A 72,089-nucleotide genomic window follows, 5' to 3' on the forward strand; every position below is an offset into this window, starting at 1 on the left:
GAGGTTGTTGCAAGGTCACAGTGCATGGTCTTCGAGGACTCCCTAGGCCTGCTTGACGCGGCTCCCTACTTTCGTCACATCGGCATAACTTCTCGAAAGTAATAAAAATCGCTTTGTTATTTCAAAAACAAGATTTCTTCTTTAACAGTTAGTTCGACAGCTTGCCTTTTTGTCTCCATTGCAGTTAACGCATTGTGGGAAAGAAGTGTAATTGTAAGATTAATTATCATTGGACCTGCATTTAGCGCAGGTTGTTTGTCCTCTGTATGCATGTGAAGCATGCCCAAACAAGTGACATTCAAAACACTGTCTGCAGATAGGGATACATGGTGGGACATTTATTTTTAGCTATCCTGCATTTAGATATGTAGGCATGATACACGTTACAAAGCTGAGAATAGCATGCTTTCCTGGAATTTCTGTCATTTCTGTGGATGAAATTTCTTTCTACTTTGGTGACGTTTTGTTCTTGGATAACTTCCAGCAGTCACTCATGACTCAAGTCAAGAAAGTCTTCCTAAGATATTACAACCTTGCTTGTATTTAGTGTTCTGTGCGCTGAAATTGTCACCGTCGCATCGCCAATACTTGTAGCTTCGGAGAGCTTTCGCACTTGATCTTTGTAATTCAGTTCTAGGGGAGGTCCCATCTAGACATTTTTGATGCTTTGCATGTCGGTTTAAGTTTGTACTTCAAGCATTTGGACACGACGAACGGATAGAGCTTTCTTACGTTGTCTTCGCTATGGACTACATGGTACTTGGGAATGCTGGGGCACTGCTCCGAAAGGAGAACTGAAGCAATGCTTCGGTGCGACCACTTTTGAGATGCCGACCATAGACAACAGAACTTAGCGCTGCCATATGACAATGCGTATTTCCGGCAGCAGCGCCAACGACCCACCACGGAGCCCTAAGAGGGGTAGTGGCAGAGTTTGAAGATATGTCCACGCGACGCCAGTCGTGCGCCGATACTGTAACCACCTATCTTGTAGCCAAGCCAACGTGCGATAGCCATACAGAGCCACACAGCAACCCTTGTTGTCATGAAGAATGGGAGTAAAAGACCTAGAAGATTACAGGAAAGATCGAAAAGCGAAACAGAGAGAGAGAAAGAGAGAGACAGGAAAAGGGGACTGCCAGTTTCCTTGCTGGTTCAGGCAGAAGGTGCCATCTATGTGAAGCGGAGGCCAAAGAAGTGTGTTGCCTCCATAAGGGGCCCTTAAAGATCCGAACACCTGGCACCGGCTCAACCCCAGTATCCCCTTTTTCCTGAATCACGCCTAACCCGCGCACGACTACATGCAGGAGTGTCCAACCCTCATGTGCTCGAGTACTTGACTGCTCTAAGTTGGTGCCCGCAATGTGACCAGCATTGCAGTTATTTTGTGACCAGCGTTGCAGTTTATTGTGGCTCAAAAGAGGCAACGCGACTAATCTATATTTACCACTTCATACGACTCCAAAACCGAGGCCTCCTTTATTTGTGAACTGTAGAGGCCCCGGCAGCTTTCGGTACACTGAATTTCCCTTTAAATTAACATCAGCATAGCTAGAAGCAACAAGCGTCCGTATTGTCATCATCATCAAGCCTCCGTATCATTCAACGAGTCTCCGTATTTTTGTCACCTGTGGCTCTTGTTTCGACGTTGTGGAAAGAAAGACAATTGGGTAGGCGCTATTGACAGTCGTTTTAACTTCACCGCCGGTTCAAAGCAACGGCTCAGCTTGCGCATAATAATTACACGCGTAAAAATTGTTCGTATTTTATGTGAGCATTTGTTACGAGCCAATCTGCGTTGCAATGTTATCACTCGGAGCAAAACACAATTTTTTGTATCTGAACGTACTCGAATATTATCGCTGGTTCTATCCGTTGTCTGTTGTTACTGAAGATTGTGTAATATTATTGTATGTGCGACACGAATTCTGTGGTACTTTCAGGAAAGCACGCGGACACCAGTGATGCTGGTGCCTTCGACGAGTCATGTATCAAAGCGGACCAGTTTGACTCGCAGATCAGATTTCGACGACTACCGACTGTGCTGGCTGATACCGTGGTGCTTCAAGTGCCGCCTGCTTTTCTGGACACGGGTATGCCCAATAAAATTGAGTTTCATTATTCACAGTTTTGCTACTCTGTTCTTCACCGTCACTTTAATGTGACAATATTATACCTGCCAACGCGTGTCCAACACAAACGCGTTGTTCTTTTTTTTCTGGGAGGTATTGAAGAGTAAGCATTATTTATGGTTGCGTCTCGAAAACACTCAAGTGCTACGTGGCATGTTGGCGCTGAATAATTTTGGTGGAACTTCTTATCGCAGAGGATTGTTTCCAGCCCACAGGCAAACGCGACTTATTTCAGTGGTGGAGAAATACAAAGCTTCGGACCATCTGAATGTAAGATTTTGACAACGGGTGCCACTGGTAAATTGTCTTTATAAAACACTCATCTCGTGTTGTGTAAAGTCACAACTTAGCTCTAAACGTCACATAAGAAATACCCGCAAATCAAGTATTTTGAGGGACAACAAAGCGAAATATTAAATCAGGCTTTAGTAATTTATGTATTCTTCGTGTACTTTTTGTTAATTTTGCGGTAACAGGTTGAATACTAGGCGAGAAAATAAAAGTCAAAATTATATTTCCTTAATCTAGCACCGGAAATGCAGAGCTATTATGTCAGCACGCCCTCACAATATTCAAAGATCTGCGTATGTACGACGTTAAGGCTCGGTATTTTTTTTAATTCACTGCATTAGGCTTTGGGCTTTTTGTGCACACGGTAGTCCGTGTTTAGTGAAAAGGAAATGACTTGTCCATAGCAGATGCGGTTAAAACGCATGACGCAACGACAAGTGCATGGGGCAACAACAAAATATATTTCGAATTTTGTGCGTTTTCTCGCTTTAGGAACGTTCTCAGAAACTAGCATTGACTTCTATTCCATTGTTGAGCTATAATTTTCTATAGCAGCTAAACTATGTTTCTGTTGCGTGCTCCAGAAAACAAAAGGAGTGCAGATATTTCCTGCATTTATTTAATGTCAGCGTCATTCTGGGTGCTTCGAATGCTATGACAGACTCTGTAGCTAGTAAATTTCACGACAAAAACATCCTGACGTGATCTTACGTACCAAGTTTGATAGCTAGATTCAAAAGGAAAAAACATCGAAGCACATCTGTGCCCTCCTGATGACTTGTGAATACGAAAACATTATTGTCCAATTGAACGATACCGTTCCAGTGCTTCAAGTTTGGCGCTGCGAGTTGTATACCAAAGCGCTACGTGCTACCAGAACCAGCAATCAGCAGCAGCCTGTGGAACGAACCACTGCATGCCACTGACGCGTTGACGCCTATCAAGCAACGCATCGCCGGCATTGCCCTTTCCTCTGACGCAACGCCTGGCGTTCTAACGACACCAGTTGATGTTGCCTTTCACCCGCTCTGCCAACGCCTCTTAGATAAGCGCAGGACCCGTACACTTCGATCAATGGCGCAATGCTACATTCTCGACTGCCACACAATCTAATGGGAATGCTCCCGAGTAAGCCGCGGTGATTTTGACCTCACCAATTTTGTCACGCTGGGCTTCGCAGGGTAAATCATGTTCAACGAGTAAGACGCCACAAAGCAGAGTGCACATGCTTGCTATCTAGGAGGCGTTGCATCTGCGTCGTAGAGGAGCGCTCGGACCGAGAACGAAAGCGACGTTGACGAGAAGTCGCAGAAATGCCTTCTCCCCTCACGCAACCCCTGCAAGGTGCTCCCTCTCACCCGCTCTGCTCCGTTGAGGCGCTCGTAAGGTTGCATCGCAGTTAACGGCAATGCCAGTTGAGACGTTGACGAGAAGTCGCAGAAATGCCTTCTCCCCTCACGCAACCCCTGCAAGAGGCTCCCTTTCGCCCACTCTGCTCCGTTGAGGCGCTCGTAAGGTTGCATCGCAGTTAACGGCAATGCCAGTTTAGGTGCAGTTTCACTGCTACATACGACAGACGTCGGCTTTTTCGTTGAATGGACCATTTGACATTTTCGTATCCAAACAATATATCGCCAAAAATATTTATACTACTCGCTATATTAAGTTTATGATCCGCGAATATTTTTTATATTCCGTAGTTTTGACGCTCGCGTGAAGACGAGCGCCGCCAGGAGCCTTACGGGCGTCATATCTCGACAGTGCACGAGAGGACAGCTACAGAAAAGTCTCGGCGTTTGACAGTGGCGAATGCATAAAATTAAGTCTACTGTGTGCATTCAAGCAAGTCTACTGTGTGCATACAGTTACTCACCAAGAACACTAGCGTGCGTGCTAAAAACCATCATGCCAGCAGCACAAGGCAGAACGGTGACCTTGCTGCGCTGCCTAGCCAAATGAACGCAGCTCGACAATGGCTCACTTTCGTTTTCTCATTTTCCCAGCCGGGCAGCCAGCGCGGCGCTAACGTCTCTGAGTAACTTGGTTAGGGCGGATATAAACGAGGCACCCTCAAGCTTTTCCGAATTTGTGCCCGTAACCTCAGCAGGTCACGTGATCTTCAAACTCCGGAGCGCAGACCACGCACACGCCATCGATACGAAGACATCATAGCGGCTGTGGCGCCGACGGCGTCTACGTGACTCGAGTGCCCGTGTAATTGGGAATGAAATAAAATATGCAGGATATGAATTGCTGTAAAAATGACATCTTACATTTTCTCCACACTGATACTGGTCGTAGTTGGTAATCTTGTATTTGAAGCGTACGACAGCAACATGTTAATTCGAGAATCAAGAAAGTGCAGTAAAGCTTTATTTTAGTCAATTTTTTACTGTGCATTGAGGCCTGATAATCTTCCATTAAAAATAGAACGTGATGAAAGTGCTTGCTGACCAGGAAACCATTTCTGGAATAAAAACGGGCCACATGTTAGTGTGACATTTAAAAGTAGGATAAGCTAAGGTGTATATTATGTACTTAAATGACAGATTGTGCAAAAATGTTTCTTCACTACGCTCAATTGAAATTGTATTGATCTGTATGGGGAGCACATCTAAAAGATGAGCTGCGAAATATTACATAAAGAAGGAATAGTTCCACTTCCTTCTTTTAAAAATAGGCCGAGGCATAGTCGTTTTGCGTGAGGGCTGCCCTCAACCACGTAAATGTGAGGCTGAAGAAAGAGTACTGAAAATTTGAAGCTTGAAAACAGAAGCCACTGCTTTCACTCCTCTTTCCCATGCGTTCAATATGATATCTTTATTACCATTACCTATTTATCGTCATGTTGTGCAACAGCTCCAGCCTTATGCGATAACTTAGGTATACAGCTTAATGCGCGTAATGGGCATATGACAGCTGCATCAGCAACACGATAGTCACGGCTCACAGTGCTAGTCAGTCTCATGAGAACGCCGTGTATTAAGATCACTTTTATTACCCAACAAGCGCTAGTCTGCCCATTCAACGCTTGGATATAGCGCGATGTGTACTTTAAAGAGAGTCCTAAAATTTTTTCTGATGTGTTGAAAAGAGCACAACCGGCAAAATTGTTGTTACGAAACACTGGCCACTCATTTCAGTGCCTCATTAGTATTGTCACTCGAGGCTTGCCTTTCCATTTTGCATACATTGACGACCTCCTCGTCACTAGTTCTTGCGTTCCAAAAGATCTGGAAGCCTTCTTGTTTTCTCGCCTTGATACTCCAGGAGTTATCAACGATGCCGATCGCCATTTCGTCGTCCTGACCTCGATTTCCACGGACATCTGGTTGGGGCCGACAGCATTCGACCACTGCCATCCCAGATTCGCGTCATCGAAGACTTTCCATGGCCGACTGCTGTGACAAAGCTTGGTCAATTTCTCGTTCTTACAATTGTGCGGACGTTTTATTCCCCATTGTTCCAGAATCGTGGGATGTCTTGATGCATGGCTTGGCTGCAAGCATAACCAAATGATTCAGCGTATTTATGAGGCTGCCCAAGCCTTCACAAGTGTCATGTGTACTCATTACCACCTTGATTCAAACCAGCAGCACCGCTATCGGCACCGTCCTGCAGTAGTTCTTCAGTGATGCGTGGAGCCACTCGCACTCTTCTCGACGAAAACGAAGCCTACACGGACCTGCTACAGCGTGTTTGGCTGTGAGTTACTCGCTGTCTACCTCACTATGCGCCACTTTCGTCATTTCTTGGAGGGCTGCTCATTTAGTCTTGCGAGAACACAAGTTCCTTTTGCATGGTGTAATGCTCTTTGCGTTCCGTTACACACCACGTAAGAGCCACCATCTTTCTTATATGTCTGAGTTGATAATTACGTTCTGTAACGTCAAGGGCACTTACAACATCCCACTGAACGTCCTGAGCCACATCGATGCAGTTTATAGCGCATTCTAAGATGCACTTTGTCATCGACATCGACCTACTTGCCAGTCACAACCATGATGACGTTGAACTCATACTTGCAATTGCATGAAATCGTTCTGACTGAAAGTGGCATACCTGTTTGTGACACTCCTACCGGTACACCTCGACAGTTCATTCAGGCATAAGAGTACATTACGTCTATATGAGACAGTAAACAATCTGCCACATGCTGGAATCGGCGCAACGCAGAAAGTTCTTTCTAGCTGTATCGTATTAACCCACCTAAACGCACACAAGTCGGAGAATGGATCCGCTGTTCCTTGCCAAGTGAACATTCCAAGATTCAGCGTCACCCCGTAGTTACTTCCAACCTATTTCTTTCGCTGGATGCCCGTTTCGACAGGGTGTAATTGAACCTCCTCTGCTACGTAACACCTTCGAAGGACAATTGCTACGTAGTCACATGCAGCGACCACTAGATGCGATGGCCAGCTACACCCATCTTCAGCATCTCGGCGCCCGGAGCTGCAGCTGTCTGTGCGCTCACATTGATAGCCAGGTACGGCTGTCCAAGAAGACATTTTACGCATCATGATTACAAGCTTGATACTATCTTTTTACAAACACTTCTAAGCTTCTCAGAAACAACACCAAACTTTTTTGATACCAGCTCGAGCCGATGGCAATGGCACTGCAGGTTTGTGCCACTCTTCAATGAAAATCTTTGACGCAACTTGCGTAACCAGGTAACTTCCACTGGGAATAAATCACACTACAATGATAAAAAAGGCCCTTAATTTCAACGGAGCGCGGCGGAAAGGAACCTCAGCCGAGCACGGACTTTATGATGGCGCCGCTAGATGGCCCAGCACGTACAACGGGATTCGCGGGACACGGGCCCGTCTACATTCCGACTATCCGATTTCACAACCGTCAATTTCAATCAGCCGAATGTACAGTTCAAAACCCTTTAAAATTCGCGTAGAAACACGCGTTCCTCAAGCACAAAAACCCGACGCTATAGCAAGCTGTGCCATCATTGCACCGCGCATGTGCTGCATTTACATGAACGTCTTTCATGCCAACGCTTTAGCAAGATGCGCCATAACTGCACTGTGTATCTGCCGCTCTTGAAAGAATTTCTTGTCGAGTTGGGTGACGCAGTACCGGCCACTGCGTCTGAGGCCAGCGAGGAAACGATTCTCAGCATTCGCACGTAGCGGTGCGCCACGTATTTCGACTCGGGGCCAACGCGTCGACTTCTCGGCAGTGCCACTAGTTGCCGCAGCGTGCCCAGTAAAAAGCGCAATAGATGCGCTCAGATGCGACATGCCTTGTTTCTAAACCTTCTCACGCATCCGCACGCATTGACATTCTGAGGCCATGCACTGACTTCATGGCGACGTCACTCGATGGCGCACAGTGTCAATAGGGAAACGCGACAGAGGAGCCACGCTGAAGCGCACACCCCATACATAAGGCATTTCGATGGTGACAAAGCGTTGTGTCGCTGCGTTGCTTCACTGCTAAAGTCATTATCACCGACATTCATCGTGACATGGATTGTGCGAAATTTTGCTTACATGTGCTTCGGTTTTCTATTTATCAGCAAAGTCGTTCATTCTGGTCTGCATTTTTTGATGATGCATAGAAGCATTTAGCCTTGGGCCTTCGTCTTAGTACTGTAGTATGATTAGTGAAATCTAGTGTCGAGTGCGCGTTGTGTGTGACCACCGCACCCTCTATTGACCACAATCATACCAATGGTATTGCCTCTTTGTTCTTCAGCTACTCCACAGAGATCATTATGACTTGTTGTAAATGAATCAAATGGTCGTAGCGCTACGTGAATTGTGTGTTTTGCAAGCGGCCCCGATCTGTTTTATCACTGTGCCATGTCTGTGATACCTCGCACCTGACCTATGACCTATGCGGAGTAAGTATCACAGTGCAGTAAAAATAGATCACTAGCAGGCGCTCATATTGTGTATCGTCATATGATTCATATTACGATAACTGCAGCATCATAATTTCGGTGATTACATGGTTCTTGCTCAGTGGTTACGCAATGGCCTGAGGTGTTCTTTCATGTAGTTTTGATACCACAGAGGTAAAACTATTTTACCTCGCAAGTAGATCACGGGATCTTGTGTTCTTATTCCCTGCTACAATAGGATATGATAGAGAGTGTTTCAGCGAACACTTTCAATATTTTTTATACATTGCCTGTGGTATATAGCGCAATTGTAGTCCATGAGTGAGTCTACCCAACGTGGCGGACATTACTAACAAAAAAGAAATTAAAATGCCCAATCAAAAAAATAACAAATTCCTAAATAAAATTTTAAACTAATTATCTTGTGACACATATTGCAATTCCCAAATTCCAGTGGGTGAGACTCCAAGACATATCCATTTCAAAAGAATTCTGCGGATGACACAATTCGCTAAATATGCACCCCCAAACTTGCGGTAAAAATGCATTGTTGTTCCGCTTACTTAGTTAACAAAACATCGTTTTATGCATTAAAGCACTAAAGCAACTGGAACGCCAATACATTTCTCCCCAAAGATCTGGAATTAACACCTCGTAACTCGTTACATCCTCCAAAATATTTGCAAGTCCAACCTACATGCCTAGAATTTGTAAATTGCAATATGTGCCATAAGGTAATTGACAACAAAGTAATGTGTACTTTTTTATTGATTAGCCGATTATGCATTCAAATTTCTTGTGCAAGTTGTGTCTGCCTCTTCGAGTAAACAGCTCATGGGCTAGAATTGTGCTATCTGCCAGAGGCAATTTGAAAATTTTCATAGTGTTTGCTGTAAAACCCGTCATGACGAACATGTGTGACATCGGTCTCTAGACGCAGCACGTCATCACACTGAGTGGAAGGCGGTCACTGCAATTTTCTTTCGCTATTCAATGCAGAGTTTTTAGCGGATATTATTAGCTAAAAGAAAACAACCTAGTAAATGTAGCATCTCAAATAAATACAACTTTACGCTGATCAAATTAAGGACAGTGTATAAGTGACACATTTTCGCTGGTAATGCGATAAAATGTTATCGTCAGAAGCAACCTTACAATACTGTTAACGTGTTGTGACTCATAGCAGTCTCGCGTGTTTATTATAACTCATAAGACGTTCGTATTTCGCAGCCAATTGAACAAAAACAAAATGAAGATGTTTGCCTACCATTAGTGACGTCAAGTGCGCATTAACTTGCTATGTTAACGACGTTGTACAGGTATGCTCACTTTTTTGTAATCAGTGGAAGATTCGCAGCGAAATTGGCAGTATAAGGGTACCGCAACAATTTAAGCAGAGAACAAGAATCGAAAGCGAAGCATTCACAAATACTCTTAAGGAAGTCCCTAAAAGCGGATTGTTTTGCTCCGTGTCAGAGTTCCGGTGTGCGACAGCGTAGGTTTCCTAGAATTAAAAACATAAGTCATGCGCATTTAGTACAAAAATGTTGCACAACAGAGAAATATATGATCAGTTCACTGTAATCAGCGCATTTCATTTCCATTAAACCGTGCCAATTAGTTCACAGACACGTGCCACCGTGTGCATTCGACCTGCACCGCCGATTGCCTGTCCACACTAACACAGCCATGATGCTGCCACCTATAGCTCGATCTCGATCTTAGACACTTCGTCCGATCTTCCACGCTTTATAGGAGACGGAGTCTGCTAGAACTCCCATAGTTTTCTTAGTGGTCTCCAAAGGACAGACGTCACAATACCTGGCAAATCATTTCGTTTACATTACATTCTTTGATTTGGCCACTCGCTATATACCCCTAGATGTGTGCCAATCCGCCAGGATGGCTATGCGCCACTGTGACACAAGAGGCGCGAAATCTTTAAATGTTGCAGAATACGTGTCACATTTTATAGTGCATACACCTGTCATGAGCATTATTCTCTCAACAAGCCGCATACAACACCTTCCTCCTGATAACATCGCTACGTAGTCGTCTCGCAATGCGTATTCGCCTTTTTTTTTTGGAGTTTGCATTGCAGCACCACTTCATACCTTTGTCGCAATAATAATAATAATAATAATAATCGCCTAGTCCAGCAATATTCAAATTACCCAGTCTTGCGGTAGCCGCTTCCAAGTAGTGCCTGCAGAAATTCTAGTTGGGTCCGACAGCCTAATTCTCTGCCGTCTTCAACTCTGTTGCCCTTCAGTTGGCACCTGTTCAAAACCTCTAAGAGACCACCGAATTTTTCCCTACACATTACATGGCCTGTCGAGCTTAATATATATTCCTATTTGAAGGAAATTGAAGCAAGCGTCTCCTGACGTAAAGCTTAAGGCTTACACTACGATTGTTCCACCTACCTTGGAGGACGCAAGCATAGTGTGGGACCCGTACCGAGTAACTCTGATAAATCAGATCGAGCGAGTGCAGCGTCTTGCTCTACGCTTTATTTTTTCTAAATGCGAGAGACCGGAATCTGTTACTGGTATTCATCGATAAGGCTGACCTTCCAAATCTAGCTTCACGAAGGAAACAGCCAGGCTCAAATTTTTTTCGACTCTTTAATGCCATCATCATCATCATCAGCCTGGTTACGCCCACTGCAGGGCAAAGGCGTCTCCCATACTTCTCCAACTACCCCGGTCATGTGCTAATTGTGGCATTGTTGTACCTGCTAACTTCTTAATCTCGTCCGCCCACCTAACTTTCTGCCGCCCTCTGCTACGCTTCCCTTCCCGTGGAATCCATTCCGTAACTCTTAATGACCATCGGTTATCTTCCCTCCTCATTACGTGTCCTGCCCATGCCCATTTCTTTTTCTTGATTTTAACTAAGATATCATTAAGTCGCGTTTGTTCCCTCACCCAATCTGCTCTTTTCTTATCCCTTAACCTTACACCTATCATTCTTCTTTCCATAGCTCATTGCATCGTCCTCAATTTAAGAAGAACCCTTTTCGTAAGCCTCCAGGTTTCCGCCCGTACGTGAGTACTGGTAAGACACAGCTGCTATAAACTTTTCTCTTGAGGGATAATGGCAACCTGCTGTTCATGATCTGAGAATGCCTACCAAACGCATCCCAGCTCATTCTCATTCTTCTGATTATTTCAGTCTCATTATCCGGATCAGCAGTCACTACCTGTCCTAAGTAGATGCATTACCTTACCACTTCCAGTGCCTCACTACCTATCGTAAACTGCTGTCCTCTTCCGAGAATGTTAAACATTACTTTAGTTTTCTGCAGATTAATTTTCAGACCCACCCTTCTGCTTTGCCTCTCCAGGTCAGTGAGCATGCATTGCAGTTGGTCTCCTGAATTACTAAGCAAGGCAATATCATCAGTGAATCGCAAGTTACTCAGGTATTCTCCATTAACTCTTATCCCCAATTCTTCCCAGTCCAAGTCTCTGAATACCTCCTGTAAACAGGCGGTGAATAGCATTGGACAGATTGTATCTCCCTGCCTGACGCCTTTCTTTATTGGGATTTTGTTGCTTTCATTAAGGAGGAATACGGTGGCTGTGGAGCCGCTATAGATATCTTCAGTATTTTTAAATACGGCCCGTCTACACCCTGATGCCGCAATGCCTCCATGACTGCTGAGGTTTCGACTGAATCAAACGCTTTCTCGTAATCATTGAAAGCTATATATAAAGGTTGGTTATATTCCGCACATTTTTTCTGTCACCTGATTGATAGTGTAATTATGGTCTATTGTTGAGTAGCCTTTGCGCAATCCTGCCTGGTCCTTTGGTTGACGGAAGTCTAAGGTGTTCCTGATTCTATTTGCAATTACCTTAGTAAATACTTTGTAGGCAACGGACAGTAAGCTGATCGGTGTATAATTTTTCAAGTCTTTGGCGTCCGCTTTCTTATGGATTAGGATTATGCTAGCGTTTTTCCAAGATTCCGGTACGCTCGATGTCATGAGGCATTGCGTATACAGGGTGGCCCGTTTCTCTAGAACAATCTGCCCACCATCGTTCAACAAATCTGCTGTTACCTTATCCTCCCCAGCTGACTTCCCCCTTTGCATGGCTCCCAAGGCTTTCTTTACTTCTTCCGGCGTTACCTGTGGGATTTCGAATTCCTCTAGACTATTCTCTCTTGCAATATCGTCGTGGGTGCCACTGGTACAGTATAAATCTCTATAGAACTCTCAGCCACTTGAACTATCTCATCCATATAAGTAATGATATTGCCGGCTTTGTCTCTTAACGCATACATCTGATTCTTGCCAATTCCTAGTTTCTTCTTCACTGCTTTTAGGCTTCGTCCGTTCCTAAGAGCATGTTCAATTCTATCCACTTTATACTTCCTTATGTGAGCTGTCTTACGTTTGTTGGTTAACTTCGAAAATTCTGCCAGTTCTATTCCAGCTGTAGTGTTAGAGGCTTTCATACATTGGCATTTCTTGATCAGATCTTTCGTCTCCTGCGATAGCTTGCTGGTATCCTGTCTAGCGGAGTTACCACCGACTTCTATTGCACACTCCGTAATGATGCCCTCAAGATTGTCGTTCATTGCTTCAACACTAATGTCCTCTTCCTGAGTTAAAGCCGAATATCTGTTCTGTAGCTAGATCTGGAATTCCTCTATTGTCCCTCTTACAGTTAACTTATTGATCGGCTTCTTATGTACCAGTTTCTTCCGTTCCCTCGTCAGGTCTCGGCTAATTCGAGTTCTTACCATCCTGTGGTCACTGAAGCGCACCTTGCTGAGCACGTCCACATGCCATATTGAACAAATTCCCGACTCTACTTGCGGCATCAAGGCAGAGTGTAACCTCGATCCTTTCACTCGTACATTGTTAGACCTTCTGTGCTTAGCGCTGATGCTTACAAACATTCATGTCTGGTAAAACAATAGATGAGTGGGACAAACAAAACTAAGAAATATTTTACGGCACTGATTCGCTGGCGAGTTATGAAAACAAAAGCTAGAAATCACAAATGTTTAATGTCTATGCTTTTGTTTATATGGAGTTGTACTATGCTATTTGAATGCTGCTGTATTTTTATGTTGCTTTATGCTCCTTATGCATTTTCCCTTCAGTTTGCATTGCTCTGCTTCTATTACGTTGTATATATATTTGCCCTTATTGTTGTGAACTTGCCGATGCTGTACCATCTAGAAAAGGCTCACAGCTTTCAAAATAACTTAATAAATAAATTTTAAAAATTACCATTCTTATGTTACTCTAGGCATTCTAGAACGGTGATGTATTTATGTTTGCATCTATGTCTGTATAAATCTATCTATGTTTGCTTCTAAATATTTTCGCACCTATCTGGTTCACAGGGTAGTCCGTGGTCGAATGGATAGTGCGTTGCGTTACTGTGCGGAGTTAACAGAAATATACAGAAAGAGAGAGAGAGAGAGAGAAACCAGAGGGGAAAGGCAGGGAGAATAACCAGAGGGGAAGATCAGGCTTGGCTGAGGCTGAAGTAAGAGGGTTTGAAACCAAACATGGAACCAGATTCAGTCACTGAGTGAAACCTAAAATTTCACACACGCGTAACGCCAGAAAGAATGTTCCACTTCCGCCGCCAAAGCCACGCGTGGTGGCGCTCATTAATACTCCAATGGTTAGTTCTAATACATAGACATAAATGGCCCAGAAAGTGGATGGGAAGGGGTGGTCACGGTAGCTCAATTGGTAAGAGTAGCACACGAGTAATGCGAAGACATGGGTTGGTACCCCACCTGCGGCCCGTTGTATTTTGTTTCTTTTATCTTCATTTATTTTTTATTCGTTTAATCCAATTAAGGACTGCAAGCAATTTCCCCTATGGAGTTCTTGGTGTCATTATTTGCTGGCTTGTTATATGACTGCCAAAATCAGTCCAATCGGCTTTCCTTATTCTTGTTGACATTATATATATATATATATATATATATATATATGTATCTATATATATATATATATATATATATATAGTTGTGGCAGAGGACATCAGGCTGGTTCCGGTTGTAAAATGAAGAGAAGGGGTATGACGTACTTTGAATTAGCACACTACATTTCATTGACGTTTCGGCTCGTGGACCATCCTTTGTGAAAGTCAGAATTGTGAAGTCATAGGTCTGAAATTCACAACTTGTGAATAATATATGTATAAATTGCAGCAGTTCCTCACTGGCGTCTCATTACTTTCCATATTTGCAAATATTTGCATGCATTTTAACACGGATTCTGTAAAGCGGTTTCCCAGACTTTCAAAGAATCAGTATTAGAGATAGAGCAGCGAAACCTGGCTGAAATGGATATATAAGCAGGTCTGCAGAAAGCACAGCCACAGAAGAGGTGGTCAAACAGTTTCAAATACCATAGTTTAGCCTTGTACTAATATACCCCTGAGACCCCATGGGTCAATTCGGCACGACAGTGCTGCATAAGAGAACAATTTGGGACAGTGCGGGAAAGCATGACAAGATGAGAAAACGGGATTGCACGAGAGGCTAATCCTGTCGAGTCTTTTCACACGGCCCCCAAGTGTTTCCGTAGACATTTACCAAGAAGGACAGTTTGAGAACTTACTTTATTTTGTTTTTTTCACCGCTGCAAGGGATTGTAGTCCCACTTTCACAACTTCAAATTTCGGAAGCTTACTTTAGTATTTCCAAGAGTCTCTATCAGCCACGTCAGGCTGACGCGAGCAAACTGAAGGAGAATGTGAGACTTTCGGTGCATGCGAAATTAGATTCCAGTAATTCAAACTCCAGTAAAAACGCACTAGTCTCGCGTTTAGGGTGTTACAAATACCCCATTAACTTACCGCTCCAGTCCTTTCGTTCTCAGCACGCCTTTGGTATCTCTGGGCCACAGTGTCTGTTGCACTCAACTTCGTTTTCGAAGTTGTTGCAGTCCTCGTCGCTTCCTTCGAACGGCTCGCACTGCTTTGTTTTGTTGTTATACCGCCACCGTTCTTGTCTCAGATAAAAGGACCATGACTGAGGGCAGCAGCACACTGCAAACAATAAAGGAATTGTCAACAAATAGCTGTTTAATAAGCGAAAAGCAAATGGGAAAATATGCAATCAAAACGCGGGCTATGCCATCTATAATAACAAACTCCAGTGACTAAGCAGTGTAGGAAATAAACAAGCCAAAGTTAAAAAGAAAAAGAAGGAAAATAAATGAAGGAACTAGCGGACAAACAATGTAATATAAATGCACCGTCCTTGCTATGCATTATACTCTTATAACGCACTGCATTGGAGTCAGAGCGTTTAGATACAGCGAACGTTACCAACACAATCTTGGTAATTACAGTCACGGCATAAAATACAATACACAGCAAATATTACAACACAGGGAATATATAAAAGTTTTCGTAAACCCAATAGACTGATAGTGAGCCTTTTCACGATAGATATCATAACTAGGTCAAGAAAACAGCAGTAATACATCAATGAGAAGGAATGAATGTGTAATGTTTAGTGGCGCAAAGGTCAGGTATGGCCAAAGAGCGCCATGCCAGTGTTGATGAGTTCTGTGAAGTTGATCTGACGTGGCTGTATAGGGGCCTAAAATAGGGGTTATAAATTGCGTATCATTATTATCATCATCAGCCTGGGTACGCCCACTGCAGGGCAAAGGCCTCTCCCATACTTCTCCAAATACCCCGGTCATGTACTAATTGGGGCCATCTTGTCCCTGCAAACTTCTTAATCTCATCCGCTCACCTAACTTTCCGCCACCCCCTGCTACGCTTCGCTTCCCTTGGAGTCCAGTCTGTAACCCTTAATGACCATCTGCTATCTTCCCCTGTCGTTACATGTTCTGCCAATGCCCATTTATTTCTTTTTCTTGATTTCAACTAAGATATCATTAACTCGCGTTTGTTCCCTCACCCAATCACCCAATCTGCTCTTTTCTTATCCCTTAACGTTACACCTATCATTGTTCTTTCCATTCTTCTTCGAAATTGCGTATCATCTACGTGTAATAAGATTATGGCAACGACTAATGACGCGTACTATGACATTAAAATGTATTGCGAAAGAGTGATGCAATGTACAAAATATGCCACGTGCTTAAGCTGGCTAGAGCCATATTGCCTCACCAGAACCCTTGAAACACAAGGGCCTAGGGGCATGTTCTATAAAAAACAATTATCATAACGACATCCTCTGGAAAGCGGATGCGCTATGAATTTAACGGGCTTATAATATGTAGGACATCATCCAAGAAAGCGAGGACTGCTTTGGTCTTAAAAAGCTGTTCTTCGTCAAGAAACATAGCCGGATGAAGAGGGACACAATAGCGGTATGCAAGAGGAAAATGTTTCTTGCTGTCTCTTTCGGCTTCCCGACACTCCAGGAAGACGGAGAAGACGGTCAGCCTGTCACCACATCTACCACAAGTTGGAGGCTCATTACGAGTCAAGAGAAAGTTACGAGTGCCAAATGTATGTCACATTCTAAGTCTAGTGAACAGGACATCTGTTCTTCGTGTTTTCATAGTTGGGAGCCGTAAACCTGACTTCGGCTTAATCACGTGAAGCTTATTGCTCGTTAAGCAGCCCACGTGCGTTGCCAGTGGCTTCGCCGCTTCTTTTTTATTAAAGACTTGATGTCTGTGGCAGGGACAGCAGCAGAAAGAATACCTCGGGATGCTATTGATTTGGCGATTTCGACGGCAAGCACATTACCTTCGATTATTCTATGGCCAAGAACCCAGCATATTACTACATGTCTACGAGATAAATCACTGCTGCACAAGATTGAGTAAAGTTCAATAAAAACATGATTTGTATGCTTTTCTAATAACATTAATGCTTTTGCAAGACTTAACGACTCTGTGAATATAATTGCTCGTCAAGTTCTAATTTGTTTATATGTTTTACCGCCGACAGCAGTGCATAGGCTTTTGCAGTGAAGGTACTTCTTAGCGGGTTCGATACGTCAGATTTAGAAAAGAGGGGCTGGCAGCAACGTAAGATACGCCTGCATGTGACTTGGACGCGTCTGTGTGGAATTCGGAGCAGGAGTACTTTGATTGAAATTCACGGAAATGCATTGCGAATTTGAGCTCAGGAGCACGTTTGTAACCTCTACAAAAGATACATCATATTCTATCACCTGCTACTCCAAGGGCGCTAATAGCTTAGCTGGAGGCATTAGGTGATGTTCGAGAATTGGGGCACCCACTTCTCCGCTAAGTTATACACGCAGTGAGAGTCTCATAGAGGGTCTATTACGAAAAAGTGTTGCGCTAGTTAAGTTGTTAACGGTTGTGGAACACGGATGTTCCTGATTAGAGTGCACTTTGAGAAAATAGTTGACGCTGATATATGCTCTCCGAAAACGGAGTCACCACTCATCTCAATCTAGGTATTACACTTTCGACTTGGCTTGTTCTAAATGCGCCCGTGGCCCGACGGATACGCAGATGGTTGACGGGATCTAGCATCTTTAGCGCGCTCGGGGTGGCAGGGTGCTATACCACGACACAATAGCCCAATCATGATCGAATTAGGCTCCTGTAAAGATTCAATAAACACTTCCGGTCCCTACCCCATGTTGTGTGGGATAGGGTTTTAAGTAAGCTCATTGTTTTTAGACATATTGCTTTAAGATATTTTACGTGTGGAATGAAACTAAGCATGGAATCAACTATACAGCCTAGACATTTGTGCTCTTTGTTCGCAGGTATTTGTTGCCCGTACATTTATATACTGGGATCTACAAGAAGCCCTTTCTTCCTGGTGAAAAGAACACAAGAACTTTTGGTTGGGGTTCACTTTGAACCCATTTTCATCTGCACACTTAGAAACTTTGTTCAAGCACTGTTGTATTTTTCTCTCACAGACAGTTAGGTTGCAGGTTACGAAACCTATTTGTATGTCATTTACGTACACGGAACAAAAAATAGCTGATGGTAATGATGTACGAACCGTGTTCATCATAACGACAAAGAGTGTGCAACTGAGTATGCCTCCCTAGGGTACCCCAGTTTCTAGTATGAATGTATGCGACAGTCCATCACCTATTTTTACTCGGAATGTACGGTTGTGTAAGCAGCTTTCTATAAAGTTTAACATATTTCCTTGGATGCCCACTAGCGACAGGTCGCGCCGGATTCCGTAAGGCCAAGTTGTATTGTATGGCTTTTCCAAATCAAGAAACACGGATCAGAAGTGTTGTTTATATACGATGGAATCACGAATGTTTGCTTCGATCCGCACAAGATGGTCGGTTGTCGATCGTCCTTCTCTAGAATCACACTGATTAGGATCAGGAAGTTTGTTTGACTCGAAGAAGTGTAACAAGCGACGGTTTATTATTTTTTTTAATTTATAAATACGACTCCTGAATGTGTTTGGGCAGTACATTTTTACTAATGTCGAGCCTTAGCCTTTTTTTCAGAATCGGGCCAAAAGGGCTTCTTTCCATGCAGTAGGAAGCTACGCCACAGTCCTTACAGCGCTGAAAAGTGTCAGGAGCGTCATTTGAGTATCTTCTGAAATCTTCTGGAATTTTCGGAATTTCTGGAATGTCTCTTCCGGAATTTGAGTATCTTCTGGAACAATGCTTTATTTTGTCCCCTCCATGCCTCTCTAGAATCACCATTCCACCAGGGGATCGGTCCTTTTAATGAAGTGCCACTTGTGAGAGGAATGAACTTTTCAGCGGCATCAATCATAAAAGCGGTAAATTACGGAACAGCATGATCTACATTAAAATTTTCTATAAAATTTTGTGATCAGTAGGTGGATTCCTTAAAACATTTCCAGTCAGCTGACGACAGTTTCCAGTGAGGGTCGATAGGAGGGAAGTCCTGTTGGTTTACTAAGTTCAGCGTTACTGGGAAATAATACCTTCCGAGTAGAATTTTAATTACACTTCATTCTAAATCGGAGAATATAGAAGCGGAGCCGATCGTCCGGTCTATTGACCAATATAAGTTGTGATGCGGATTGTTATATGTTGGCCCTTTCTTATTGAAGAGGCACGCATCGGAGGTTAAATAGAAATTTTCAATGAATCGACTTCTCGCGTCGCATCGTGAGTCTCCACATCATGTTAATATTCCACTTAATAATTCTAATATTTCAATTGCGCCTACTGTTAATGTCTTGGGGTTGTATTCGAACAACATATGTCGTGGATCTTGCATGTGGATTTAGTCGCTGCTAAAATATCCCGTGTGAGTGGAATTTTGTGCAGGTCAATATATTTGCTCCCCTAAAAGCATCAAGCTTCTCCTATACAAGTCCTTGCTTCTCAGTCAAATTAACTATTGCCATCTTGTTTGGGGTACTTCGACGCTTTCTGATATCACCACATTACACAGAATGCGAAAAAGGCGGTCCGTAGTATTCTGGATGTTCCCCACGTCACACATACGCGCCCACTTTTCAAAAAAACTGAATTTACTTCCTATGCCTGATATTTTTGAGCAAACACTAATTCACCTGCATTAGACAGGTAATAACAGAAATAATAGCATGTTAAATACTATCTCGAACTTAAAACACAGAGATGGGAAGCTAAATACTCGCAGATGCGAACTCTGCGAGATGCCACGGGCAAGAACTAATTACACGTACCAAATGTCGCGCTTTATATTACCGTCTTGTCTAAACAATATCTACACTGTATAATTTTCATTATTGTGCTCTTTCTTCTCTTTGATTTGTTTCCGCAAAAAGGAATAAATTGCTTCTTGTAACAGTGCATTTGCCTAATTGTGCATTGCAGTATGATTGTATGACATATTTCTCAATTTGATATTATATATATATATATATATATATATATATATATATATATATATATATATATATATATATATATATATATATATATATATATATATATATATATATATATATATAATGTGCGTTAGCAATTAACGTCAGTCCTTTTTTCTCTCGGTTTCTCTCGGTGCGTGAGTGGTATATGTACTATATATGCATTCTGTTTCACTTGAATTCATTTACACACACACACACACACACACACACACATATATATATATATGTGTGTGTGTGTGTGTGTGTGCATTATGTCTGTCACTCGTGTTATTGGGACGTGGGTGATTCTAGCTAAATATGTAACACCTCACCCTATGCTCTGTCACTCCCTGTTAAAAAGGGCTGCGGACCTTGTCAAGCCATACGAAGGTTTTTGTTCAGGGTACTCCACATTTTGGTGTTGAAATAAAGTGAATTGAATTTAATGTTATGAGCGTTAAAATCTCACACGAGTATCTCAGGCTCGGGTAGCTGTTCAAAAAGGTTATAAAATACTTTTTTCGAGATGATACTTCGGGGGTATATAAACGGTACATAGAGTGACCAACTTATTATAAAGAATGCCCCAACTGACACTGCCTCAAGAGGCGTCCGAAGGGCGACGTTTCGGCAAGCTACACACTTATAGGCTCCTATTGCTTCACAGCCAGAGGCATTAGCCTCGTCGCGGTCTTTTCGAATGATGATATAATTTTGAAGAAAATTTATGTTCGTCAGTTTCAGATGTGTCTCTTAACACACAGCAACTTTGGATTATGCTTGTGTAGGAGTTCTCTAATATCATCAAGGTTATGTATTAGTCCTCTAACATTCCATTGTAGCATTTATGTCTTCATAGTTATATATGTGCTTGGCGCTAGGTATTTAAGTAACGAAGATTAAATCACGGGGCCTTTCCAGGGGCCGGGACGCGAGTTTGGTCTTTTTTTGAGCGATCACGAGAATATTGCGCTTCTTAGGTGCTGGCGGAGCCGTCTGGTTGGTCATTGTGTCTATCGCCGTTTGTAAAGCGATGGACACGCGCTCATCCGAGCACAGTGCTTGACCTGAAGGCCTCTACACTTTGGAAGTGACACTTCAGGCCACCAGCCCGGAGGTCGATGGCCCCTTCCGATGGGGTGGCGGAGCTGCGCTAGCTGCTACCGCCGGTGGGGCGGATGGCGTCTCTGCCGCCTGACTACGTGTGGGTCGGACAGCGGCCGGGGGCCATTGTAGCGCTGCCCCCAGATGCGTCACTTCGCAAAGCTATTCTTTGGCAGGTAGTATACCTGGCCACGTGCTTCTTTGAAATATTCTTTGTTAGTTTTACCTTCACAATTTCTTTCTTTTTCAGGGATGGGCACGACCGTGAGTACGCGGCGTGCTCCCCATCACAGTTTGCAGAGGGGAGAGAGTTCTCGCACTCTATTTCGTACTAGTTGGCGGCCTCGGCAGCTCTCTGAACTTTGGTCGAAACGCTGTCATTTAAAACATCGAAGAAGGTATGGCACGTCTAGCCTTACGCGAAGCTTGATGTACCAGGCCTGAATGAACGCGGGCCGGACAGTTGTGAAGGAGTGTATCAGGTGCTCAGTCTCGATTTGTTTGACGTCCCGCCTCATCTAAATTGTTCTGACATTGATAAAATTCTGCTCACTGAAGCCCTGCAAGAGTTCAAACTCAGTCAGCTTGCTCAAATCATCGTCTGAGACAACGCGACGGGTGGTGGTTATAGTACGGTGCGGAGTCACTGTTACTTGGGTCTTCCCGAATGATGCTATTTTCTGCAGGTTCTCATATTGCTTCTGATCGTGGAACTCAGAGGAGATCACCGCTAGCCGTCCGCGACGAATTCTAACCTGGACCAAAAACTTCCGTCACAGATATTGAAACAAGGAACTGTGAAATGTTTCGCACGGGTCTGTGTGGTCTTTAAGAGGGAAAACCATCAAAACGGGGGAACTTGTGGACTTGGCGTCCGAAAAACTGGCAGAAATCTTCGGTGTGCCTTCGTTTCGGAGGGCGATCAGGGAGTTCAGGGAAAGCATTCTCTATAAGTATAGATCGGGTTTTTGGCAGCCATGCCAACCACCCACCATGCAGCCGAACAGGGGGACGTGACATAAGTTCCTGCAAGGGAGGCCCTGCCAACGCCAGTTTTTTTTCTTTCTTTTTTTTGTTACATCCACCAGCTCCTTTCTGTAAGGCCTTCGGGCCTTGAAAGTATCTTAAATACGTAAGTAAATAAATAAATAAATAAATAAATAAATAAATAAATAAATAAATAAATGCAGCATAGACAAAACTGGCAAGCCGCACAAATTTAACCCTTACTGCTGGGAAATTCGGAAGTCAGAAAAAGGACAGGAAAAATGAAAAGGCGGGAGAGAAAGCCGAAGGTTGGAGAGGAGTACAGGAAAAGGTTACTGCCAATTTTTTTCAGGTGGGTCAGTGTGGAGGTGCGTCTATGTGAAGCAGAGGCCAAAGAGGTGTGTTGCCCCTGCCGGTGGGACTGAAAGTTCCAAACACCCGGCATCGGCTCAACCCTGCGGATCCCCCTTTCCACAGACACGGCTAACCTGCTACGGCTAGACGCGGGAGGGTTCAACGTTTGTGTGCTCATATACGTGGTCTCGCAACACATCGAAGGCCCGCTGACGCAGACAAACAGCAGTGGTGCACGCAAAGCAACATTTAACGTGAACCCGCCACTCTTGTAATCGGCTAAGTGCTGAATAAATTGCACATTCGCCGCCAACATCACCGCTAATTATCATCACTCAAAGCAAACAGCGTACTAAGCTTCGCCTACATTGATTTCTGGAGTTCGTGGGATCCGCAACTTGTTCGATTGGTCATTTTTATTGCGTGGTTAAATTAAATTCGTGTTTCTGCCGCCAACTGAGTTCGTACGTTTATTCTGCTAACTGACAGAAACGCACCAAGCAGACGCTTGCGTGGCACTCCACGTCTGGCTATTCCTCCAAACACGCTCCAACCCGGTGACCTGCTTCCTGAACCCTTGCTCCCATCAGAGAGAAAGAAGTGGTTCTTTGTGAGGAAGGGAAAGGTTGGCCCTATCTTGTGCAGCCCTTGAGGGAGCATGACTCAGCGCCAGGCCCTTTCACCAAGTGAATGCTACTCCGCACCCTTTTCTTCCACGTGCTTACTTGGTCATCATGTTCTTGTTTTCCTCCCTGTTTTCCCCTCTCGCTGCCAATGACTTTTCCTGTTCTTAGTCATCCTATATTTAATTACTGCTTCTCATTCTTGGCAGTTCTAAATTTGCGCGAGTACTTCACGCATAACAGCGCTTAATTGAATCAGTCACAAAGATATTGACATGCTGGGCGCCTGGTCAGATCAACTCGTCTCAATGAACGTAGCAAGCGGAACAAATGATGTCAGTTAATTATTAAGTGAGAAGACGTTTGTATGCAAATAAGTACTTTAATTTAACAACGAATTCATATCTTGCCACACCATGTGCCTCTGTGTTTTATTACTTTCTGAAAAAAATACCGCATTATTTTCTAACACTCAACAGCAAGTTCTGCGCCAAGGAACTGAACATTTAAAAATATGTTTATTCACTGTTTACTCAGACATAGGCTACAAAAAGCTCTCTACTTGTTCAGAAGGCTGACAAAAAGAGACGTCAGTGGCACTTATAATAACTAATTTGTGAGTATGTCGAGTTTGCATGCGAATAAGAAAATTTGCTCATTCTGTCGTTCATGATTTTATTGCAAAATTGCAGAAGAGAATATTTTGTGAACGGCAACTTCTTTATTGCACAAGCAGAAAGCTTCAAAGCTTATGATATATCTTGAAATATGTTCAAATTACTGAGGTTTACGATTGCAGACTTTTTGAAACAGCCAGGTTTACTACAAGGCTAGCCCACAGCACAACAATTTTCTTGCTTACACTGCTTAGAGATTCTCAAGTTGTTGAAAGGGTACTCACTTTGCGGAAATACACAGGCCTTGGGTAGTTGTTGCCTACATTCTGCAAAAACGTAGCTGTGTCAGATGGCGTAATTACAATGTTAAAAGCTATCTTTAAGCAAATTAGTGTGGTGGGAAATTCATATCATAATCTTGCTTACGTTATACAAAGCCTTGGCTCTCGCGGAATTTTAATCCACTCACTCAGCACCTCTTGCTGCAGCTACCGGAATTTAGACATGTAATTAGAATCGGCGTGTATATAGTACACACACCTCGGCGGTTCATTCCCGGCGTTGCTTGCGCATTCCACTAGTGTACATGCAGTTTATCGCTAAGGCTTCCTGTGAAGCTCACTATTGTTCTAGCGCCCAAAAACGGAAAACGAAGAGAAAAGTAGATAGGGCAAGGCTCTTACTCACAACTGAGTCCTCTCTTCTCTCTTCGTTTTCGTCTTCAGTGCACTAATACAGTAGGCAAGATGCAAGTTTTCCAACTAGCTTAGCTTTCCATTTTGCTTCCTGTGAAGTGACACCGCATTGTGCTCGTTTTCAAAATACTTACGACGGTTCCTTGCTTCCATTTTTTTTCCTTTAAGCATATCAGATAAAGGTGAGTGCTAAACGATCTGCAGGTTACGATTGTAAGCAGAAAATTTATGGGAGCGGAAATAGCGGGCTATTAATCTTTTCTTGCGTTTTTTGTCACTCGTACTAAAGTCCACTCTTTAAGTATAGTTGGAAATTGTGCCTTAACTTCCACTTTTCTGCTTCAGAGAAGCTGTGTAGTTAACATATATTGTGCGGCTACTTCCCAGTCATGTGATCATCGATGTTGGCTGTCGTCCAGAACATAATGATGAAGATACCAGATAAAGAAACATGACACCGTTAGAACCACAGCAAATAAGTAAATAAATAGCTCAACGTTCAAATTCACAAGCAATGATTTGTTCTCGATCGCTTAACAGGTATGGCTCAGGTAGAGATCTGTGCATTCAATAAAGTTTTATGAAATAACCAAAGCTTGGGTATGCATAGCTCTTTTAGAATCTAATCTCAGTGATACGAGATCATCATAAGCTCGTATTAAAAGTTCAATTGCACCAAGACAAATTTATTCTTGGTAAGCTGCAATCATCAATTGGAAAAGCATGTCTAAATCCTCACTACCGTTTACATCAGCCATGGCCTATATAAAGGAGCCTCTAACTGACCCTCCACCATGATCGTCGTCGCAAATAGCACATAATTATCTAAACGCGTGCAATGACCGCAATAGGACAGTATAACTTTTTTTCTTTCCATAATACCCCATCACGGGCTTACAGAGAACACAGTCTTACACAGATTGAGGAGAAAAAAACCTTTGCTGACCACACATCGTACAATGGTAAATTCTTGACGCTCGCATTGTGAAACTTGAATATTTTCCCTTTAGCGCTGCATCCATGCAACCTGCAACACTAACCCCTAGTTACACCTTCTCATTATTTTCCTTTTTGTACTTTTGTTTCTTTGCAAACTTTTACTGCGATATCAATTATTCGGTACCCGAGACGCACTCCCAACGTCGTCGCCATCATTGCCGTCGTACTGCCCACTATCGTGCGCGTGCGTGATTTATGTGCGAAGCATTATAGGCTCTACCAATACTACAAGTGCGCTTGGCTAAAAAACCGACGTAGCGATGCAGACGCTCTGTTAACGTGTCGTCCTGCCGGATTTGTGGCAGATCGAGGGCACGGGTGTGCCTTGCGTTTGTGTCATGAGTGCTGTGCGTCCGCACGCTACGTGTACACTACCATTGTGGCTGAGTTGCTCTCTGCATTCACTGTTTCGGACGGAACGGGCAGTAAACCCCGTATTCAAAAATGCATCTTGCCTTGAAGCGCATGTTTCACTTGATCTAAATGACATCTTCCGTGAACAGGCTCAGTATGCTGATTGCTTTTTCTTCAGCGTGCTCACGACAGGCGTCACTCAGGTTAAGATAGGACAACCCATTAAAAAAAATACAACTTTTGTCACAAAGCTGCTTTCACATTTTTATCTTGTAAACCCCATGTAGTTCAAACCTTTCCGGTGGTTTCATTATAAAACAGATGAAACATCTTTTATTTTATTTAAAACATTCCTAAAATATAAGCGTTCCATCAACCATCATAACTATGAATTGGTAAGTTTCAAACAAACGCCACTTGGCAGGTACGTAATGCCGACAATAAAGTGTGCAACAAACCACCATGATACCCCGGCATAGCTTGGAGCGAAACAGCGTTATAATTAAAAGACTGATGAATGTAACTTGCAACAGATTTTTTTTTCCCGAGACAATCGCCCATAGTATGAAAAGCCACTGCTCAGTTTTCTTTATTCTAATTCATTGCATAGAATAATGTACAAAGAAGCAGTACGCAAGATTCAATGCAAAAGTATTTATTACACAAAGAGTTATCACTGGTCACGTAACTACGTATAAAAGGTACGAAAAAATGTTAAAAAAAAGGATTTGAACGTAAGAAAATATCCATCCATTGAGAGCCCAATAGTGAATGTTTTAATTGATTCGAAAACAGCGAGTACTAAAATGCTTCTGACAGCTTTACTAACGTACTAGAACATATGAACACTGGGCAATATTCAAAGTAAGGCATATCTCTCTCGTCAACAAAGACAGTGGTGCATGCAGGCGATTGTTTGCATTTTTTCTCGCTAATGTTAATGGCCATCGGCGTGTTGTTCTCGCAACAGAAACGTACCATAGGCGCATACAAAATGCTGGCCGAGTGGGCGATTACATTTCACGCTGCATGGTACTCCTACAGCAGGGTACTCCTACTGTCAGCAAAAACTTCTTCTGACTTTGTCATCCGCAATTCAGAAGAAAGCTTACAAATAATAACCAAACATTTCGCTTTTTTTTCATGAAGATATCACAACATAACATCATACTCACGTCGGTTGCGAATTGTATAGTTCGTCAAATGCAAGCGGGCTGCAAAATAAAATAGGAATGCTGTATACACAGGGTTTCATTCCTTTATAAGATACTATGCAACTTTACTTATCTCCACCGCCAATCTTATGGCTCTTCTATAAATACACTCCGTTAGGCATGTACATAACGTTCTTTGCAATTTACTTTAGATATAGATTTGAACATAGGGTATAATATGGCTAGGTTTTTTAATTTATGTCATTTATTTCTGTTCCTTAGTTTTAATTGCTCACTGAACATATTGTGCTCTGTGTACTACGGTAGGTCATAACTTGCCAACAATAGTTTTGAGCCACATGCAGATATAACAGAAATGTGGCCTTCTATTTCAAGTGGAACACTGGCAGCTGTATTAGTAAAAAGATAAAAAAGACATGGTCAACATTGGATACTGCATACGCGTTATTTATGAGAACTGCTACTAGTAGAAGAAGTAGAATTACTTAGGAATGAATGATATTTACGCTGTCTCCGCATACGTTGTGTTCGTTATAAATACATAAAAAATGCAAAGTGCACTATCTGTCATTTTTGAGGTGTCACTGAATCTATATAAACACAGGATGCATGAACAAACTTCCCAAGATAATTAAGGCTCCTACTAACAATGACTGTTTTACCCGTGAAAAGCTCCTAATACAAAGAAAGTCATTAAGCCTGTCATGTCAGTGACCATACTGACACTGACAGTCATGTTCACTTCATATTCACTGGCAGTCATGTCAGTGAATGTCAGCGACCCATAAAATGTATACATCACAAGCAGCTGTGGTCCTTGAAGTGCCCATTTTCTGCTATTTGAACTAGGCTTACAACAATGGCATCCGTATTTAACTGACAATATTTATATATTAAGAGCTAACATTTTGTGGTGTTCATGCCTTGGCATCCGTCAATAAACGATTCAATTGTTCCAAGCCGGAAACTCTCATGACTGTACACAAAGGTGTGCTGATATGTGTTGCCTGAAGCCACGCCTATCCAAGGCTATGACATGGCGAGCTGCATGTCTGTTACCACGGGCTATGCCGTTATTACTCGATATCAGAAACCAATCTGAAGAAGTACGGCGTGACGACGCCCTAACACTACTTCCAAGATGAGACGAAGAATAGCATTCGCTCTAGTCCGGAGTGCGCTCGTCACGCCTGCCAGCTCTGCAGCTCTGGGTGGTCGAACAGCAGAAGATGTGGTACCTAAATGCTTGACCCTCAGTCTCAGGTGACCGTGATTTATTCCCCAGCTCTGTGGTTCTGAGAAAATGACGATGCAGCGTGAAGGGGCTTTCATAGGTTCACGCTACCCGTGAAGCAATATTTGTCGAGCAGTGATGCCGCGTACAACTGTGGTAAATGAGAAACGCAACAGTATTGACAATCCATACTGTAATGCGGACCCTGTGATCATCGTACACATGCAGTTTCTCAACGTGAGATATGCACACGCCCTAATGCTGCTATGAAATCCACATACGATCTATTTCCCACGCAAGTTTATAAAGCTTTTTCTTTCGCCATTTAGTTTTTAAAAGTTAGAATAAGAGCTAAGCTTTCCAGCCTTTCTCGATTGAGAAACCATTAATTGATTTACTTTTACTTGTCTTGGTTAAATTGTTTGATCACCTGTATGTGTCAAGGCTGCATGTCTATTTACATATATTTTTTCATAAATATATTCGACTGTTTAGCGATGAAAGAGAAAGGGCATTTATGCTCACGTTCACGCATTCATTTTTATTTACTGTGCAACGGTTCTTATTCAAGAGCACAGACTGGTGGGCTATCTCGTACTGCATAACTTGAGGCAAAGCGCGAGAATAAAACTGAGCACAAGAGAAGGAAACGAAGAAAACGAAGCGCTGTGACTTGGTTTCCTTCTCTAGTCGGCGTGTTTGTTTATTTTTCGTTTTTTCGCTCTTTGCCTCAAGGTATGTTTTTATTGATTGTGGGTATTCAAACCAGGTCATGGAGAATGTACTTGAAAATGGATGTTTTCAAAACAATGCACATGCTTGAGCTATGAAATTACAGATATAATTTTAGTGGAAATATCCGTCGTTGCGACTAATCATGCTAAATCGAACACTGGTGGTCGGTCTCTTCGACGCGATTGAATAACATAATAATCAATTCGATGACATACGCAGGAAACGGAAAACTGCTTGCACAAGCCGGTCTCGGCTATAAAAGGAAAACTTCTCTGACCTTATTTTTCCGCTGCGTCATGAACTTCTCTAAAAGAGCTTGGTGAAATAAAAAAAACGATCGAAATATTTACAGCGGACCTCTAAATCAGTTCATTGAATAATTCCCGTTGAGCAAAGTGCACACACAAATGCATGAAAAGGCGGTGGACAATCGTGGTCAGTGTTTCTTTGAGTACGGATGCTAGGAGAAAACGGCGATGATTGGAAGGCAGCCAGCCCACTCTAGAAGCACTAAAACCTAGCTACTGCATCCGCTATCACAGGTAAGTATACAGGGAGTAAGGGATTGCTGTACGAACCGGCAAAGCAACAAAACCGATTATAGTTGAGCAGTTATTCTAATAATAAAGTGTTTATGCCGTGAGTCACCAAATTTTTCCATTTACTTATGTCATGCTATGAAAAGGCGCGGCCACTTCCTGCGGTAACACGGGAGCTCGTCGCAGCCCCGTGGAGTGCCAACAAATTGCGCCAAGTGAAACCTTGGCAGACGACTCACCATAGTAGAGAATTCGCCAGGCTTTTCGCCAATCACTTTGATTGCCTAGGCGCCGTAATACTTAATAAGGTGGCGGGGGTGAGGCTCTCCGCTGAGCGATGTCGCGGCTCCCGTGTTCCGTCTGGCAGCGCCCGTGACTGAACATCAGGTGAATACGCGAAAATGGCGGTACTTAACCTTTTTGTGCCTCCCTAATGGTTAGAAATGTAGGCGTAGAGGTGTTAGAAAGTGTAAGCCTGCGATTGAAAAAGCACTGTTTTATTTCCCTCATTTTGTCTTGAAAATCCTGAAACAAGCGTTTTCCTTCCTTTCGGTCTAGCCGAATGGAACGGCTGCAAAGAAAGGTTAAAGAGACGTCTCGAAATACCTTGCCGAGGGTCATTACTTGACGAGAAGAACACACTGCGACAATTTGTTCTGAGCGGCGGGTGCCTGTCACAGTGTAGGGCACCGAGATGAGACAGGAGCCCGGCTCATGATATTGGCAGATTCTGCCCGCTACGAGGAAAGCCGATCAGAACCAGTAAAAAAGTTAGGGAGTTTTACGTGCCAAAACCATGATCCGATTATGAGGCAAGCCGTACTCGGGGACTCCTCAAATATAGATGACCAGGGGTTCTATAACCTGCACCTAAATGTAAATACACGGGGGTTTTGGCATTTCGCCCCCATCGAAATCCGGCCGCCTTGGCCAGGATCGCATCGCGCGCCCTCGTGCTTAAAAGCCCAGCACCATAGTGACTAAGCAACCATGGCCTGCAATCCGAGCCAGAAATATGTGCCGCATTTCGTTCCAAAGCTCTCTCGCTGTTGTGCTTTCCTGTGGGGTCGAATGGGATGAATGGGATTGTTCGAAGCCAGATGTACCTGTGAGTCTGCTGGCGCCGTGCAAACATGTAGGGTGCAGGTCCACAAGAACGGCTCCCGAATAGCGTGACTACGCCCTTTACTGAACAAAGCTTTCTTCAAGAAAGATTACAGTCGGCGCCGCGCAACATGCGTCTTTAGTGTGATCGTTTTGTGGCGAAAACTAAGAGCGAAAAGTGCGGCGAAAACTAACTTGTGTCGCTCCTGGCTTCAGACGTGCTGCAGGCAGCACTCAATCTGTGTACGCCATAGCCATCTCACTGCACGCACCACGGCAGTTTCGGCCACCGGGCGAACACCTTTTAAGACTAAAGAGAGGTAAAGGGTTTGGCGCTCAGCAGATGTGGGCTTCCAGAGAGTGCTTACTTGTCATTCAGAAAGCGAAATGTACGTAAAGTGCCACAGTGACAATTTTCACTCACGTATGGACAGATATTTCTGCACTCTTGGATGTTCCAAACGTCGTACCCTTCTATTAGCTTGGGACAGTGTGTCAGAGCACATGCATTTCAACCTGCCGCCTTTGTTTGCAGGTGCTTCCTGCTTTTTGGTATTTTAATGCACCAGCTGTGTTGGCCTCTGTTTATCCACGCTGCATATTTATTTATTTATTTATTTATACATACTGCAGCCCCACAGGAGGGCTATTGCAGGAGTGGGTAAAAACAGTGCTGAACAAAAATAAAGAAAAAAAAGAAAAATCAACAATGACTCTTACAACATCGTTACAATCGTTTACAAAATCTTACAAATTGTTTTCATCGATTCATAAAAAGCAATGACACAGAAATACGCACACATAAAGTATAAACTAAACCTGATTTAAGTAGTTACATATACTGATTTTCATAGACAGCACTTTCGAATTCGCTTTTCGAGAGTGAACGAAGGCAGCCAGGCAAGGAATTCCATACTTCTATTGTGCGGGGAAAGAAGCTGTACTTGAAGGTATTTGTACGGGCATAGAGAGGTGTAAGATTAAGCTCGTGGAAATTACGCGTGCAAGAAGGCTTGGTGAAATATATGCAAACTGTGTTTGAAGTCTGGTATGACTTGTTAATTATGTTGTGCAAAAATTTTAATGATTCCCCATCACGACGTACTGAAAGTAATGTTAGATTCAGTGTAGGGAGGGCAGACGAGGGTGAAAAATAGCGGTTATACCGATGTAAAATGAAACGGATGGCTTTTTTCTGAACTGCTTCTAGTTTGATTATGTTGTTTTGGTTATGTGGTGACCAGACTGTTGCGGCATAATCGATAATGGGGCGAACAAGAGTTTTATACATTAAAAGTTTTGTTGCCTTCGGAGCCTTTTGCATAGTACGACGTAGGTATCCAAGCTGTTTTAGGGCCTTTGAACATGTTTGGTCAATGTGTGTAGTCCATGAGAGATTGTGAGTAAATGTTACACCAAGGTATTTGTATTGTCGAACTCAGGTTAAAGGTGACCCATTCAATGAATATGTCGCAATTACAGGTGCTGCTCTTTTCGTGAAGGACAAAACAACCGTTTTCTTTAAATTAATGTTCATTTTCCATTTTTCACACCAAGCACTGAAAGAGACAAAGGAATCGTTTAATCGCTGAAAACTATTCAGGGAATCAATCACGTCGGATAAGACGCAATCGTCAGCATAAAGACGAATATTAGAAGAAACATGTTTTGGGACGTCATTGACATAAATTAAAAACAATAAAGGACCCAGGACGGATCCTTGAGGAACCCCGGAGCCTACTTCAAGTATGGATGACCTTGCAGAACTAAACTCGACGTATTGGGACCGGTTAGAAAGGAAACTAGCGATCCAATTGACCAGATGGGATTTTTTTAGTATTGCATTTATTTTTGCAAGAGGTGGGATTGAAGTAATGAATCGAAAGCTTTAGAAAAATCAATGAAGATAGCATCAATCTGTTTACCGAGATCCAACTGATAAGCGATGTCATGGGTGAAGTCGGTTAACTGCGTGATAGTACTAAAACCGCGTCTAAAGCCGTGCTGAACATAAGTTAGAATGGTGTTGGACTCCAGAAAATCTATTATGTGTTTGTAAATAATATGTTCCAGCATTTTGCACGATTGGGAAGTTAAAGAAATTGGTCTGTAATTCGTTATGTCTGTCTTCCTGCCTGTTTTATACAAGGGTATTACTCTTGCAAGTTTCCACGATGAAGGAACGATTCCAATATCTAGAGACTTATTGAATATAATTTCACATATGCAAGTCTTCTCGTGGCATGTACAATTGCTGTATGTTTGTGGTCCTCTCCTTAAAAGCCTTGGATTGTATTAAAATGAAGTGGGCGTACACGAGGCTTATTGGCTTAATAGCCGGTGGAACATTCGCACAATGATTCCCTTACAGTTGTTGAGTGGCGTGTCAGAAGACCATCCTGAAAACCACTAGCAGTTTATAGCAGTAAATTTTTGGAGGCGGGGCAACGAGGAATAGAAAACGTGGCCCCGTTGCCCCGACTAAACGTTCAGTACTAACCTAAAATTGCTACACCTCGTCGGCACTGCCTACATACGTTCGCGCTATTAGTGTTCCAGTCCCACCTTGCATATCGGTGTGCCATTATTAATAAAACAATTGCTGTAAATACAGCGCTTCTGAACCAATTCTGCAAACGCTGTCCAGTGACAACAGAATTGGCAGGTTCCTACTTCCACCATGGTTGCCCTCCTTTTGCCCTGCTCGCTTATGCGGATAACTTAGGCATTGTCGTACCAGACTGGGTAGCAGTTTGCACTGTCTTAGATGACACGGACAATTACTGCAGTGCAAGTGGTGCGAAGTTGAATAGCTTCGAAAGTACAGTCATGTACGTGAACTCCATTACATTCCGTCCGCAGCACGTTAATGGTCTAACTGTGACGGCGCGCTTCTGATTTCTCGGTTTCGAATTGGACATACGCGGTATGTCTCCTGAAAACCGATAGCACTGTAAGGAAAAGCTTGAAACAAGGAATCAGGGAATTAGCGTATTGTCGTGACCATTGACAGCTCGAACAACAATTTTTTTGTCACTTCTGTATTCCTTCCTTACGTACGTAACACGTGCGTCCCCAGTTCCAAGCTGAACCACACAATTTTTGAGCAGGTCCTGTTTTATTTTCTTCAAAAAGGGAAAACTATGTTTGTTACTCAGCAGGTGCTAAAATTGCAAAAGGGTAAAGCAAGACTCGGAATGCCTGACCTCGGCAGATGAACTCAGGTTGCTGTTTACTTCGATATATTCTTGATTCGAAGCTTTACATGTGTTTTTTTTCTTAGCACTCGACTGCGTTTTTTTTTTCGGAAAACTGATTTTCTCACGATGTGCCTAATTAAGGAGCCCCTTCCATCATTTAAGCAGCGACTGCCAATCTTCTGGCGCGTGTTGGAAATTTAACGCTGGCATCAATGTAGTTGTCACTTCAACTCAGGAATGACATTATAACCTCACCCCAGGTTTCCCTCCGCATTGTCAGCGACATAATCTGGCCTCTCACACTCCAAGCTGGAATCTCATCAAGGCCAGCTCGGTTGATGTTCATCTACGTTCATGTACCACCTAGCGCGTGGCTGTCTGCAGGTTAGCTACAAACGCTTCGCACGAATCCCGACACGAGGGATGTGGCCTATTTGTGGTAGTTGGGAAAATACGATCAAAATCCTTTCGCAGTGCTTGCTTTCCCCAGCAGTCCTTCCACGGGTAGCTTGACTTTTTGTTATCCCGGATGTTGTATTTCTAACTGTCGATTTCTTGCACCCGTTCTATAAGCAGGCGATCAACCCGTTTCCGCTCGTTTGTCCAGTGGTCGCACCAAGTTTAGTTAGCACGCTGTGATGGATTTTGAAGGAGGAGGGCACCGTCTCTTGATGAAATGTTTGCAAAAGCAAGAATGGATCCAGGGGTCACCCTGTCGTGATTTTTGACGAGTCAGTGGAAAAACTCTGCGTCAAGTTATTATGCATACGTTTACGCCGCTCGAATTCAGTGTTTTCCAGTCGATCCACGTGTTTTCCATTGTCCTTCTGGAACCCAGAGCCAGAACTGGTCGCGGTACACCAGGATGCGGTCGCGTTGGCCCAGAGACGGCTTTTGTGGTCTTCATGGTTGTTTGCCTTGAGATCTTTTGTGTTAAGCCAAATCGAGGTTCTGTTGGGCTTGTGTCCCTTAAGGCCGACATGGCTGTTTGTCTGTTTAGTGAAGTCGCTGACTTCGTGCTGCTCCACAGAGGCCCCCTTGTTAGGGAAATGTCGTTGGCCCGAATCAATACCCCTAACCCTTTCAACTCGGGTAGTGGGATGTGGCCGGGTAAATGCAGGGAATGAGGATGGGTTCATAATAATAATAATAATAATAATAATAATAATAATAATAATATTTGGGGTTTTACGTGCCAAAACCACTTTCTGATTATGAGGCACGCCGTAGTGGAGGACTCCAGAAATTTTGACCACCTGGGGTTCTTTAACGTGCACCTAAATATAAGCACACGGGTGTTTTCGCATTTCGCCCCCATCGAAATGCGGCTGCCGTGGCCGGGATTCGATCCCGCGACCTCGTGCTCAGCAGCCCAACACCATAGCCACTGAGCAACCACGGCGGGTGAGGATGGGTTCATGAGTACACGTAAGTTCTGGGACATGGCGCTGGTGGGTGCCAACCCCTACTCCCATCTGACAAAGGCACAAAGTGTCTTCAATTGTCGTCGTCTGCTTCGACCAATCCAAAGGTTCTTTAGCGTTATCCTTAGAGGCAGTACTCCTCACTTACATAGACAATCTCTTGTGGTGTATCTCGGGCGCCCAAGTGGAAAAGTAGTGCCTCTACCCTTGAGAGGGACGAAAAAGAACCTGCATCTTACTGAAAGATTTGGTAGATAATGGAATATTACTTTTGTTAAGGTTGATTTCCCGATTTTTTCAGTAATTACGTAGAAGACAAGTCCGTCAGCTTGTACACAGCTAAGAGCTTTAGATATGTTAATGGCTGGACGTCCGTTCTAAACCAATTGTGTCGGCGTCTACGAGCGACGGCGTTCATGGCCCTTTTTCGCGCTTTTTCGAAAATGATCCCCGACCACACTCACCGCTTTGTGGCACAGCGGCGATTGAAGTTGTAGGCACGCATGTCGTGGAACAAGAAAATAAAGCAAGCTACAGGAGAGCGTAAGCAAGAGCCTGCGGATCATCGAGAAGCCGAAAAGGTAGGATAAAAGGAAAATGTGCTCGGAGAAAGAAAATGTGTCCTGTGAGCTCCTTCTATAGAAAATAAATGTACACGTAAGCCTTAGGTAAATAACATTTGCAAGAAGGCTAAGGCACACCAAAAATATTCTGTAACCAATTTATAGCACTCGGAGTTCCAACTAAATATTTGCAATTTCCATAAGGGAGGAAGACAGTAATATATTCGAAGCAGACGATGCACATCGGCACATCAGTGATGTTATCATGGATAATGTCGGCGTCAAAAAAGCGCAGTTCCGACTGACAGATACAGCAGCCACAGAGAAAACGGAGAGATTAAAATGCAGCTGATAAAACACCTTGGTCCACAGAGCACGGTACTGTTTCCTAAAACCATAGAGCAAGAATATAAAACGAAGAAAAATTCAGTCGAATGGCGTGAAAAGAAGATGACCCTTATATACGAATGATAAGGTGATAAGGATTGGACGAGCTCGTACTGGCAAGTTAGAGTAACGTCGGAGATATATAGAATAGCAGTGCAAGCTATAGAACTAAAACTGCCGAAGTGGGCGCAGAAGAATGGTATACTCGGGGAACAATACAACAGGTCGATACAAAGGAGACGCTTGAAGGATCTTTGCGCCAATTCTGCGGATTGTGATTTCGAAAGCTCAGAATAGTCATTTGTCGAAAGCATTTCTAGATATTAAGGGAGCCTACGACTACGTAGACAATGAATTTAATGTTATATTCTCCGTTATAAAAACATAGATGACAAGTTCATGGAACTGCAGAGAGAGATCTATGACGAAAACGGAATACTAATTTTATGGGAAGGACAGAAATGCAATGAAGTGGTAGGAATTTACCATGGACTGAAGTAACAATCTCCTCAGTGTACTTTGTTGCTCCCGCTTTATGGTAAGGACATAGAAAGACGGCTCAAAGACAAAGAACTAGGATTTGGTTCATTTTACACTCGTAGTTGACAAAGGCTTCAACGGATGGACTATGAACTAATGCGCGTGGACGATGCAAGAGATTTTCAGAGACTTGCAAACGTGTTGCAACGTTGTGAAAATTATAGAATTAAGGTTTGGCGCAGATAAATGGGTAATCATGATCAAGAGACAAGTAGTTCCCTGTTATCATTTCAACAGCAAGTCCTACCCGTTGTCAAGCAGAATAAATACGTCGGCGTATACACAAACAATGCAAAGATTTACTCACACACCAACCAAGATCATATTAAAATAAGGGGGAAGAGGAATGCAGTAGTAATGAAAAACAATTGCGGGCTACAATGAATGATATGGTGCGTGGAACCTGGAAAGGATTAAAAGCGCCAGCGCTAAATTTGAACAAAGCCATTTTGTGCTTAAAATGAGGTATCTTGCCCCTATCGAAAGTTCAATAAACATCAATAGGCCGGTTGGCTTGGGGAGCCCACGGTAAAAAATCACGAACGAGGCAGTGCAGGATGACATTGGTTTTGCATCTCTTGAAGTCAAAGGAGCGCAAAGCAAAATTAGTTTTGAATAAAGACTCAGAAACGTGGATGAAACTAAATGAGTAGATAAAGTGCACAAGTATCTGTAACACAAAAGCGTGGATATAGAATTGAGGAAGAGCTCAGGAAAGCTGGCAACCAAGTATACGGTAACTTAAAGTCTAAATAGACAACCAGGAATCATCAAACAGAAAGTGAGAGAAATACAGACACTTAACTTAAAGTCTAAATAGACAACCAGGAATCATCAAACAGAAAGTGAGAGAAATACAGACACTCAACAGGACGGAAAGAATGGAAGCAAGAAAGAGTTGTGGAGATTCACAAGAAACGGAAGGAAGAAATTACGGGCGAAAAAATCTACGATAATACGAAAGGAAGTGGCTTGCCATTTCAGGCTGGAGTTGGTTCCGTCACGAGAAGAACATACAGGATGAAATATTCGGAAAAATATCAGCCATCTGTATGCTGCATTAAAAATCCCGAGACCACTAAGCCCATCCTAATGGAATTCGACGGTAATACCCCAGTGACATCCCTAGGTGACGTACACCGTCCAGAAGCGCTTCGATTTATAGTGGATGGAAGGGCATGAAACATACAGGCGTCGAGAGAAGCAAGTGTACAGTATTGGTGGGGAAAAGCAGGCAAGAGATTCATACGACCGCATCCGTTACAGGCAGTGGTAGCGGTACAAAGTAGGTATAGAAGTTTTGAGGAAGAGAAAGATGAACAAAGAAATGTATAGGAAAAAGCTAGAATAAGAAATAGATATAGCATGCCTAATTATGAAACAGGTTCGGTTACTTCTTGAATCGCCCCATTTCAATGGGATACCACTAAATCATTGTCATTATCATAATTTGCACTTGTTTATTGGCGGGCGGGTGCAATGCCATTACAGTTGTAACAACGTAGTTTCGTCCTATATATAGCTACCGCCGCGCCGTATATGCTCATGAGGCTTGGTAGCCTTCGGGATGCTGGTTACGATGTGCAGCAGCACATTGCTAGCGTGCTTTATAGCGTTGTGTTTGCTTCGCCCTTCAAGCAAAACTGTATTTAATAAGATATTGTGCACATATATGAACTTATATTTGTAGAAGGGCAACGAAGCTACCACAGCTTTTTAGTATATACGTTTCACTTTCGTGTTATGATCGGTTCCTCTGAAGGAAGGATCAACCAAGTTTTTTCCGGCCGTCGTAGTAATTATTTCACCAAGCAATTCCCTAAGTGCTATCGCAAGCTAATGGGAACGAAACCAGAAAAATCACTAGAAAGAAAGAGGCAAAGTGGTAGCAAGGATCCCTTGTAAGATATGTCGTCATGAGCATAACGCGCTGGAAATATTTCAAATTATGTATGCTGTGGCAGTCCATGAAAGCGGATTCTAAGAATGTGTAGGTCGGTGTGCAGACGTCTTTAAGGCGGTGGCCGCCGTTTTCTGCGTCCCCTATTGTGACCACTGCACCGCAATCAGTAACATTTAAATCTAAAGACCACCAATTCCATTGCAGAGTTCCTTTTCGAACACGTAGCATATTCTGTGTGGTGTAGTTTCCTTTAAATTTTTGACATCATTCGCGGCCTCTGTTATGATCGCTGCACAACGAACCTCCGTGAAATTATTCAAGATACTCATACAATAGGACAATAGACGGCCACCCTCCACTACCTCTTCTTTCTCCGACACCCATTCTTTTTTGCACTTTATTGTGCGAAGTACTACCTGCTCAACGCCGTTGCATGTGCTACCCAACTAGACTTTGTCCGAATCACTGTTAATACGTGAACTGCCTGCAATTTCTCTGTAAGGCATATCTCCGCATTGTGGTCGCTCACTTTCTGGTACATGCGCACATAGACACGTACGCACGCAAACACACACTACAAAAACACACGAAATCCAATTAGCTGTGTCATACACGGCTAAGGCAATAACATCGATATTGTACATTTCACAATGTGAGAGTGGAAATATGCAGAAGGTGTCATTTTGAGGCCGGCTTTCAGCTCGGGGCAACCAGATTCGCTGGTTTGCTTTGTTCTCACATTGCTGAAAAAAATCCTAGTGGTTGTAATAGTATTGACGCATGCATATGACATAGGTAAAATGGATGATTTTTGGCTGAAATAACAACAGAAGTTTTAATTATTAATTATCTCGTTTATCACGTGTGGACAAATAAGCAAGTGTAGCAGGAAGCTGTTGGTAAGAGTACGAGTAATCCTGGAAATCAAAGTGATAGCGTACTGTCATTAAATGAATTCACCACGCCGAGAAGACGCTGGTACTGAATATGAGAACAGGCTTCCACAGACCGTATTCAGAAAATCTCAGTGGCTGAATCGCTAGTTCCATTTCATAAAGGACTCAGTGCTGTCACTCTGTCGTGGTTGGTGAGCGCAATAATATCTGTTCTTTGCATAAAATCGTTATGAAACTGACGCGTGGTGGATCTTACTTACCTCATCTAACATAACTGCCACGTGTAAGGATAATGCGTAAACATCTATGCCAAAAAAGGCAGGCTATCGACATTTTGCGTTCCCATGTGGTCTGCCATTCCCGTAGTTACCAATAGCAATACTTACGTGAAGTTGAACAAATGACGAGCCCAAGACGGCATAGCATGATTTTCTCAATGCCCACGTTTGTTTTCGACCTTGTACATCGAGTGCACAAATCATGCAATATTTAATGGTGCTTTGTAAATAAGAAAGCTTGTTAAAACAATTTCAGTAGTTTTTTCCCGCCAAACATTAAACGTAGAGAACCGGTCTCGTCAGCAAGGACAGTAGTACATGCCGGCGATCGTTGTTTGCATTTTTTTTTCTCGCCAATGGCCATCGGCGTGTTGTTCTAGCTACCGAAACGTACCATAGGCGTATACAAAATGCTGGCCGAGTGGAACATTAGGTTTCACACCGCGTCTCGCTGTAGACAGCAGGGTACTCCTACTATGAGCAAGGACTTCTTCTGACGTTATCATACCCAATTCAGAAGAAAACTTACAAAGGATAACTAAAGGTTTTACATAACTCCCTACCAATTTTTTTCGAGAAGATATCACAACATAACTTCATACTCACACGAGTTGGGAATTGTACTGTTCCTGAAGTGTTTGTGGGCTGCAAAAAAAAATATAAATGCTGCTTACACAGGGTTTCAATCCTTTATAACACACGCTGCAACTTTACTTATCCCCGTCCCCAATCTTATACCTCTTCTATAAGTACACTCCGTTAAGCGTATACGTAACGTTCTATTCCATTTCTTTCTGTAGATATAGATTTCAACATAATGTACAATATGGTTAGCTTTTTGAAATTTATGTCATTTCTTTCTCTTCCATAGTTTAAATTCCTCACTGAACATTTTGCACTCGGTGTACTCTAGTAGGTCATAACTTGCTAACAAAAGTAATTGAGCCAGACGAAGGTATAAAAAAATGACGCCTTCTATTTCAAATGCAACATTTACAGCTGTGTTGGTAAAGAGATAAAAAATACATGGTCAACACTGGATACTGCATACGCGTTAGGTATGAAAACCGCTATAGGTGGAAGAAGCATAACTACTTCGGCAAAACTGATATTTATGTTGTATCCGCATGCGTTGTGTTCATTGTAAATACGTAAAAAATTGCAAAGTGCACCCTCTCTCACTTTTTTCAGGTTTAACTGAAGTTATATACCCACGGAATGCATGAACGAACGTCCTAACTCAGGAACTTTTCACGGGTAAAACAGTCAGTGTTACTTGGAGCCTAAATACCAAGAGATTCATTAGGTCCTAGCACCTTAATGCTGGTGACCATAAATTAAGATTTCATGCTCGGTATCTTCGACGCGATTGAACAACCTAATAATCAACTCCATGACCTGGGCAGGAAAAAAAAATTAACTGCACAAGAGAATTTCGGCTGTAAAAGTAAAATTGCTCTGAACTTACTGTGCGGCTGCGTTATGAACAACTTCTCTAAACGAGCTTAGTGAAAACGAAAAAACTATCGCATTATTTGCAGCAGAGATCTAAATCTGTTCAGTGAACAATTCCCGGTGAGGAAAGTACACAAATAAATGCCTCAAAATGCGGTGGAGGATAGCGGGCGGTGTTTCTTTGAGTACGGATGCTTGGAGAGAGCGCCAATGATTGGAAGGTAGGCAGCCCGCTCTAGAAGCGCCGAAACTTAGCTACTGCATCCAACTGCACCTCGTGAAATTTTCGCAGACGACTCACCATAGTAGGCAGTTCGCCAGGCTTTTCGCCAATCACTTTGATTGCCCATGCGCCGCAAGGCTTCATGAGGTGACGGTGGTGAGGCTCTCCGCTGAGCGATGCCGCGGCTTTCGTGTTCCCTCTGGCAGTTGTCGCAACTGAACCTCAGGCGAATACGCGAAAATGGCGATACTTAGCCTTTTTATGCCTCCCTTCTGGTTAGAAAAGTAGGCATACAGGTGTTAGAAAGTGTAAGCCTGCGATTGAAAAAGCGCTATTAATTTCCCTGATTTTGTCTTGAAAATACTGAAACCCGCGTATTCCTTCCTTTCGGTCCCGCCGAATGGAATGGCTGCAAAGAAAGGTTAAAAAGACGTCTCGCAGTACCTTGCCGAGGATTCTTACTTGACGAGAACACAGTGCGAGGATTTGTTCTGAGCGGCGGTTGCTTGTCACAGTGTACGGCACCGAGATGAGACAGGAGGACGGCTCATGATATTGGCCGATTCTTCCCGCTACGAGGAAAGCCGATTAGAACCAGAAAAAGAATTATAGAGTTATACATGCTGGCGCCGTGCAAACCAGGAGGGTGGGGGTCCATGAGAACGGCTCCCGGGGTGCTTGACTACGCCCATTACTGAACAAAGCTGTCTTCAGGAACGATTACAATTGGCGCCGCGCAACATGCATCTTTGGTGTGATCTTTTTGCGGTTAAATCTAAGAGGTTTGTGTCGCTCCTGGCTTCAGACGCAGTCCACCCAACATAGAATGCGTGCACAGCGAAGTCATTGTTCACTGCGCGCACCACGGCAGTTTCGGCCACCGTGCGAATACCTTTTAAGACTAAGGAGAGGTAAAGGGTTTGGCGCTGAGCAGATGTGGACTTCCAGAGAGTGCTTACTTGTCATTCAGAAAGCAAAATGTACGCGAAGCTTAAGTGCCGTAGTGATGGCCTTTGCTCGCGTATGGCCGGCACTTATCCACAATTGGAGATTCCGAAGGTCGTACGCCTGTACAAGCTTGGGACAGGGAGTCAAAGCACATGTTTTTCATCCCGTCCCTATGTATGCAGGTGTTTTCTGCATAGTATTTTAATGCACCCACTGTGCTGGCCTTTGTTGCTTTACGCTGTGTACGCATGTCCTTTCGCGAAATGCATGATTGCTAGGCGTTTGTGAGCCTCTCCGTGAAAGCCTTGGACTGAGCAAAAAGAAAGTGGGCGTAGACGAGGCTCAATGATTTAATAGCCAGCGGACCGAACGCACAACGATCTTATTACGGATTGTTGGTTGTTGTGCCGGTAGACCGTCCTGAAAACGACCCAGTGGTTATTAGACTAAATTTTCGAGGCGGGGCAACGAGGAATGCAAAACGTGGCCCTGTTGCCCCGACCAAGAGTTCAGTACTAAACTAGAGTTGCTATACGCCGTCGGGTTAGATGTACTTCTAAATAGTACATGTAAATACAGCGCTTTTGAACCGCTTCTGTAGACGCTGCCCTGGGACAGCAGAATTGGCAGGTTCCTACTTTCACAGGGTTGCCCTCCGTTTGCCCTCTGCGATCATCCGGATAAGGCATATCATAACAGACTGGATAGCAGCGTGCACTGTTTTAGATGTCATGGACAATTACTGCAGACAATTAAGTGGTGCAAGGTTGAACAGTTCCCGAAGCGCAGCCATGTACTTCAACTTCACCCCACTCAGTCCCTAGTGCGTTCATGGTCTAGCCGTAACGGCGCGCTTGCTAACTCTAGGTTTCCAATTCCGCCCAGGCGGCCTGTCTCCTGAAAACTGGTAGGAAGCTAAGGAGAAGCTTGAAACCAGTACTCAGGGATTCAGCCTGTTCTGGTACCCATTAACAACTCAAACGACAATTCTTCGATAACTTACATTTTCGTTCCTTACGTACATAGCACGCGCGTCTCCAATTCCAACCCGAACCAAACGTAATTTGCTGAGCTAGTTCATCTTCAACTCTTTCATCTTCTTAACAAAGGGACAACTAGCTTTGCGGCTCCGTGGGTGCTTAAACTGACAAAGGTTAAAGGTGGTCTCAGAATGTCTCACCGGGGCATTGTGGCTACTGCACTACACTCCAGGTGAACCCAAGTTGCTGTCAATTCTGATGTACTCCTGACGCGAAGCATTACGTGTGTTTTTCTTAGCACTCGACTGCGTTTCTTTACGGGAAACAGATTTTCTCACGGTGTGCCTAATTAAGGATCCCCTTCCATTATTTAAGCAGTGAGAGCCAATTCTGTGGTGCGCGTCGGAAATTTAACGCTGGAATCAATGTAGTTGTGACTTAAAATCAGGAATGACATCATAACCTCAGCCCAGGTTTCCCTCCGCAGTGTCAGCGACACGATCTGTCCTTCCACAGGCCAAGCTGGAAGCTCATCATGGCCAGCTTCGTTGATGTTCATCGGCGTTCGTGTACGACCTAGCGCGTGGCTGTCTCCTGGTTAGCTACAAACGCTTCGCACCAATCCCAACTTGAGGGGTGTGCCCCTTTTGTGGTAGTTGGTAGGATACGATCAAAATCTTTTCGCACTGCTTGCTTTCTGCAGCTGTCCTTCAACGGGTGGCTAGTCTTTCCAGCATCCCATGTGTTGTATTTCTAATTGTCGACTAATTGCACCCGTTCCATAAGCAGGCAATCAGCCCGTTCGCGCTCCTTTATGTCCAGTGCTCGTACCAAGTTTGCTCAGCACGCTGTGATGGATTTTTCAGAGGGAGGGCGCCGTGTCCTTACAAAGTGCTTGCAAAAGCATGGATGGAGCCTGCGCTCTCCCTGCCAAGATTTTTAACGAGGGAGGTGGAAAAACTATGCAAGTTATTATATTTAACGCCGCTTGAATTCGCAGTGTTTCCCAGTCAATCCATCGGTTCTCACTTGTGCTTGTGGAACCCAGAGCCAGAACTGGTCCCTGTACACCAGGGCGCTGTTGCGTTGCCGCGGGGACTGCTTTTGAGGTCTTTATGGTTGTTTGTCTTGGCATCTTTCGTGTTTTGCCAATCCGAGGTTCTGCTAGGTTCGTGTCCTTGAAGGCCGACATGGCTGTTTGTGTGTTGAGTGCAGTCGATCACTTCGTGCTGCTCCACAGAGGGCCCCCTGTAGGGAAGGATCGTTGGCCCGAATCAATGCCCTTAACTCTGTAAACTCGGGTAGTGGAATGTGCCGGGGTCAATGTAGGGAATGATGATGGGTCGATGAGTACACGTAAGTTCTGGGACACGGCGCCAGTGGGTGCCAAGTCCTGCTCTCATCTGACAATGGCACAAAGTGTCTTCAATTTTTGTCGTTGTCTGCTTCCACCAATCCGAAGCCTCCTTAGCGTTATCCTTAGAGGCAGTACTCCTCACTTGCATAGAGAATCTCTGGAGGCGCATCTCGGATGCTCAAGGGGAAAAGTAAAGCCTCTACTCTCCAGAGGGAGCAAAAAGAACCTGCATCTTACTGAAATACTTGGTAGATAATGAAATTTTTGCTTTTGATAAGGTTGATTTCCCGTTTTTTTGTAACTATATAGGAGACAAGCCCAGCAGCCTGTACACATATAGAGCTTTAGATGTACTAGTGGGTGGAGGTCTCTTCTGGTCCAATTCAGTCGGCATCTACGGGCGACGGCGTTCATAGACCTTTTTGCGCTTCTTCGAAAATGATCCTCTACCACACTCAGCGCTGTGTGGCATGGCGGTGGGTTATGTTTGAGCCACCAAGTAGCGGAACAAAGAAATAAAGCTAGCTATAGGAGACCGTAAGCAAGAGCCTGCGAATCATCGAGGAGCCGAAAAGGTAGGATAACAAGAAAATGTGGTCCGAGAAAGAAAGTGTGGCCTGTGAGCTCCTGCATTAGAAAATAAAGGTACAGGTAAGCATTAGGTATATAACACTCGCAAAAAGGCCAAGGCGCACCAATAATAGTCTATAACCATTGAATAGCTCTCGGAGTTCCAACTAGATATTCGCAATTTCCATAAGGGAGGAAGACAGTAATATATTCGAAGCAGACAATGCACATCGGCACATCAGTGATGATATTATAAATAATGTCGGCGTCAAGAAAGCGCAGTTCCAACTGAGACAGATCCAAAAGCCACAGAGAAAACGGAGAGATTGAAATGCAGCTAAGAAAACACCTTGGTCCACACAAAAATGGCACTGCTTGCTAATGCCTTAGAGCAAGAATACAAAACGAAGAAAATTTCACTCGAATAGTGTGAAAACAAGGTGAACCTTCTCTGCAAAGGATAAGGTGATAAGGATAGGACGAGCGGATACAAAAAGGTATTGCAACTTCTGAGATATATAGAATAGCAATGCAAGCTATAGAACAAACTGTCGAAGTGGATGTAGAAAAATTGTATACTGGGGGTACTATACTCAATGGCTTCAGACCAGGAAGACGCTTGTAGGATGCGTTTGCACCAGCTCATTTCGTCATTTGTGGATAGCATTTCTGGGTAATAATGCAGCCTACGACAACGTATACAATGAATTCCTACGCTATATTCTTCAGAATAAAAGCATAGATGACAAGTTCGTGCAACTGGTGTGGGAGATCTATAGGGAAAACCAAATACGAATTCTATCTGAAGGCCGGAAATGCAATGAAGTGGTGGGAATTTACCAAGGAGTGAAGCAACAATTACTCCTGTCTAATTCGTTTGCGCTTTATGGCAAGGACAAATACTGCTGGAAAAGAAAGAATTAGGCTTAAATTTGTTTACACTCGTGATTGACAAAGGCTGCTACATAAGGACGCTGAACTGGTGTGGGCGGACTACGCAAGAGATTTACAGAGACTTGTGAATGTGTTGCAACGTTGTGACAAATATATAGTAATGATTTAGCACAGTTAAAGGAAAAATCATGATCAGGAGACAAGTACTTGTCTGTTATCATTTCAACAGCAAGTCATACCCGTTGTCAAGCAATATAAGTACTTCGGCGTGTACACCAACAATGAAAAGATTTACTCAAACACCCTCCAAGAACATGTTGAAATAAAGAGGAAGGGGAATGCAGTAATAATGAAACACACTTTGGGGCTAAGATAAATCGGGTGGTGTGTGGAATCTCGAAGTGATTGACGGCGCCAGCGGTAACTTTCCCAAATGCCATTTTGTGCTGAAAATCAGGTATCTTGTGGGAACTGCAAGTTAAGGAAACATCAATAGGCCGGTTGGCTTTGTGAGCCGACGGTAAAAAACCGCAAACAAGGCAGCGCAGGATGACGTGGGTTGGGCCTCTTTTGAAGTCATAGGAGCGCCCCCCCCCCCCAATGCAAAATTAGTTTTGAATAAAAACTCAGGAACATTGATTAAAATATATTGGTGGCTAGAGTGTACAAGTATCTGTACCTCAAAACCGTGGATACAGAATGCAGAAAGAGTTTAGGAATGTTGGAAACCAAGTACAAGGTAATTTAAAGTCTAAATAGACAACCAGGAATCATCAAACAGAAAGTGAGAGAAATACAGACACTAAACAGCACGCAAAGACCGGAAACAAAAAAGCGCCGTGGAGATTCACATGAAACGGAAGAAGGAAATTATAGGTGAAAATGTGTACAATAATACGAAGGGCAGTGCCTTGCTATTTCAGGCTGAATTTGGTTCCGTCAGGAGAAGAACATAGAGGAGGAAATATTCTGAAAAATATAAGTCACCTTTATGATGCTTTAAATATCCTGAGACCACTAAGCCCATCCTAATGGAATTGGACTGTGTTAACTCAGTGAGAACTGTATGTGACGTACACCTTTCAGAAGCGCTTCGGTTTAAAGTAAATGGAAGCATGAACCAGACAGCCATCGAGATAAGTAAGAGAAGTGTACAGTATTGGTGAGAAAAAGCGTGCGAAAGATAGACTCAACCGGATCCGTTACACGCACGGGCAGCGGTAAAAGGTAGATGTAGAAGTTTTGAGGAAGAGAAAAAGAATAAAGAGATGTATACGAAAAAGGTGTCAGAGGAAGCATATATAACATGCCTGTTTACGAAGCAGGTTGGGTTACTTCTTGTTATGGCCCCATTTCAACGGGATGCCATTAAACCATTCTTATCATCATAGTTTGAACATGTTCTTGGGGGTCGCGTTGCGCAAGGCCACTAAGATGTAACAACGTAGTTTCGTCCCACACATATCCACCGCCGCGCCGTATATGCCTATGACGCTTGGTAGCCTTCGGGATTCTGGTTACGATGTGCAGCAGCACATGCCTCGCCTGCTTTACAGTGTTGTCATTGCTTCACCCTTCAAGCAAAACTGTATTTAATAAGATACTGTGCACATATATGGACTTATATTTGTAAAAGAGCAACGAAGCGGCCACTTCTTCTTAGAATGTACGTTTCACTTTCGTCTTATGATCAGTTCCTCTAAAGGAAGGATCAGCCGAGTTTTTTGCAGCCGTCATAGGAATTCATTTCACCAAGCCATTTGCTAAGTGCTATCGCAAGCTAATAGGAATGAAGCCAGAAAAATCACTAGAGAGGAAGAGACAAATTGGTAGCAGGGATCCCTTGTAAGATATATCATTGGGAGTGTAATGCACTTTAAATATTTGAAATTTTGTATACTATGGTAATCCATGCAAGCGGATTGCAAGATTTCTTTATTTACAATTTTGTTCAACTCTTATTATTATTTTAGCGCTGTTGCAAACATTAGCATTTTGAAGTCTTAAGGGCACTTACATGAATGGGCCGTACTTGATTTCCTTCGAAAGATATCTGCAGAAGTTTACAAATAATGTTAGAATATATACATAAATACTGCACACTCTGCTTCGCAGATGTTTTTTTTTTTTAGTGCGCTGAAGAGACTTGTAAATTCGCAAATGCAGTATTACGCTACCCGTCGCATGAATATCATTGCTCGGCCTAATTTTGGGCAGTGCCATAGAATACGTGCTCACATACCTAGGTTATTGTTCATTTCGATCTGCTCGTGTATTTATCTACATTTTCATATTCACAATACTGCAGAACATGTGCATCTTCAAACAAGCGTGTTCACTGGTATTACCAACAAAGGCTAGCATAGCCTCGCGCCACCACTAATACGTTCACTTGCTCACGTCGCTCCATCAACCTATCGTTCACGCATATCCCAGTTTTGTGAACTCAACATTGATGCATTATGAAAACTGTGAATTATACCCCTGCCCTTGAAGGTATCCAAACAGTACACGTTTCCGAAGATGCACGTTGTACTTTTTTTATTAAGATGGCAATTGTTTACGTATGCTAGAGGCGTATTTAGGCGCCCTCGTCATCGTCACCATTCTCGCTGTGGCCGCCACTGTCGCAGTTCTAGCTGTCATGCTCAGATATTATCTAAGGTGTCTCGATAGTATCACCCCTCCCAAATGGTTACTTCCAAAGTATTTCGAACCAAATTTTCTTTCTTCAAGGGCGAATGAGCGCTGTCCTACGGGTGAATTAAAGATGCCTAGTCGAATGAAGCTTTGCGTCCAGTGAGTCCGCGTTTGATGTTTGAAATTTTCAGAGAATACTATTGGAGCCTACAGCGCACCCTAAAGAAAAAATTATGTATAAAAATGGAAGTTTATAAGGAGGAAAGACTTTTGTGACACTTGGAATCTCAATCATAAGGGAGCAGATACAGAAGTATCGGCACCGCCTTTCACCAGCAGCAACACCGACGCAACTGGGTGCCATGTACGATTTTTTATCGGCTACTGCGCATCAAATTGTCCTTGGGCTTTTTATCGTACTAAGAGTAGTGTTTTTGGTGTCCTAGAGAGGTAATTTACTGATACAGAAGATATCATTTTCCTCTTTAGTGTACCTTTAGTTACAAATGCAACCTGCACCAGATATTAAGCGGACAGGAATAGATACTACACTTTGGCCCGTGTCGGCCATGTCATCGTTCGCGCCGCCATCTCTTTGTCGGCGTTCCAAGTGTTTGCGTATCTCCTTTGCTTTCATTCTACTCACCTAGGGTGGCTGTCTCGTAAGTGTTCTACCGGTGAGGAACGCGAGGCGGAAAGAAATGCGAACCGTCCATGTGGCCGCTATCCCGCAAAATTGGAACGTTTCACTGGAGCAACGGCCAGGTTTCATAGGGAGTTTGTGGGGAACCAATTTTTTTGTGGCCGGTGCTGTGCGCGACCGCTTTTGGTTTTCGGGTGACATCACGGCCATTACTGCACTTCTGCACGTAGAGCAACGCATGATCACCTTGGCTACGGCGAAGCAGTATGTGCCCTCAGAGTGCGGTGAGGTGCGTGTCTGTTCTACGTGCCGGGATTAGTTAGTAAAAGGTGCTGTGCTACGTTTCGCTACAACATCATGAGGCTCGGACGCCACGAGGCTCAACACCACTGGTCGCGCCTTATTTCCCATTTATGTGCATACGGTGTACTACGCACGGTCATTGACAGTTCGCCAATAATATGCCCACATACGAAGATTCGCTGGTCATGCACCTCCACGGAGTCGAATGACACACAATTTTTTTTCGTCCCCCGTCACTTTTCTATTTTAAGTACGTTCTGATTTCTGTTAAAATTTTCAGCTGAGGTCATCTGGAGACCATGTTAGAGTGACACATAGCCCTTGAACTAATGTTTCTTTGAATGCTCTATGCACCTTAACTTCAAAGATCCTTTGGTAAGTCCGTGTCACAGGGGTATAACACTTTTCGATGGCAGCACTTCAACTGACGCAGCATAGATTTTAACAGACGACAAAGGACCGACGTGCCTTTGTATTCAAAAATAACATAATTAGTGGACGCATTCATACGCTGCGCTCAATCGTCTCTGCAAGGGACACGAAAGCGCTGTGCGTTCTACTCATGGCACACGCGTCGAAAGACGGTGAGAGACAGCATAGCAGAAAAACAAGTGCTGTCTCTTCTTCCCTACAGGCAGCGTGGCTAAATACCGATGAGCATTGTGCGCCCCCACACTACGAGACTTAAATAGCCTCCTTGGTCAAACACTAGCGTTCCTGCTGATCGGATGTGTGATCGGGTGTGTTTATAAACCACACCATAGTGCGCGTACTGGCCTGAGCGAAATGGGAAGTACACTGGGATGTGAAGCTATTAACTCCATTTTTGGGCACTCGTAAATGCCAATGATCTGCCTTCGTTCTAATCTTCCGCGCAATCAAGGTTGAACACCTGCCACGCCGCTGCCGCTGCTCGTCCTCACGCCTGCTCGTCCTCACCCAGGGGCCGCAGCGCCAAATATCTTTCGACTGAACTATGCCTCGGATGGGCCCGTATAAAAGGGCCAAGATGAGCGCAAAAAACAGTATTGACTCGCAGAATAACGCGCCGCACTTAAAAATTCTGTAAAGATAATTTCATGCCACCACCGGCATAGCTCAGTGCCATGCATGTTTGTTTGTTTTTTTGTGTGTGTGTGTTTGTGTGTGTGAACTCGTAGACGGGTAGACAAGCACAAGCACAAACTCAGATGTTCCATACCTCGGCAGCTGAAGAGTAAAAATAGATGCACAATAAAAGACGCAAGGCAACACACAGGCTATGAGAGACGCCTAACATGCGGTTATTTCTGCTGCAAAGGCAAAGGCACAATCTTGCGCTTTTTCCATTAACCGATGTAAATATTCGATAAGTTATGCTAGTCTCGTTTGTCAAGGTAGCGTTCCGCGAAGTTATTTCAGGGATCTCTGAGGTACAATTTCGCAGGAATAATTTTTTCTCAGGTGGAAAATAGTTGGATGCCTTCATTTTTTATATAAGCAGCACTTTCAGAGTAGTTCATAAAATATTAGTGCGATAACATACCTAAAAAGCGTCGCAACGCCAGTGACGACACGACGAGTGAAAGAATAAGTACCACCACAAGAGCACGCTTACACATGACTATGGAGGAATCTGCCGGAAACGTACAACTTGAGAAGCGCTTTTGCGAAGTCTTAAATATACTGGTGGGTTCATAAGCTGTAAAGGGAAAAGCAGAAAGTCTTTTAGGTTTGCTGACAGGAAGTGCTGGGGCCAAAGGCAAAGTAAGTCATCCTACCATGTCAAAAGTGAACCTTCTCTTGAAGGTTAATGCGAAAGTCATTATCCTTCGCCTGTTTTGATTTTATCGATTTTAGTATCTTTAACCAGCATCAAAGGGCTCGGTCATATGTGGTCGTTTCCCCCTCGCTTTTCGCTTGAAGGCCGTAATTTCCGCTTGAAAATAATGAATATTTTAGTGCACATTATACTTGCAGTGCCACTCGCAGTCTGTGAAGCACTGCGCGTTTACAAGGAAGCTCAGAATTCTGTAACTGAAACAAATTTATCACTTGTGTAGGTTACTGCATGCACGCACGGTAGGTTACCTGAAATTGACTAACGGTGTGAAAGAAACAGATTCAAATGCATGCGAGACTTGGGTTGTGAAGGAAAAATAGACCTGCCTGGGTAAACCTTTATTCACCCGGTCTTTTCATCCACAGAAAAAAATTTCGGTGCCCGAGTGCATTGACCGCTAAAGCTTTCAGGCTCCACTGCTGAAACACGTATAATGCGCTAAACAAGTAGCCATGTTGAAGAATTTAACGGACTGGACAGGTGAGTGCACGTTGGTAGTTGATCTAAGCTGCGCATTACACAGAAGAACAAAAGGGATTAGCGATAAAAATAAAGGCAACCTTCCTGTTTCCAAGGGTGGTTGTGTGGTCGGGCCCTTTTCTTTTTCCGTAGCACGTCAGCTATGAAACAACCACGTGTGTACGCAATACAAGCAGCCAAAAGTTTTCAGGATTTTCTGACTGGAAACAATAGGTCACTTAAGTGACTTTACATATTGAGAATTGTTGGAGTACCACACAAGACGTGAAATATTTCCACTCTATTTTACCTTTCAGCATGTCAAATTTGCGCCTACTATTATATCCGACAACAAACAATTTGCTGCTAGAGTATTTAGTGCCGGTCTCTTGAATTGAATTCTGCGGTTTACGTGCCAAAACCAACATTTTGTTAAGGCCCACTGTAGTAGACAGCGCTGATAATTTTAATCACCACGGGATCTTTAACGTGCCTCCAAAGCAGAGAACACGGACATTTTCCCATTTCGCCCCCTTCTAAGCACTGTCGCCACGGTTGCGATTTGATCCCGCGACCTCGTGCTTAGCAGCAGAACACCATAGCCGCTAAGCTTTTATGACGGGAGATGAAGAGGGTGATGCCGGCGTTTGAAATTGAGGCCCTTCATTTTGCTCAGCTTACAGTTCCTAAAGAACAATGACGGCGACGTGCCACGGAAAATTGAAAATGACAAAAAACTGCAAACTCTCGCGAGCGTAGGAGAGTGCGCTGGACAATCTAGTAAACGTGCCGAAAGGGCTTGACAACGCTCTACTGCCAAACCCAAATTCTAAGCAACAAAAGCTTTTAGCTCTCATTATCAGGGACCTACAAATTACTTTGAGTCAGAAGCCAGGGTTGTTATCCGGATACTCAAACGAGAACATCTGGGCAAGTTGCGAGAACAAAACGAGATGATCGGGACAACCAGTTAAAACATAAGAAAATGCAGTCTCTGGCCCCCAGCCCATTCTACAGGACTGCATTACATACCCTAGTTACTGCCCAAACGCATTACAAAAAATATTGCTTCCGAGTTCTTCCTAATGTTTTTCACAATATCACTAAAGCTTTAACTTCTAGTACGCTAAAGTTTTATTTGGCATTTCAAATGGCGACATCCGAAAGGCAAATACAGGGCCGCATACACTTCATTGTCGTCTTTTGGCACTGAAACAGGGTTGCCTGTGCACTTTTGAACGACAGTGGTCCGTCCGTTCTGCGTCTCGGATTTTCCGTCGCCTCGGGAGATGGCACCACGCCACGTCGCGCCTCCTTCAGGAAATGTTCATCTTCTGGCTGGGCAGTTCACTTTGTCTCCCTGGCCACTTTATCAGGCTGTCGTGCTGTCTTTAGCAGGTTTTCTTCTAGCTGGGCGATGTGGGTATAGACCAGTGCACCGTATGGCGTGGTGCTGTGTGGTGTGGTAGGATGTGCCAATACGAACATGGGGCGCTATACCATAAAACTATTCCAGACTTTTCTATTCCAATTCTGCAACGATCCCTCCGCCATTCGCGAGCAACTTTTTTAAACCACAACAACTTTGCCTGTCTGTCACGCTACGTCACGAAAACCGGGCTAACTCCTCATCTGATATGATGTGAACACATTTACTATGCATGACTGCAAAGAACAAAAGCAAAATAGTTATTTCTTATTCGACGCTTTTCGTCCTTAAACCTCGGCTATTGGTCAAACGGTTTTGGGCTACACCCACTTCTCCTGCCTGTCACGCGACGTCACAAAGCCGCCAAAACTCACCGCGTCAAAGTGACGTGTACGCGTTAAAGATGCATTAATACGCCGAATAAAATAGAGCTTTTCTCTAAATAGCCGCAGGCTGTCCCGTTCTGAAAGGAATAAAAGATGGCTGCCGCCGATCACTCATCATCATCATCGTCATCATCAGCCTGGTTACGCCCACTGCAGGGCAAAGGCCTCTCCCATACTTCTCCAACTACCCCCGTCATGTACTAGTCGTGGCCATGTTGTCCCTGCAAACTTCTTAATCTCATCCGCCCACCTAACTTTCTGCCACCCTCTACTACGCTTCCCTTCCCTTGGAATCTATTCCGTAACTGTTAAAGACCACCGGTTATCTTCCCTCCTCATTACGTGTCCTGCCCATGCCCCATTCCTTTTTCTTGATTTCAAAAAAGATATCATTAACTCGCGTTTGTCCCCTCACCCAATCTGCTCTTTTCTTATCCCTTAACGTTCCACCTATCATTCTTCTTTCCATAGCCCGTTGCGTCGTCCTCAATTTAAGTAGAATCCTTTTCGTAAGCCTCCAGGTTTCTGCCCCGTACGTGAGTACTGGTAAGACACAGCTGTTATAAACTTTTCTCTTGAGGGATAATGGCAACCTGCTGTTCATGATCTGAGAATGCCTGCCAAACACACCCCAGCCCATTCTTATTCTTCTGATTATTTCAGTCTCATGATCCGGATCCGCAGTCACTACCTGTCCTTAGTAGATATATTCCCTTACCACTTCCAGTGCCTCACTACCTATCGTAAACTGCTGTTCTCTTCCGAGACTGTTAAACATTACTTTAGTTTCCTGCAGATTAATTTTTAGACCCACCCTTCGCCTTTGCCTCTCCAAGTCAGTGAGCATGCATTACAGTTGGTCCCCTGAGTTACTAAGCAAGGCAATATCATCAGCGAATCGCAAGTTATTAAGGTATTCTCCATTAACTCTTATCCCCAATTCTTCCCAATCCAGGTCTCTGAATACCTCCTGTAAACACGCTGTGAATAGCATTGGAGAGATCGTATCTCCCTGCCTGACGCCTTTCTTTATTGGGATTTTGCTGCTTTCTTTATCGAGGACTACGGTGGCTGTGGAGCCGCTAAAGATATCTTTCAGTATTTTCAGCCGATCGCTCGGGAACTGACTACTCGCACCTGCCGGAGAGCATGGGTTTATTTGCGTAGAATAATACTCTTTGCGTGGCAGTGTAACGTTTTGGAGCAGTTTCGACGCGTTTACAGCCTCAATTAGCCAACTCTTCTTTGGTGAAGATCCGTTTTAGCGGTATTCTTAACCTTCCGTTGCATGCCGCCGCGATTTTCGACGACCCACCTAAAGCTAAGTATGGGAAAGCGGACCAATCGCAAACACCGGCACCACCCTCTTTATCCGGTTATCGATTTTCAGTGCACTGGCTCGGCCCCACTCAATCCCTCTCTACTTGGCCCGTGCTCCTGGCCTCTTATCAGCCAATTAGGTAAGACAAGCCACTCAGTGTAGGCAATGTTGTTAGTTGTTAAAGCAAATAAAAGTAACCTCCTATAAACGAGGAAATCGTTTTATTGGTCTCCTTAAACAACCCTAGGGGTCACCGCCCGATGCTTGCGTCGTCGGCAAATATCGCGTCAGGTGATTGTAATAGACGCCTGGGAAGCCCTGCTGCGGAGCGAGGACCCTACTCCACAACACGCCATCCGCCTGGCGGAAGAAGCCGCGAAGATTCAAGACCTCTTTGCTTGCTTGTAATCGCGGAGGTCCTGGCCCCCGTCCCTAAGGCCTGTGTTCCGGGAACGGGGAGTAGGGGGCCTCCTTATCCGGCGGTACAATAAAGTTGCTATCGTCATCATCATTATCATAAATACATGATTGAATAGTTTAATGTTACAGGGCTCATGCATTACACACATTTAAAGATTGTTGCTAATATCATCTCCAACCAATCTGTTTTACCAATTGTCATTTAATGCTTACATTTGCTTTGGATTACGGAATAGCCACCAATTTTATATTACAAGCAAAGAAATCCATTGTCCCCGGCAGCTCCGAGCAGCCAGTGCGAGAACGACTGATGGGCAGCCATCTATTCTTTTCGGAACAGGAGGGCCTCCCGCAAGTAAAAAAAGTTTTTATCTGGATAACAATGGGGGGGCTTCTTCTTATTGCATGCACGTCAATTTGATGTGGAATCTTAGGCAATTTTGTGACATCGCCTAGCTAATATCTGAAGTGGGCGCAAGCCGAAAAGGTATTGACGAATAGCAGTGGGTTAATGGCAAGAAATGAGTACAATCGGTAAGAACATTTCTTATTTTTTCTAACAGTCATACCTATTCAGTGTTTACACGTCATATTGAATGGAAAGTTCCCGCAGTTTTCGCGACGAGGCGCGGCAGATCGGTGAGGTGGGTGTGACCTGACAATTTTTAAAAATTGTAGAGGGGGCAATGGAAAACATGGAATACAAAAAGATTTGGGTGGCTTTACGTTAGAGCGCACCATGGCAAGAGGACTTGGAGGGGTTCCTGCCGGAAAGTATCGCGTTGAAGAAGATAGCCGAACGTACGAAGCTGGTACTGTCGCAGAAACGAAACCAGACAGCTGCGTTCGATGCGAATGATATCAAGATTATTTTCTTTGTTACTTCTTTAGTGGGCGCGCCTTTGGAGCCCGCCATCTTCTTGTTTCTCCTCTTTTCCGCTCCCATGAGTTTCAATAGCTTCCGGCCGCGAAAGGTTTTCTTCCCATCAGTGGAAGCAACCTTCAAGTGTGTAAAGATGTTTTACAGGTCTCCGAACGAGTCTTCCTTTCGGTCTTAAGACACAGGAGCGCGGCTTCGCGTCGACTCCATAATGTACTTGAATGACCTTAGCCAGGTTCCAGAAGGATCTAAGAGTGCGTGCGCCGATCAAAGCGATATCTCCTAGGTTCACTGTCATTTCTTGCTTTCTTGCGTTACACTGGTCTCTCAATTGTTTCAGATATTCCCTGTTCCAGCTTTTCCATCAATCTTTCGTGATTTCTTGCTTATTTCTCCATATTTCTTATTTGCTTACTTTTTTACCTTCGGTAATGTCTTTAATCCTGTGCTTTACACCTGTTATATCAGCCGGCACAATAGGTAGAGGGTCATCCGGTTCGCTGTGTACATAGGTCAACGGCCTGTTATTAAGGATAGCTTCAACTTCAGTTGTTATTGTTTGAATCTGTTCTCTTGATAACATATTTTTCCAATAACTTTCTTCATTGCTGATTTCATGCTTCGTACCATCCTTTCATAAAAGCCTCCCCACCAAGGCGCTTGTTCTGTGATGTACTTCCATTTGATTTGATCTCCTTGGCTTGCTCTCTCTTTTGGAGACTTCTTCCTGTAGTTCTTTAATCATACGATTGATGTCTCTGTTGGCCTTCTTGAATGTCCTTGCGTTGTCGCTGTAAATGGTGCAACATAGCCCTCGCCTCACTCTACATCTTCGGAATGCATTTAAGAATGCTTCTGTTGTCGTGTTGTCCAGAACTTCGAGATGTACAGCTCGAGTAGTAGCACATACAAATATTGCAACATGCTGTTTTCTAGTGCCTTTCATCGCGTCCTTTATAAGTAACGGACCCGCGAAATCCACCCTGATCACATCAAATGGCTGTCGCTCGTTGACTCTGTCAGCAGGAAGTGGGGCTGTTTCTTGGTGCGGCGGTCTGGCGTCAAATCGTTGGGAATTTATGCCTAGAGTTTCAATATCCCCAAAATGTCTGAGTTCTGTCTATATTTCAGGGTTATCCACGTTGACGTTATGCACCATTACGGTTGACTTCTCCATTATAGTCGCTGATATCTTAGCTTGACCTTGTACTGTCCAGCCGAATATAGTTTCTGTTGCTGTCAATCTTTCTTCTAGTCTTTGGATCCCACCTTTCATTACTTGCCAGTACTGGTCTGATCGAAAAAGTATTCCGATTTCCATCCATGATGTGCTTCCACATAAACCATCAGCCAGCTTGAATCTGTCCTCTTCATACTTCTTTAGTAGTGATATCTGCCGGAACGGTAATCTTTCTTTTGAAATTATGTCTATCTCCACTGCTTCCAATAACAATTCTTCACTACTGTAGGCCCTTTCAGTTTAACTTTAACCGACTTCATGACTCTTTCATTTTTGCCTCCTCGGAATGAGCTTATCGTGAGCCTTTCTTTTCCTTTAACTTTACAGCCAAGTTTCTCGGATTAGCTTTTCAGTATGAATGATCTTTGGCTGCCAATATCCAGCAGAACACGACAATAATATGACTGACTTCTACCTTCTGCTAATGCAACTGCAGTCCGCAGAAAAACACTTGATGAGAGGTTCATAAACTGGCGAGTAGATGTTTTCTTTTCCTTATTATAAATTTCACCAGGAGTAGACGCTGTACACTGTGCTGTCAGTTCTCTGCTTCGGCACACAGACGTCGCATGCCATTATTGACATATCTTGCACCTAATGTTTGCCTTGCATGTTTAAGCAGTATTGCGAGGCCTGGCACAGCGGAAACATATGTTTGTCTCTTTGAGCCTCGTTTTCTTATCTTCATAGGGCATCGTTTTCTTACAATCATTAGTACATTGAGCAGTATTCTTGCAAAATATTCAAAACATTGCAGCTGTACATTGAAAATTAAGTTCTTTTGTGCTGCTTGCTCTCTTCTGTTGCCGTAGCTTTCTCTCCTTTCTGTCGACAATTCCTCTCTGCACTCTGCCTGATCTTCTATGTATTTTATCAAGCGCCTAAGTATATCTTCTTCACGTAAAGCCACATTCTGATCTTGTGCTGAAGAATTACTGATCACTTCTCTTTGCTTTGACTGGAATCCAATGTGCATATCCACTGACAAAGCTCTTTTCACGATCGAAAGCGACATCGATGTATAAGACTCGTTTTTGAATACTAAGGATTCCAATCCACGTATAAGCACTTGAACCTTTTGTCACAGCTTTCTTAAACCGTTATGGTCGTTGCAGCTTGCCACTGTATTCAAGTTAGTTAGTTCTTTCATGTGTATTTCTACCAGCACGTCATCTTTTCTGTACTTCTGCTTGAGTAGATCAATGGCATTCCCATAGTTACTGTCGGAAAACTGTAGTCCCTCCACTGCTGCTGCCGTTTTTCCGATAAGTGATGACAGAAGTTACGTAAATTTCTGATTTTCGTCCAAGTCAGTTCTTTCGTGTACATCTGTTTTAAATTGCCGCCAATGTGTCTGCCATTTCATTTTATCGCCGTCAAACTTCATTATTTCTAGCTTTGGTAGCTTTAGTATCGTTGCGTGCTGCGATTGTCTAGCTTCGCCATTAAAGTTGTGTTGCTCCCTCGCTGTTTCCCGCATTTCTTATCGAGAAAGGTACGCATTGATGCTGTGCAGAGCACCTGTTATCTTTAACTCGTAGTCAGTGGTTTTCGGAAATTCCGAGTCAGCTGTTTCGGGTGTTATGAACTCCTCCATCTGCTCGTTTGCTTTCTTTAGCGAGCCTGCAATACCTTTAATCTTGCTGGCTATCAGCGACATCGCTGTAGGATCCTGATTTTCCTCCAGTTTCTTGTCAGCATCGCTCATTAAGTTGGTTATTTGTGTACTCAGCATTTTTCTTGTTTTTCGGAATAACTTCTCTGTTCATGTTGACCAACTGAGGAAACTGCTGGTCGCTAACAGATTTTAGCTGCGAGACGTCCACTGAGTCTTGGTCGCCCTCTGTGTCCGTGCCGCTCCTCGCTGTAGATGTCTCGCCTCGCTACCGTTTGTTCGCCTTCGGGCCTCCTCTTCGTCCGTCTTCTGTGGCCAGTGCGTCGTTCTGGTAGTCCGTGGCCAGTCGGAAGAGGAGTAGCCGCTATCCTGGTCACGGCACCATGTTGCAGAAACTAGACGATACAGCTGCGTTCGATGCGGACGAAATCAAGATTATTTTCTATTGCATTTCTTTAGCGTGCGCGCCTTTCGAGACCGCCGTCCTCTTTTTTCTCATCTTGTCCGCTCCCATGAGTTTCAATAGGTACCTTTGATTAGGTACTTTTTTCCATGAAATGAAGTAAACTGTTCTGCCATCTTTTAATTGATATTGTCAGCTTGTAATTCTTGGTCGAAGAACACTTTTCTAATACTCCGAACTAAGTTGTCAAAGCTGGCTACAACGGTGCTTCCTAAAGTGGAACTTTTAAGATACTATTTAAGATATCTGTATTATTCAAGCACAATTGAAACATCAGATATTTGAAATACCTGTAGAACACAAAGGCAAGTTTGATTTTCAAGTAGCAGAACTTTTCAAAAAAGAAAAACAGTCGGCTGACTGTCCTTACACTACACTACAGAGCATGGAAGTAGCCTTCTCAAAGGCCATGAATGCTAAGCACAATTTAATATTGAAATGGCCGCCACATCGTCCTTTTTTAATCAGGATGATTAAACTTAAAGTTTGTTCTTATTAAAAGACGACCTGTTATCCACCAATATATCATTTAAAATTAGCGAAGGGGTTTAGAAGTTTGTCTATCAGCCTGGCACCCACCTAACGGAAGCATCGTGCTAGGAATTTGAAAGAATCGATTGCAGGTCTGTCTAAGGCAACCGTATCACGTGGTATTTTGCATGAATTACTCATGCAATATAGACAGTCTTCCATTTCACGCTTTAATATGCTAGAGTGCCCATTGTCCGCCTAGATTAATGCGAGGTCTACTTGTTGACTCACGAACTGCCATTTTTTTAATAACCATTATTTGAATCTCTACGGAAAGCGATAGTTCCTGGCATCCAGCCGAGGAAAATTTTCAACGTTCAACGCCTAGGTCGCCTCCTTTGACGTCGGCATGCATGCTTCGTGCATTCCACTGGATGTTTTAAAGGCGCGCATTCTTTAGAAAGGATTATTCATGCCAATTTCAATTTAACAAATTAACATTTACACCTAATACAGTGATCTTTGTCTTTCAAGCTGTACCAAAATGCATAATATTAAAGCAGTTGGAATAGAAAAAAAATCCTTCTATCGGACAAAGAGTAAAAACTCATATTACCATGGCAGTGCCTCCACTATCACTATGCGATCGATGTAACCCATACAGTGTTCGCAAGTGGCTAAGCAAGCTGTTGATTGATGTTACCCCTGCCTGTTACGTGGCTACCTGCGTCACTTTCATGTGGCTCTGTTCTGCGCATATCAGTCCTTATTTGAGCTCCATAAGACAATCCATACCGGTCGCTAATTTCCTTCTAGCGTCTGCAATACCCAGGCTAATGAGTGATTTCTTTCTTAACCCCATTTTCGTATAGAAATAGTGGCTTTCTTAAATGAACACCCTTCGCATCTGGAGAATTCATGCTTGAATAGAATGACACCCGTTCAGTACATGCATAAATAATTCTCTTTTTAAGCACTGCATGAAGACAGAGCTTTCTTCCAGCCCTTTTTGCCTTCGTACCTTTTTGTTTTCTTGATTCTTTTGTTGTTCGTTTTCATCCAGATATATTTAATGGAACAGTTCAGTCTGCTCACGTGGAAAGGGTGCGACCTTCTGGATACGTCATACAGTTGATAGTGTCAATGGTGGAAAGAGTTCTAAAGAATGTAAAGCAACCTCAGACAGAAAGTCATCAGGAAAAAGTGCAAAAAGTTAAAGAACGCTACCCTCATACGACACACCTGTTTTCTCTAACACAACATCAGAAAAACAGCGCAGCGTGCTGCAATCCAGGCTGAGTTTGCAGACTCCAAATATTTTGCGGCATTGTGTTAAAGTACGGGGTGATCATTTTAATGTTTTCTGTATTTTCGAAACATTGCTTGTGGCAGATCGCGTAATTCTTGTCCTTGAGTTGGGTTAATAAAAGAGGCGGGCATTACTAGCGCTAGAAATTGAAATGGATATCAATATAATATTGCTCCTTGTGATATCTGATACTCGCATGCATTCATATAATCATTAGGATTACTTTTCCCAGCTTCTTCAAAGTTGTTTTCTTTCATTTCTTTTCTTTCTTTGTCTAACTACTATATTTGGCATTATGTCTTGTCACTTAATGTAGTGCTGATTTTTTACCAAATAAACCATTCTTTGAAGTTGTTGGTTTGTGCGGGTCATTGTCATGTGAAATTGCCTTTTCGTGCCTAACCGACGAATAGGCAGTGGTATATGCTGCATGTCATGTGAAAAACGTGTGCGTACGGTGGCCTTACAAAATGGTAGTGCAGTATGCCTTTTGTCGTGTGCTCGGCGTTTTGCTCCAAATCATGAAATTTGTCACCTTTGACAATACAAACATGTGCGTAAACTTGCTTTCTACGGCTTGACTCCAAAGGTGGTAAGGCTGAGCAAGGTAAAACGTTTCGGACTAAAGTTCTAAGTTGATCTAATCATTTTCCATTCTTTTTATGGCAAACACCTATGATGACAGGGCGAAATGCGCATGATGACATGCACGTACGCGCTGACTTTCTACAGTCTAAAAACAGTTGCACCCTTTTGGATGTATATTCTCCACACAACAATAATCGTGATCTTCTTTGTTTTCGGTTACTTCCTTCAAAACACTGCGCTCGTTACTTTCCTGTCAAGAATATTCTGTCATGCTAATAACACGCATGACGTTCGTGACTTCGTAGTACCGGGCTCGCAGCATTAAAGAATGGAAATGGGGGCAAGATAGATCACGAGTATTGTTGTGTGGCAAATATACAGCCCAAAGGGTGCAACTGTTTCTACACTCTTACACTCTAAAAACAGCTATTTGCACCCTTTTTAGTGTATATCGGCCACACAACAATAATCGTTATTTGTCTTGCTTGCGTTTCCTTTCTTGAAAACACTGCGCTCGATACTCTCCTATCCAGAATGCCCTGTCATGCTGATAACGCGCATGCCGTTCGTGACTTGCAAATACCGGGATCGCAGCGTTAAAGAAAGGAAATGCGGGCAAGACAAATGACCATTATTGTTGTGTAGCAAATATACAACCCATAGGCTGTTGACTTTTTTTAGAGTGTAGGCAAATCTACACCCTCTGGGGTGTATATCTCCCACACAACAATAATCGTCATCTCTCTTGCTTGCGTTTCCTTCCTTGAAAACGCTGCGCTTGCTACTTTGCTGTCAAGAATACTGTGTCATGCTGATAACGGGCATGTCATTCATGACTTGGGAGTACCGGGGTCACCGCGTTAAAGAAAGGAAATGCGGGCAAGACAGATGACGATTATCTTTGTGTGGCAAAAGGGTGTAATTTTAATTAAAAGTGTAGAGTGTATCTTGCCTTTCTCCAATCAGACCGCTTCACCACGTTTAAGCTCGCTGAGTTCATGAGCCTTTAACTATGCTTCCCTTCTCATTAAACGTTCAATGGAGCCAGTGCTTGCAAGCGACGAACTTGGAAGAATTTATGTTCTGCACTCGTTCTAATTTATTTTCATCTTGAGGCATTTCCATCGCTTGGACTTCGGCTGCGTGAACCCGGTGATACAAAAAAGCGACCATGTTCCCGTGGCCACTGTTAAATGTTTTTGGCATGACAGACTTTCTTTGAAGGGTCTTTCTAGAAATGATCTTGCAGCGAGGCTGTTATTCTATCCCTCGTATTCTCAAAGCGCAGTCGAATCAAAGGCCTTCCACCCGCTTGCCCAATTTGACCAACGCAGCACCTTTAGAATGAAGAAACGCAAACTTTCAGTAATCCCTGTTGAGTGTCATTAAAGCGCAGTGCTCACTTCTTTCGGGGGGGGGGGGGGGGGAGGCGCTACCATCTAGTTTATTAAGTCGAGGTGAATTGTTCACTAGAGCAACGTTCTAGAACATGGGGTATGCCTGCAGAATGAAAGGTCACGCACCTGTTGGAATTCTGTTGAACGAAAAATTACTTCAATGCTCGAAATAATTCTGGTTCTTACAAAGCTAGCGGTCTATACGATCCCCTTGCTGATTCTGATTCATCGGCCCTAACGTGCCCAAAACACATTGAGGCTCTGAAATACGTCGCATTGTAGGGCTCCGGAATAACTGTTACAACCAGAGGTACTTCGTCATTTACGTAAGCTAAGTAAAGGCGTCTGTCGGCATCCCCCCCCCTCCATGCCTTTAAAATCGGCCCTGCGTGCCTGGGATCAGAACTGTGAACTTGGACTCCGTATGGCCCCTCCCGTGTTGCTTCTTTGTTCTCATTCGTGCTGTCCGAAAATGCGAACTACGCGGGTACGTTTGGGCTTATGAAGACTATAGAGACGTATAAATATTGATGTAATCAAAAGATCCTTGGCATACCTAATTATTTCAAACAGGCTAGGTTACTGTTTATCACCGTTTCATTTCAAAGAAAATTAAATCATCATAATTACCATTGTATCCTGCTATTGGACACGCGGTGTGACATCCCCCCCGTGTAGCATCGATACGTACAAACAATGCATTGTAGTTCTGTTATATTCCACCACGTCTCTCGACACGTCACAGTTGCACATAGCAGTTGCATGCTGCGCATAGCTGGACCTGTTTAACTCAAGCAGGCTAGGTGGCGGTTTGTCACCACCCCGTTTCGAAGCGCATGCCAACAAATCATCACTATCATTGTCATCAACAGCACCGTACCGTGCCACGGATCAATGGTTGTGCTTTGTGCGCCATAAAGTTTGGATAATTGTGTTTACTCTTGGGTACACTTTATGTCGCCTGCTCGGCGAATGTTAGAGGCGAAAAGGCGAAGGGTAGAGCTACGCGCGCGGCTAAAACCATGCAACATTATGCTCCGCATACCGCTGTGGAGAGATCAGGACAAGCCGCAGCTCGCTCTCAACGCCGGGTGGACAGTTCAGATCCTTCTTGTGAAAAGGACGCGAAGAGACTTCGCCGCGAAGACCCTGTAGCACATAGTGCTGAAAATGAAGCTCCTATGGAGCCGCTCCTCCTGCTTACTCTGTCACTGTGCTGCCTGTGCCGCGCTGTCCTGTGACATCTTACAGACTCCGTTTTCAAAAAACAATCTAGTAGGATGAAGCGAGAGCAGAACTACGTTGCTATATTTGCGGATAAACAACAAAGAAGACTCTCTAAAGTGTGTTCAAAAGAAAAAGAAAAGGTCCAGAGTGGATCGCGCATTCAAACACAGGACACCGAGGATTAACTGTCCCGTCTTCTGTCCGGTGTCCTGTGTTCGCGGGCTGATACTAGTTTGGTACCTTCGCTTTTTTTGCACACACGCTCTAGTATGTTTAACCAACTAGCACACTGCCAAATTTTCCTTACCGATTTCAGGTCATTAGCGAAGTATACAGTTACACGTGTGATTTTGTTGTACGACTATTTTTGAGTATCTGCGCACTCCCGTCACACATTAGAACCAACAGAGTTTATGAAAATATCCAATTTCAGAATCATCGTCGAACTACAAAAAAATATATTGCATGTTCACTTGAGAATAATCCTACACATACTTTTTCAGAACGTTTTCATGTGGCATTAAAACAAGCACTTAACCGAATTCTTCCAGGACCTCAGGAGGAACATGTCGAATCAAAATCATAAGTGTATGAAAAAGTAATGCACATGTACTAAAGAGCAGGTGATAAATGTTCGTGGTTTTTTTCCCAGATCAAGCGTTATCATTCTTGTACCTTTCATTTTACGAACATCCCTTGAAAGCAAAAACAAAGCGTTTCTATCCATGGTGCAAACGCTTTCCAAAAGCGGCTCAAACTTTGGTGCAGACGCGATGTTCAGTGCATGAAGTCACATTAACTGTTTGGAAGGGTCAGTGTCTATTCATGAGTGGAGTGTAAGCCTGCACTCAGGTATCTACGTTCCATAATAAAGTCACACTGAAGAGAAAATTTTGATGCGCTCTACAGTAATTTACCCTTTTACAATACGCAGAAAGCCATTCAGCTAGTGTCTTTGCAAGCCAGAAAACACACAAAAATGAAAACCAATTGCCGAAACGGCTTTGAACTTCCGGCATCTGCAAGAAGTGACGTCAAAAATTTCGACGGCGTCTGCTCGCCCCAATTAATTTTTAATCTGGGAAGATGGACTACACTTCGTTCTAAATGAGCCAAAGACTGAACAAAGCAAGTTTCAAGAATTTTTACTAAGCCAGAGCAACAAAACTACTAACTGCTAACCTGAAATTCTTGATATAGTGACGCGCTGGCTGAAGGGTTTTGGCGTGAGGTTATGAAATCTTTGACTTTCACTTCATTTTATTTTCTCCTAATGAACCCGCTACCATGAAAATTAACTCAAGGAAATTCTCGAAGAAACACTTATTAGCCTAATGCGATTAAGACTCTTTTTTTCTCTCGCTTTTTGGTAGTTCTTATAGCATTCCTTTTTACTTCTTCGTAAAGCACGCAAATGTAATACCACGTGATCAATATGTTTAAACAGCACCAGCAACTTCCAAGACCCATGATCATCGCACTGACCTGCTTTCAACAAACATATTGTATTTTGTTCTCACAGCGATAATATTATTTATCACAAATATAACTTTGGGACTGTGCAGAACACACTATAGCGCCATGAAATAAAAGGACGACAATACGTATGATGCGCGCATACTCACATTTATATGGGACAACTTGCAAATTGAGCGAGAAGGAGACTGTTTCTAGCTCTCCTAGAAACGTAACTGAGGAAGGCGGGCTCATTGGTGGTCGATGTTTGAAAGCATAATGTAACCGCGCAAACAATAACGGACGAAGAAGGAAACACACTGGACAAGCGCGGAACTTAGAAGCATAGCCTAATAAATTATGGCTCCCTCTCTTACAGCGCTCCTGCGAACTTTTGTGTGCACAAGTAAAAAAAAAAGGGGGGGGGGGTGTTCGGTGCTTGCTTGTTCCCGTCCATTCCGAAGGCGATCAGACCTGTGCCAGACAACGCTTGCACTACTCGGCAACAAATGTATTTTTATACACCCCCACCGAAGTCGCGCTGTACTGCTTTTCCCATAATGTTCATACTGGCGCGACGACGGGGTAATTGCCTGCGATTAGGTTGAGTGGCTTGAGTACGGCTTTTGATGCTGCTTTTCTTCCTTAGAGATTTATAGCATTGTTATAAGGATTTTTAGGTGCTTGTGCGTATAAAAAAATAATTTGGTGAAACTTTATTCACAGAGTCACCAACTTGCGCAATTTTTTCCAAGAGAGTCGGCGATGGTCACTTTTGGGGTATGGGGAGTTTCGCGTATAATGATTGCATACATGGGTAGTCATCGTAGATGAGTTCTGTGCGTGTTTTTTAAAGTAAGAGCACGTGAACCACAGGTGCAGGAATGGAAATCGCAAAGCGCAGTTAACATTACCGTGGTCATTCCCGTGCGCCATTTCGCATACCAACCCGTTGCAAATAAAAAGTAGTAGGTAGCAGTTTTCTCCAAGTATTACCGCCAAAGGGATCGGTCAGGGTTATCACAAAATAACATGCTGTAACGTCTGTTCGCCTGAATACAGAAAAATAAGCTAGCAGTTATTACCATCGTCGTCAATTACTATTGCTGCCTCGTGGCTGCTGTCACCGACATATGATTAGTCATCTTACGCAATCACATTGGGCGATCAGGTAACGCGTTGCAGAACACTGAACAATGCTAGAGTCTGCTACGAAACTTTCCGAGCCTAATATTGATTATAGAAATTGGGGTGATCAACATATTTTCTTTATTTTGGCAATCTTGCGCTACCCATATGCAACAAACATTGAGCAAAACAACTAGTCAACCATTTGTCGTTTCCTCTAAATACTGTTCTAGAGGTAGGCTGCATGCCACAGTAAAAGCTCTCGATCATATCGGATGCCATTCCCAACGTCGTCAACCATTCTGAATAGACGACACCAGCTGCCATAGACATGAATGTGCCACGGAGTGCGGGCGACGTGTTACAACTTAGTTAGTTAAATATTTCTTGATCTTCCGTACATGATCGGCCGTGTCTATTCCCACACACTCTCAGCCCAAGTTTCAATACGCGAGACCACAGTCCTCTGAGTTTTAGATGACGCTTAACAATAACAATTGAGCGCCCAGCTTTGCGTAGCCCGTAACCTGAGCACCTTTCGCTATAGAACATTGATTCAAAAGCTACCTGAAAAGCCAGAAAGATTACCCTAAGTTTCTCCTACAAATAAATAAATAAAATTTGGCCTCGCACTAACTTCTGTCAAATTTCGTTCAAGTAATTCATTACTTTTTTAGTGTATCATAACCTTTTTTTCGTTCGCAAAAGTTAGAACACGAACTATAACCTGGAATGGACGCCAATTTAGGGAGAAAGAGTCAATCCACAGTTTATAATTCTCGCCTTTCTGTCTCAACATCATCTTCAAAGGGAGGAAAGTGTGTAGGCGTATTGTTGCAGTTTTCTTTTTCTATTCGGAAGCCATGCAATGTCTTACAAGCCAGACCACTAACTCTGGGGTTAAATAGAACATCCGTTCTTACCGCAATTATATTGTGAAAGAAATATAAAGAGAGCATTGCGTACAATAATAGTTTTCACGCATAAATGATTCCCGAATGCTACATTGGGCTCTTATTCTTCAGGTAAATTATTTTTTTAAGCATTACAAGATATGCTGCAATGCCCGGTGCTGTTATCGTTTTTCCTTTTTTTTAATTATTCGGTTTCAAAGCAGCTTTCGATAGCTTCTCTGACTTCAGCGCCTAACGTTTCTTTCTGTGCTCAGCTTGAACTTTAGGTATGCTCGACTCAGAAATATGATCTGTCCTTAACAGGAAGGTAGCTTGACATGCTTGTAGATGCAGCCACAGTGTAACTTAGACGAATTTAATGCTACTTGATAGACTGCGAATGCTTGCTGTTTGTGTTTATTGCACACACAATCCTTTCAGTCAGTTTTTTTTTACCAGCACTGCATCTGTTCGTTAGTAGCCGTCCCTCAAATTTAAAGTAGAACTACGTTTCACCATTCACAAAAGAATAATTTCTAACTAGTTTATAATGGCACGTGGTGGTGACGTTGAAGAACACAGTAGCAATACTGTGAAAGACAAAACTAACTTTTATTGGGCGAACCTGCGCCCACAAAAACAGGCTACACTTATAGCACAACGATAGCGGCGAACACGGTCGGCGATCGTCGAAAATCTGATCAGCGGGTCAAGCGCGTCGGCTTTTATACAGATCGTCGAATGTTCTAGACTAATCGCCCGCGTGCCTTCCACAAAATTTTACACCATTCGCGTCACGCGATGAAATCAGATAACACAAAGTTCGGCGACAACAGACAGCCGGATAAAAGCGTCGATAACTTACCAGAAACTACGGATACATGCAGGCGCGTCTCGCGCTGTGCGATTACATTTGTTAGGCGTCGAAATGGGGTCGCCCGATAAAGATAATTACGCGTGTCAATACCCCCCTCTTAAAAAGCATCGTCCGATGCTATAAATATAAGATAGTTTAACACAAAAGGACACTTATTAAACATAAGTAACAAAACAACGAGAAGAAACAAAGTCCAAAGGTCAGTTACGCGAAGTCCCAAAGTTCATTAACGCTGGTAGTACGGCTTGAGTCGCACAACGTGGACTATTTCAGGTCGTGAGTGGCGCCGCTGTGACAGCGAATGTCGTCTGGCACGACCTCATAGTTCAGTGCGCCAATACGTCGGATGATCTTGTACGGTCCGAAATATCGACGTAGAAGCTTCTCGCTCAGTCCTCGTCGGCGTATAGGGGTCCAAACCCAAACATGGTCACCGGGCTGGTACTCGACGAAGCGTCGTCGGAGGTTGTAGTGTCGGCTGTCGGTATGCTGTTGGTTCTTGATTCGTAGGCTGGCGAGTTGTCGGGCTTCTTCGGCGCGCTGGAGAAAGGTCGCGACGTTAAGATTCTCTTCGTTGGTGATGTGCGGCAGCGCGGCGTCGAGCGTCGTCGTCGGGTTCCTGCGTAAACCAGCTTAAACGGCGTGATCTGTGTTGTTTCTTGCACCGCCGTGTTGTAAGCAAAGGTTACGTATGGCAGGACCGCGTCCCACGTCTTGTGCTCGACGTCGGCGTACATTGCTAGCATGTCGGCGAGGGTCTTGTTCAGGCGCTCCGTGAGACCATTCGTCTGTGGGTGATAGGCAGTTGTCCCCCATGCAGTGGCTTGTATGGCTGTACTTCAAAATGGCTTTGGTGAGCTCTGCTGTAAACGCTGTTCCTCTGTCGGGGATGAGGAATTCTGGGGTACCATGTCGCAGCAGGATGTTCTCGACGAAAAATTTCGCCACTCCTCCTGCGCTGCCCTTCGGTAGAGCTTTAGTTTCAGCAAAGCGGGTGAGATAGTCCGTCGCCACGACGATCCACTTATTTGCGGATGTTGACGCCGCAAACGATCACAACAAATCCATCCCGATCTGCTGCAATTGTCGGCAAGAAGGTTTGACCGGCTGTAGTAATCCTGCTGGCCTTGTCGGTGGTGTCTTGCGTCGCTGACAGTCTCGACATGTCTTGACGTAACGAGCGACGTCGGCGGTCAGACGCGGCCAGTATTGCCTTTCCTGTATCCTCGACAGCGTTCGGGAGAATCCGAGGTGCCCAGCGGTTGGATCGTCATGTAGAGCGTACAGTAGTTCTGGACGCAGCGCTGACGGAACAACAAGAAGGTAGCTGGCGCGCACTGGTGAGTTCTTTTTTACGAGCAGTTTGTTTTGTAATGTCAACGAAGACAATCCGCGCTTAAATGCCCTAGGTACTATGTCAGTATTCCCTTCCCAATGCTCGACGAGGCCTTTTAGCTTCGGGTCTGCCCATTGCTGTTTAGTGAAGTCTTCTGCGCTTATTATTCCGAGGAAGGCGCCGTCATGGTCGTCGTCTTCCGGCGGGGGGTCGATGGGGGCGCGTGATAGGCAGTCGGCGTCTGTGTGTTTTCGTCCTGACTTGTAGATCATCGTGAAGTCATATTCTTGCAGTCTGAGGCTCCACCTCGCCAGCCATCCTGAAGGGTCCTTTAAGTTATCTAGCCAACACAAAGCGTGATTTTTTAGTATAGGTATTTAGTATTCGACTGTAGGCGTTTCTGGTCGCAATATTGTGGTTGCATAAGCAAGCCACACGGATTTCTGTTGAATTTTTTTTAATGTGGACCTCAACATAAGAGGTCACGCTACGCAACGAGCTTTTCCTGGTCGACATTTTGAGTGGTTAAAAACAACGCTTAATACACACACTCTAGCGCGTTCAGGCTCTCTTTTTTATCTTTTACCACTTTTGTTTAGCTTATAATTGTTGTGCTTCTTATTTTTTTATCTTTCATGAAAGGCTTCAAACTGATGGCAGCAGTAAAAGACAGTATTTTTGAAACTTGTATTTTGGGAGAATGCGCTTTATTATGTTTCTTCTTTTTTTATAAGGAGGCCTTTGAATGTCAACAGAGCACGAGACTGTTTCTCTTAGTCTTCAATAAAAAAATTGAAAGCTTTCTTTGCCACTTACTTGGTCGGTAATAGGTGTAGTTTCTTCTAGCGCCAGAGGCTGCAGTAATATAAAAAAATAACTAATAAGCATTTGGATATTGCAAAGTTCTTGCAAAGCTTAAAAACTTATAAAACAAAAAAACTGATCTCTTCAATTTTGAGGTAATTGATAGGCATCAGGTGCATATTCGAAAGGTGACAATACGTGAATAAAAATCCACGAGCCAATAAGTGATGCAGTAAGTAAATTCAATGTCTTATGGGTTACATACAAATATATAAAGCAGTACAATAGTAAGCACTTTTATCCTGGAGAAAATTTGGTACATTTCACATTTCAAGAAAGTATTGGCGCTTGCAACATGAAGTTACTCGCATTATAATTCTTGCTACCTAGGATGGAGCTTAATTAAGAAGAAATGTGCTTCAAATATTTATTTTAGTTCATAAAAAGGCTAATTTGATTAAATGTACGCACGTTACAGACTTTGTTCTATTTCCGGATATCAATTTTGTATCTTCATATCTTATCCGCTTATTTTTCCGCGAGCACTGAGAAAAGGGAAAGCAGGGTCGCCTCAGAGATATATAAAAAATTAAATTCGGGGTTTTACGTGCCAAAACCAGGATCGATTATCAGGCATGCCGTAGTGAGGGACTCCGGAAATTTGGACCCACTGTGGTTCTTCAACGTGCACCTCAATCTAAGTACACGGGTATCTTCGCATTTCTCCTCCATTTAAATGCGACTGGCATGGC

The 72,089-nt window shown here is 43.6% G+C and overlaps 1 protein-coding gene across 1 annotated transcript; it reads right to left on the reverse strand.

The window, feature by feature from the left end:
* Positions 1 to 4,766: 4,766 nt before the first annotated feature.
* On the reverse strand, positions 4,767 to 51,487 carry LOC142563875 (uncharacterized). The gene is made up of 7 exons (XM_075674552.1): positions 51,343 to 51,487; positions 48,249 to 48,284; positions 40,411 to 40,449; positions 27,002 to 27,040; positions 24,063 to 24,104; positions 15,129 to 15,320; positions 4,767 to 4,890 (listed from the first exon to the last, which is right to left on the reverse strand). Exons 1-6 carry the CDS (start codon positions 51,416 to 51,418, stop codon positions 15,148 to 15,150), a joined length of 405 nt encoding a protein of 134 aa, XP_075530667.1. The 5' UTR covers positions 51,419 to 51,487; the 3' UTR covers positions 4,767 to 4,890; positions 15,129 to 15,147.
* Positions 51,488 to 72,089: the final 20,602 nt, after the last annotated feature.

This window comes from Dermacentor variabilis, chromosome 11 (assembly GCF_050947875.1).
Source record: "Dermacentor variabilis isolate Ectoservices chromosome 11, ASM5094787v1, whole genome shotgun sequence".
Classification (NCBI taxonomy): Eukaryota; Metazoa; Arthropoda; class Arachnida; order Ixodida; family Ixodidae; genus Dermacentor; species Dermacentor variabilis.

Bases quoted from the DNA above. Each gene is read 5' to 3' on its own strand.
- LOC142563875 (XM_075674552.1), bottom strand. From the start codon at position 51,418: ATGTGTAAGCGTGCTCTTGTGGTGGTACTTATTCTTTCACTCGTCGTG. The intron at 27,041-40,410 runs GTGAGTATGAAG...TTTATTTTGCAG, and splicing joins CAGTACAATTCCCAACTCGT to CCCGCTTGCATTTGACGAAC. The intron at 24,105-27,001 runs GTGAGTATGATG...ACGTTTTTGCAG, and splicing joins CTATACAATTCGCAACCGAC to AATGTAGGCAACAACTACCC.